The 72089-nt window shown below is 46.6% G+C and overlaps 2 protein-coding genes across 2 annotated transcripts in view; both read left to right on the top strand.

Annotated features, from left to right (window-relative positions):
* LOC142576369 (techylectin-5A-like) overlaps positions 1-8422 on the top strand; it is a 25030-nt gene extending 16608 nt beyond the window's left edge. Inside the window, exon 6 of the mRNA XM_075686471.1 lies at positions 7828-8422. Coding sequence (XP_075542586.1) covers positions 7828-8141 — 314 coding nt within the window. The 3' untranslated portion in view covers positions 8142-8422. The remainder of the gene's footprint in view (positions 1-7827) is intronic.
* Positions 8423-45779: 37357 nt separating this feature from the next.
* On the top strand, positions 45780-61050 carry LOC142576370 (techylectin-5A-like). The gene is made up of 4 exons (XM_075686472.1): positions 45780-45917; positions 47188-47293; positions 57270-57437; positions 60450-61050. Exons 1-4 carry the CDS (start codon positions 45891-45893, stop codon positions 60731-60733), a joined length of 585 nt encoding a protein of 194 aa, XP_075542587.1. The 5' UTR covers positions 45780-45890; the 3' UTR covers positions 60734-61050.
* Positions 61051-72089: the final 11039 nt, after the last annotated feature.

The raw sequence follows: 72089 nt of genomic DNA, 5'->3' as shown, positions 1-72089 counted from the left end.
ATACGTGGGCGAGATGACTGCATTACCTATCGGCTAAGCACGTAGTTACCTTAAACAAAAGGTATTATTGTAGCAGCTGTTTAGCGAGAGCGCTGTCATCTTCTCTTTCACTCGAGCAGAAACTGAGAAGGCTTGAAACCGAAAAATTCGAGAAAGGCAAATACTGGATGTAGGCAGGTGTTTGATTTATCTAATATGCAGGGGGACATGTAGGCCTTTAAATTAAATTTTGAGCTCACTGATCGCTATGCATCGTTTTTTTATGTACTTTGCGTAAATTACGCGCTTACAGTGGGATCATGCGATGGAGTGCTCAGAAAGCAATATGGTGTTCTGTGGTTTGTGTGCAAAGGTTGTAAAATAACTGCGCGAGGTTGCATAGGAAATTATTGCAGGTGAGTTTCAATGCGCGCCGTAACATACTTCGATCATTATGTTACAAAATCAGTAGGTGAATACATGCAAATGGGAAAAGCGGCTTCGCATGCAGCTCCTTTGTATGCCTTGTCGTTGGTAATGCGAGGTTGTATCTTCAAGAAAGCACCCTCAGCGTCTTTAACTCTGAGTTTCTTGAGCCACCTGGCATTCCCGGGACCGATTTCGTGATAGTCTCTATAATCAAAATCCCTACGCGCACTAATCTGCAAATGGGCGACATTCCGTGGAAATTCTATTCCACTGATCTGCTTGGCTTGAGGGTCTAACAATTTTAGAGCGCAGCTCTTAAGCGCCCGTTCCTGCGTTGATAGTCAGCGTCCCTCTGCGTAACCGAGCAAACAAGCAAAGCGATCGATGGAAGAGTGAATGTGAAGGGCAGCGGGGAATGAAAGACGTCGATAGTCAAACAAGCTCGACGAGGGAAGCAGAGGAGGAAGGCACTGCGAAAGCGTGAGAGGAAAAGCGTAGCTGTGCTCCAGGCGTGTTGTGGGGTAACAGTCGCTACGAGATGGCACCAGAGTAGCGCGCTTCGTCTGTTCACCGATGACGCAATCGATAAGGCGTGCGGCAAGCGCGTCCGCCGATCCCGTATATGGAAAGAAAGCGCTGCATGAGAAGTAGTCTGTCTGCGGTGACTGCTGCGAATCGCGCCCACGCGTCACCCACGTGCTACCGCTTGTAATCTCCCAATTAGCGAGGCAGTCGCGCCGCATTTCGCTCCATGTGCAACGTGCCGTATGAGCCTGATTGCTGGCTCCAGCCCAATATATCGCGAAATCGAAACACATTCACAGCTGCGCTAAAACTTTGCATTAGGGAGTCTGGTAATTGTCGGTGAATTTCTTTCGCGTTAATGAAGAAAAGCAGCAGTGGGATAAGCACCGTCAGAACGTTGCATATTTGAAGAAAAACAGCGCTTAGGAGACGAGCACGAATAGAAGAACATCTACGGACGGACAGGCGGCTACACCACTCGACTGTATGTAAAGATATGTACTTGGTTGTCTCCGCTCCAAATTCTTTTCAAAGAACGCGGTGCATGACAGCTGCGACAGCCTGTTTTTATGCAGTACACCGTTCACTACCTTTATCAAAATACAAAGATCAATTCATGCGAATACACTCTAAGAGACACCGAGGTAGTGACATCGATGCGATGTTTAAAGTTTTTAGGCAGAATAATGGCGAAAATAGGTGCATGCAGAGAGGAGTACAATGACAATGTATAAGGTCGACTATTGTGGCCCCGCTTTACTCCTGCGTATGTGTAACCGTGAGGAGGAGAAGCAGGAGAAACATTTATTTAAAAAAATAAAGGACAAGCAAGTGTCTTTCTGCTTGTGCGGGAGGCGCCCTTAGTCCAGGGCTCCTGCGGCTCTTGCCGTCTCCCGGGCCCGCCGCACCAGTTGCTGCTGGTTACGAGGGTCCGAACAAGTCAGCACGGCCTCCCACTGTTCGGGTGGGGGTTGGGTATTTGCGGGGCCGCCTTCACGTTGGGGCACACCCATGTGGTGTGATATAGGGAGGCTTAATCATTACAAAGGGGACATTTGTATGAATATAGTGTAGGGTGTATTGCATGTAGACTGCCTAAATGGGGGTATGTATTGGTTCGTAGTTGTCGCCATGTTACGGCATCTTCACGTGAGAGGGTCTTGTGTGGAGGTGGGCGTTGTCGTCTGTTCAATCTGTGGTGTTGTAGTATGGCGTTGTATTGTAAAGGTACGGGCTCCATGGATGCGGCCGTATCCCTCTCTTTTGGCGCCCGGGAGGCATGCGCTCGGACTACAGTGTGCGGACGTTGATTTCCACGGAGGGACTCGTGTCCTGGAGTACACGTTATTTCAACGTCCGGAAATTGGGAGGCTTGTTTGAGAAGTCGGTGAGCGATTGAAGATATTCTGCCTCTCGCGTAGGTACGGCAAGCTGCCTGGGAGTCAGCAATACTTGTAACGTATTCGTTGGTCAGTCTAGAGGTGATGGCCAAGCCGATGGCTGTCTCCTCCGCTACGAGGGCGCTGGTAGTGCGGACCATCATCGAGATCACCTCTTGTAGGTTATAGTCGACAACGCTGGCAGTCATGGCTGCTTTTTGGGGTTACTGCGCGGCATCTGTGTATAGTGTGGTGGGGAGACTGCCATATTTATTCTGTAAAGTTTTTGCATGAGCTTGGCGACAATCGGCATGATGTTCCGGGCGCATGCTTCTGGGAATAGGGGCTACCTTGATGTGCTCCCGGAAGTTGGGGGCCAGATGGATTGTTTGTTCGTAGCTTTTGCCGGGTGTGAAGTGGTCTAGGCGCGCTAGGACTGTTCTTCCTGTTAGTGTGAGGGCTAGGCGTCCTCATTGGCTTGTGAGGTGGGCGTCTATAATTTCTCTTATAGTGTTATGGACTCCTAGGACTTCAAGCTTGAGTGTCGCTGTTCCCGATGGTAGGCCGAGCGCTTGCTTGTAGGTTTTCCGAAGAAGTACGTCTAACTGATCTATCTCCTTAGGAGTGAGTGGCAAGTACGGCGCAGAGTAGGCAATGCGGCTGATTATCAGGGCCTCGACGAGCAGTATTATGTCGTCTTCTTTCAGTCCGTATTGTCTGGTAGTGATGCGGCTGACTATTCGCATGATTTGGAAGGTGGTCTGCTTGAGGCCTTGGATGGTGCATGCGCCTCCGCCGTCCTGTTGCATGTGGAGGCCGAGAATGCGGACGCGGTTTACTGTGGGCATTTCTTTGTCGTCGAGTGTGAATGTGATGTGGGGTAGGTCATTGAGTTTTCTTCGTGATTTCTCTCGGACGACTAATAGTTCTGACTTCTCGGGGGAGCACCGGAGTCCACTTGTTTTTGCATATTTCTGGACGACGTCGGCCGCTTGTTGAAGGGCGTCTTGTATCTCTCTTTCGGAACCAGTGGTGATCTAGATAGTGATGTAATCGGCGTATATTGCATGCCTGATTCCTGGTATTGCATTGAGTTTATCAGGTAATTTCATCATAGCAATATTGAAAAGGGTGGGTGATAGAACAGCACCTTGTGGGGTTCCTTTGCTGCGGGTAGGTAACGTCAGGGATCTGAGTGAGCCAATGCCTATTGTGGCCGTGCGGTTGCTTAGAAAGGAGCGTATATAATTGTAAATATTACGACCACAGTGCGTGAGGCTTAGGATTGTTAAGATGGTATGGTACGCCACATTGTCAAAAGCGCCTTTGAGATCAAGTGTTAGAAACGCTCCGGTGTCGTGCGGTGAGATATGTTTGAGGACTTGTTCCTTCAGCTGAAGAAGTATGTCGCGGGTAGAAAGGTGGGGCCGGAATCTGAACATCGGGAGAGAGGTCGCTGGATTCTAGGTAAGGTTGAAGCCGGTTCAGAATGACATGTTCCATAAGCTTGCCTAGGCATGAAGTCAGTGAGATTGGTCTCATATTTTCTAAGCTGGAGAGTTTGCCTGGCTTCGGAATGAGTATGATGTCCGCGTGCTTCCAGTCTGCTGGTAGCGTGCCCGCTTCCCAGTGATCATTAAAGAAGTCACTATGAGATCTAATGGTGCCATAATCCAGATTGCGCAGGAGCTTGTTATTTATTTTGTGCTTGCCTGGGGTGGTGTTTCGTGTGAGTGCATGGAGTGCTTGTTGTACCTCAGTGATAGTGATCGGCTTGTCGAGGTCGTAATTGTCGCTCCTGCTGTAAGGTGGAGGTTGTCCCTGTGCGGGTTCGTAACCGCCTATGTACCGCGCCCGCAACTCCTTCAGGATTTCGTCATCAGAACCCGTAAGCTTCTGGAGGATTTGTTGGATTGTTTACTGGCGAAGAAGATGGCGTAGCGGCGACCATATTTTGGCAGTGCTAAGACTGCCCTGCAACTTGTTGCATAGTTGTCGCCAGTTGTGACGGGCGAGCTCCCCAGCATATAATTCTGCGGTTGCCGTGAGTTTAGCTATACGTAATTTCAATTTACGCTTATGTTTTTGGCGCTTCCATCTCCTAACAAGGCCTCGACGTGCTTCCCAGAGGTGAAGAAGGTGCGGGTCTACGGCCGGTATGTCTGTGTAAGTGTAAGTGTGAATGTCTGGCTACGCCTTGTTGGAGCTCTCGTACCCATTGCTCGAGATCCGTAATACCCGTTGAGGAGTCATCCGCTCGCTGTTTGCGAAAAGCTGTACAATCTGTGAGTGTTGTCTTTTTATCGGGTGGCGCGCATGCGTAACGTTGAATGTGGTGGCGAGTATACAGTGGTCGCTGCCTAGAGTTTCCTCCGTGTTGTGCCAGGCAGCTTGTTGTATCCCTTTAGTGAATGTGAGGTGAGGGCATGTATCTCGGGAGACGCTGTTTCTTGGACGTGTGGGGTATGCGGGGTCTGTGAGGATGGTGAGACGGTGCTGCTGTATCGTGTACTGGAGTGCAGTGCCTTTTGATGTGGCTGTCATGTAGCCCCATGCCAGGTGAGCCGCGTTGAAGTCGCCTACAATCAGCAGACTAGTATTTTTACTATACCAATCGCTTTAGTGATCAAGTAGTTGAACTTTGCCTGCTTCTGCTTGGGTGGGCTGTATATATTCAGTATGAAAAGGCTCTTTCGGCCTCGTTGGAGCGCCAGGATCTCAATTAGGTTATGATGGACGTCACTGCCGTCTATTGTGTGTTGTGTGGTTGTGAGCGTTTTAGTTGTAGGTGCGGCCGCGCGGCTTTAAATGCGTGGTGGTATGTGTGTTGTAGCCAGTTTGAGTTGAATGTGTGCCTGTTTCTTGCAGTGCGATTACGCTTGGTGTCGTTTTGGCGTTACTTATGTACTCTCTGTGATCCTTGCTTGCGTTTGTAGCTGCGACAATTCCATTGCCAGATTATGAATGGATTTTCGTTCCTGTGGTTGGTTCTGTTATTCGTCCTGACTGACGGGTGGATCAGCAGGGTGTCCCTGCTCTACTTCCAGTTGTACCAGTGTTCTCACTTTCTTGCGTCGCTGATCTTTTGCTAGCCGTGTTTCTTCAATAACAATTGCCAGTGGTTAGATGTTTGCTGCATTGCTAGAAGCTGCCGTTGCAGTAAATCAACTTTCTCCTCGACTTGTGCGATTTCAGTCAGTTTTGCTGATCCGGCGAGAATCATGGGTTCAGAACGTTCCGAAGAAGATGGCATTGAGGGTGTAGTTATTGGTGTGGAATGCTAAGTGGCAGTACGAGTGGCGTATAGTTCTGCAATGTGCGTGTAAATTTTGTTATTTTCTTCATGAAGGCGTTTGTTTTCTTCTCTGATGGCCTTTAGTTCAGCTAGAATTTGCAATCAAACATCAGTATTGTGCATGGGTGAAGAATTATGTGGGGTGGCTGCTGTGTGTAGACGTGATGAGAGGGTATTGGCTTGGTGACTGTGTGAGAGGGGAAAAGCCGTGCTGACCAGCTCACCCCTTGTGATCCCGGTACAGCAGGTCTGCTCAGCTTCCGGGTCGCTCCTGATAGGTTCCGCGAGCAGGAGCGAGACCCGGAGCGGGAACGCTTCCGTTGCTGGTCTGTACGTGACCGAGACTTCGACCGTGAGTATTCCCGGAGGCTGGTCCTTTGGGATGCTGAGGATGCCTTCGTCAGTCAATCAGGGCACTCCTTGGAAGCCGTAGGATGAGGCCCATGGCATAAGGCGCACCGGGAGTGACAGGGGTGTTCCTGAGTGGGGTTCCGTGTACCACAGTGGAGGCATACGTTTGCTTTTGGACTTGGGAATACATCGGTCTGGTGGCCTACTTGGTGGCAGAATCGGCAGAAATGCGTGGTTTGTCGGTATGGTTTGCACCGTACTTCACCGCTGTAATAACGTACGTAGAAGGGCATAGTATCGCACGTAGAGCCTTGCGAGTGAATGTGATCAATGCCGCAGCGGTTCGTCCAAGCATACGGGCATGTAATATTTCTCGGCCAGGTGCATAGAGCCCGTTAAGGAGGACTTCTGTGGGAGTTCCTGCTGGAATGCCGTGAATGACCCCTTTGACGGAGCTGTCAGGTGCCGCCACGTATGCCGTTACTGCAAATTTTCCATCGCCAGGTGAATTGTAGGGATGTTACGGATGCTCATACGGATTCTCTTCGTTTCGTGGGCTAGCAATAGCGATGTTTTGTACTGGGTCAATTCTTACAGCAAGGGTCAGTACGTTCTCAGTAGTGGGGTGCGGAAATGCCCGCTTGATGCCTTCGGCGACCTGTGGCGTGGTCCAGGTGGCAAGGTTGAGTTCCTCTCGTGGACGGATGATTACTTTGGGGTCGTTTCGGGGCAGCGGTAGGAGTTGGGGTTGTCGGGGAAACAATGGTGTCGGGGTTGGAGGGGTGGGCTGGTGGGAGTCGATGTTTTCTTCCGACCGTACTTAACAGTGAGCCAGACCGCCGCTGGCTGGTTCATAAGAAAGTGGGATTTGTGCGTGCTCGAGATTCATCTTGGTGTCATCATTGGTCGCCATTGGTGCGCCAAACTGAGTCAAGGTCTTCGGCTAGACCGTAGCCGTCGTTAGGTTTAGCTGGGCGGGCGCCTCTTGCGAAGTTCAGAGTAGGGTAATTCGTGGAGCAAGCGACTTACAGTATAGATATACATCTCCACGCGTTCCACTCGACGTAAGGAGTCGATTGAGGTTGGTGGTGGTGGCGCTGATGTCAATTATTCAGGGTTTGGCGATGTAAAGGCGGAACCCATATGCGGTGCAACCGAGCGCATGTGCTATGCGCCAGAACACCCGCGCCAGTCGTCTCAGAGCTTCTTGGCCTTAATGCGCATGAAATATGCGTGCAATGGTGGACTAATTCTGCAGATGCCTTTCGTGTACCAACGCCAAGTGAACAGTAAAAAAATTATTATGGCTTGATAGTTACAGAATCGGGCTGTTCGTCGCAGCATCGAACACCCGATTATCTTATTCTTTGTGTGTAAAGAAATTTCGCTAGACAACCGCAGCAATCACAGTCAGAAATTTTTGCGAGGGTTCCCGTGAAAGCTTCGCTTTAAAATACTACACTGTTAGAAAAATGTACACCCTTTGGGGCGTATCTTGTCCCACAACAATAATCGTCATCTGTCTGGCCCGCGTTTCCTTTCTTTAACGCTGCGAGCCTGGTACTTCCCAGTCACGAGCGGCATGCGCGTTATCAGTCTGACGCAGCTTCTCGACAGGAAAGTAGCGAGCGCCGAGTTTTCAGGAAAGGAAACGCAAGCAAGGCAGATTACGATTATTGTTGTGGGACAAATATACACCCCAAAGGGTGCAACTGTTTTAAGAGCGTACCCGGCACGGCGGCGGCCATCATTTGCCGAGCTGGTTGTACGACTACTGAGGTGGTAAAATATATAATGAGATATATCGAACACTAAGGGGTAGACGTTTTATGTTACATCATCTGACAGTACACTGCTTCCATGTTTCAGGCTGGGACGCACTGGCCGACGGCAACGATCAGAATTTCTCCACCTTCGATAGAGACAACGACGGGGCGCTGTATGACAAATGCGCTGTCCAGTACCGCGGTGGCTGGTGGTACAACAAGTGCCACCACGCCAACCTGAATGGCCTTAATCTGAACGGACCGCATGACAGCTTCGCCGATGGCATTGAGTGGAGCCTTCGGGGATACCCCACCCACCTTTACCATTACTCGTTCCCCAGTGTGCGCATGATGATACGACCGGCTGCATCGCTGAGAGAACGCCGAAGCAAGCTGGATTCTCCAACTCCTGTGTGAAAATGGGAGCAATAGCAGGGAAAAAATGGCAATTAGGTTGCAAGAAAGTCAAGCAAGAAAGAAAACTAGAAGCAGAGAGTCAATCGTGAGCAAATTGTAAGGACTGCATTATTTTCGCTACCGGGGCTTGAGGAGGCAGAGCTCCGTGCAGTGTCCGTGGCGCCTCATGGTCACTGGACCCGACAGTGGAAAGCTCTACGGCGGCCTCCCTTTCTTGTTTCTGCAAAATTAGACTGTAATAACCCTCCTTCCCAAGAATGATCGATTAAAAGAGTCTGTCTTCCTACGACAGGAACCTACGGCTCCATAATTCTGCAGGAAAGACACATTGGCTTTTTGCTGAAATAGACAAAATCTTCAGCTAACGCCTCTAAGAAGGTAAAGATTTTTTCAAGAAGCTTTAAAAAAGGCAAAAGAAATGAATGCCTTATTTTATGGGAACAGTAAGTTCAACTCGAAATGGAACATCCTTGCTCTAAACGGTTCTTACCTGCCGTGACGGGTCGGTGTTTATCATTCCATGGCCGAGGAGGAGGCCGCGGGTTCGATGAACTGCGGTGGAGGTACTTCTTTTGGTATGATCGGGTCGGGGTGGGCAGAACATTCATGTACATAGGTTTAATTCAAACTAAAGAACCCCAAGATGCCAAAATGTCATCCGGAGTGCCCCATTGGGTCATGTGCCATAGACTGTGTGTTAAATGCTTCTGGATGTTGAACCTCATGATTTATTGGAGTCCAACGATATTTTGCTGCACCGAATCCATAAAACAACTATGTGCTTGTGCCTAGTTGGCAGCCAAAAACTATAAAAGAACCCGGCACTTGTTCATGGGTACAGGCTAGAAAAATAATTCCAGCATTTCATGCTTTCTGACAGTAGTATATTTTCCAATGAGGCTTTGCTTGCACTGCTCAGAATAATTTTTCAAATTCAATACAAAGTGGAATGCAATGGCAGGTATATCCTTAAGCACGCCTCTCATTTACTCTGCGTACGGATGGCTATGGGCGCAGGAGCAATGTTTTACTGGCCACAGCACCCTTTTTTCCTCATGATGTGGGAAAGTGTTCAAGCACGATTGGTCGACAAACCTACTTTACACTTCACGGTTATGGAGGGCGAGGACAACGCTGCCCGAATCTAGAGTTAGCGTCCAAGCCAGCGACAATGCTTTTCCAGGCCACGTCTTCAGTACCGAAAGCCCAGAAGTCATTGTTAGAGAATACTTCCCAGACATCGGTAGCTAAGATACCTAAGCTGGCCATGTCCCTCGTTGCGGAAGACCAGTTTCGACTGACATACTTTTGGGAGGCTATAAACTAGGTGATTCATCGCAACGCAAGCCTAACAGTCGCGGACAAGTTGAACTACTTGAATTTCATGCTGAGAGGTGACGCGGCATGACTTTTTGTGGGCCTGGCAACCACAGAGGCACTACACATGAACGTGTGCTCAAATAGTGCTTTGGTGATAGAAGAGGACTTCAGCAGAAGTAGTACTCCGGGCTGCCCGTGCTTTCTCCAGCTTGGTCTTGAAGTCACCCGATGGCCCTTTGCAGGCTCTGTTACCACGTCGTTGTCAATGTCACATGTCTAGAGAAACTTCGGGAAGGAAGGCGTGGGAAGGCGTCCTTATTTTTCTAGGCTGTGCAACCTGTTACTTCAGGCTTTCCCATTCGACATCGTCGTAGAGCAGCGCCACTTATCTTGCTGTTTTGCGCATCCCGCGTGACGAATGATGACGACAGTAATATAGCTTCTGGCATGGAGCTGCAGAGACTGTTCATCGACTTCGAGAATTCATTTATTGATTTATTCACCTTTTTACGTTTAATTTAGATTCCAGAGATGGCAGTACAGCTTAACGGGGATTGAATAAAACAAAATTATGCATATAGTGCATAGCACTGGGAAATGCCGCATTGTAGTTCAAAGAAAATTGAGCTTTCATGTTAACTAGGAAAAGAAGGCGAGAATTAGCATGTTTTGAACAAGGCTCGTCGTTTGCGCGGCTCTAAAATCAGGCCGTCATTTCTCCCAACGAACACGGTGCTAGTCACGGAGAGCTCCGTTGTTCGCAAATCGAGTAAAAATCCGACTGAATTTGGTCCTGCCGGTCTTCCACTATCGCAAAAGAAGCAAAATTTTTCTGAAAATGTGAGTGTTTTCGTTACACGGCTTGTTCTAGAGAGCGTGTGAAATGTACGTGCGGCACCTTTAGAGAACGCGGCATGATGAGTGTGTGCCGGCCGTAGAAACCAAGGAAGACGATGCGCGATGCGTCCATCGAGAATGCCATAATACCGGCAAAGAATCCGAGTATGAACGCAACATTGTAAGCATCGCAATTAAAAAAATGTGGAACCAGTGCGAACGCGTCAACGAGCCTTGTCACGCAAACGCTCCGTGCATGAGTGATAACAGACGTCCCAAGTCAGTATATAAGGGGTGTCACAGACTGGGGCCACCCGCGCACGCTCAACAGAATGCGGCTGACAGAACAGATCAATTCGCAATGCGTGAGGATTCCCAATATTATGGTGCTCAGCGTTTTCGCAAGGAAGTCGAAGCTGTGCAAAAGTGGCAGACTGTACAGTTCCGTTGGCGGAATGAGTTCTCGCACACTGAAATTATCTTGAAAGGGATGAAAATTTCAAATGCTTGTGAATACGGTGGATAAACACACGGACAAGGCTCTTTGTCATGCACTAAAATAATGTCCGAAAGAACCTCACTGAAGTATGACTTTGGTAGCTCAGTGTACAGGATGTGGGCATAAGCGTTCTCATCAGATCAAATGTGGTGTAATATGATGGTCAAAATGACTAGCTGGGACAGTCATTGGTGCTTACTGCCACAAATCCCAATTTAGGCTCGATGATTCAAGGAAACACCATGTGCATAGCGTTGAATGCAATAAATTCACCGGTAACGGCATGCGTCCTAAAGACTGGTGTACAAGGCAGCGACGATTTCGTACGAATAGTTCGAGAACTGTATAATATATGTATGTCAGTCTTTTATACTTAGAGAAAATGTAATAGAGAAACGCTACACGGAAAAGATGGTCAGCTCTCAAACCAGAAATGAACCGCACAAACAAGACTTTTGGAGCTTGGTTTTGGCCTTTCAGGCCTCCTAGAGGCGTGTGATATCGTTACACGGGACTATCTCTGAAATGGGTGTGTGGACAGAAGAAAGAGAAAAGAACATGTTGGTTAACCAGAGGGGAAGACCTGGTTTGTTACCCAGCGCTGGAGAGAGAGGGAAGGGTAACGTATGGTGAATAGAATGTAGAAAGAGAGAGAGAGAGAGAAAGGGAGCACAAATACACTATCACAGTCGGTCACTATCACCGCATACTATCAGCGCATAGCACAGTAGCCCTTGTAGGTCTATAAACGTCGGTTCAGGCTTCAGCCGCTAGCCGAAGTCTCTTGTCCTTACAAACTGCGAAAGTACCTTAGTCGCGCTCTGATTGGATGACTTGTGATGACGGCATTCGTAAGCCATTTCCTCTGGTAAATGTCTTTCATCAGACCGCGATATCGCGATTTCGAGCGATCGCCTCTGTAAATGGCAACGAGGACAGTTACAGAGTGCATCTTAAAGAGTCTCCTCGCTGCCAACGCTATCACACGAGGCGTCGTCGCCAAGCGGTGTGTGACCACCCCGCGGATATCGCCCGGCGAGCTGCTGCACTGGCAGGCGTCGCAGAGTCGAGATAAATCTAGCGACCGCATTCGCACCCTGTCCGTTTGTGCGTCGAAGCTCGGAATTTTCGCGGCGTCTCTTTGCATGTCTAGCACTTGTGATTTCCCTGCGGCACAACAGGCGTCGCACCGTCAAACGATGCGTGTCTACCAAAGCCTAACCACAGTCATTTATGGCCACTGACATAGGCACAGTCGTCATACCTGGCTTAACAATGATTGTATACCTAAGTATAAAAGTTAGAGCTAAGCCAAATGTTAACCAAGTAACACCAAGACTTAACCAGGCTAAACGAAGCGTTCGCGTTGCATATCTAGAGTTACCTGATCTATTTTTGTACATCCTTGGTGCTGTCTTACAAATGGCCATACCGAAGTAAAAAGGAAATGACTACTTCCATACAGTCGTATTTAGTGAGTAGGCTCTATTGTGCTGAAGCTATTGCACAATAAATTTGTCTCCTTGGTCGCAAGGAGCTGTTCGGACCTAGAGGTGAGCCCTAGGACATTTAAGGAGATCGTTGTTATGTATTAACAATATTTATCTGCAGCCACCAACGTTGGATGCTATGTACATTCTATGGCCATTCCATGAAGAACCAAGAGGCTAATTTCATGTTGCATAAGCTATTTTTAACTAAGGGAAGATGAGTCATCCAGCCTATCATAGCAATGGCTACAAATGAAACCCTTTGAGTTTCCTCTGTTGGAAATGCTACGATTGGGTGGATACCTCATTTTCCATTAATTAATTACTTATCTCTATCTTGCGGGTTTCCGCAGAACTATTACGTCACATATTTGACTTGTCGTAAATATGCACCGGAAACGTGATGATGTTCTTACTATAGATCTATATGTCAACGCCCAAAAGGTCATCAATTTTTTGTACTTGCGTGTTCTCCTCCTGTGTTTCACGTAGTAACTGAACGGTGAGGCCATTTTAACAATGGAGCCTTATACTTCTGCCGAAATTGGACGCCGTACGTCGACGGGACTGGTGACCCTGTCAAGAAAAACCGCATTGGTATTGTACTTGAAAACTGTCTAATACAGAATAGTCAAACTGTCATACACTCAAAAACTTCTTTATAGGTAGTTTTACAATAACGTTTGCCGCCAAATCTAAGAACATTACGTACATAAGAAATTAAGTTGTCCTCACTGGGCATTCTCCGAACGTTATTGGGTTTCTGTTGATTACGCGCGCTGTGGTAACGTACGCTATTCGGCGCGTTTAACGTTTGTAATGTTTACGCCCGCTAATGGCTCTGTAGTTCATGGCAGCGCCCATTGCTCTCGTTTCAGCATGAATGCTCGTGAAGGCTACGCCTTCACCCACGTTGACGACAACTAAGTGTTGAAATTAGCTTTACTTTCGTCTAAAATCACCCGAAATGCTCGTTACGAGCGCCTCTTAATAATACCCGAGCGCACCCAGACTGTCGCTTCGCACCTGCAGTCATGTAATTTAAACCCACATTTCTGAAGCCCTGCTACCTGTTCCCCAACGTACTCCCATTACCGCGTCGCTTTCTTACACTGCCGTCACTGTTCGGTCGCTGCTACAGTTTCTCTCCTATTCCCGACTTGCGATGCCACTCAAAATTATGCCGTCGCCCATGAGTCCACCTGCGCTTCATGTCCCTATGTCTTCGGCCCCGTTCTCCCACCGCCCAGACACTGGCAAACACCGGGGAATAGTCAGAATCTCTTTGTCTGTGGCATATCGCTGGACACGTTACCCGCCACTGTCGCCGACGCCCCCGATTAGCATTTGACTCCTTCAGGACGTCTATTTCCTTGACGCCGCCTCTGCCAAACGTTGTATGACTTTGTGTCACTTCGTTACCCGTCACTCACCATCTCTTTGATGGCGCCCTCTGTTGTCTTTGTATCGCCGGCGCCCGGCAGAAGAAGAAAAGCGATTGCTGCTGTTCCGGAGGCAAGAGCTGCATGCGAATAAAAAGTCAAGACGTCCATCTTTCCAAGCTATCGAAGTTACTGTCGAAGATACCACCGCAGTAGCGTTTCTTCATACAGCGCCCCATCTTTCCATAATTTCTAAGAAGCTATGCCGCCAGATAAAAACGTTCACCACACAACTCAGTAAACTATTGTTCTGCCCTGCGAGCGCGTAGTACATTGTGTCTGTAGCTAGTTGGACTGCGCGTATCGTGATCGGAGGTGTGCTCTATCGGACAGTATGTTGAGCTAGCCTCATGCTCAAAGGACATTATCTTCGGGTTTGACTTCTCGCGTCATCGTGCCATCCTAGACTGCACTCGTGTGGAAATCGGGCTTATCTTAGTGGATGACTCTCTGGTGGACCCTTTCCCCAACGTTCACGAACTTGTCCTTGTTACGAATACTGACATTGTTCCGCCAGTATAGACGTTTGTAGCCATGTGCTGACCCACTGTACGAGACGGAACCGTCCTGTTTGCTACGCCGAAGATACTGCTTCGTCTGCGCGCCATGTTACTACTTTTTGCCTTCTTTACTGTTGAACCTACCTCGTGCTATGGCAATAGTTGTCCCGAAACCGCTCACATTTTAGGTCACTTTATATTGTGGGGAATCTTTGGGCCATGCCCCAGCTTTTGACTTTGTTCAGCTGGACTTTTCTAAGCAGTATTTTTATGTTTAACTACATGGCATAACCTCACATGCTCGAAGCCCGCTGCTTCAGGCTCTTTCCAATCTTCTGTTTCCGTCGACCATTCAAGGACCCACCGCAGCCAACTCCTTGAACTTCTTGAGACGTTCATCTTCTATCGACTGAGCGCAGACATGTTTCAGTCGTACGACGACCTTTGCACACTACCAATACACCGTTGTCCATGCTCCCTTACGCAAACGGCCTCATCTCGTTTCCGCTTCAGAACGGCGCTTTAAGGACGAGCACTTAAGTGGATGAGATGCTCCAGCAAGGTGTAATTCAACACTTCCAGAGTCCTTGGTCGTCAGTCATCGGCCATGTCCGGTAGGGCGGCGACTTCTGTATGCAGAAAATCGTCGCTGTTGGATAACGAAATGAGGATGACAAGGACGAGGCTTGGGTATCACAAGGCGCGTGCAGCCTACATACTTGGAGTGAAACAGCTAGCAAGACCAATCTTGAGCGCAAGGCGCGCGCGTCAGTTTTCTCCGATCACATGACCATTCCCGTTTGCGAGGCATTTCATCAAGTAACGAACTTCTGGTAGGTCTTTCAAATCGAAAGATAGACTGGTTCCTACAAATTAGCGTACAAAAAATTAAAAGTTGAGCGCGGAAGCAACCAAAGTTTCTTGCCGTCATTTCTGAGTTACTGGCTACTTACTACAAAAGAAAAGATGGAAGCTAAAATACTTGTCTCGGTACTGCTTGAATGCAACGTCGCACTAAATCAGCTCATCACTCGTGGAAACACCATGTAAAGTAATTTGTACGGTTTATGTTTTTATGTACATTTGTCCCAGCATACACACAGAAAATATTAAAAGGGCTTTTAGAAATAGCTTCACAACATTTATTGTTTCGTTGCTGCAACTATGATCGTCGTTTTAAGAACAATTACCAAGTCAGTTTAAGGTCCCTCTGTGATTTTCAAGGTAGCGACATCTGCCGCGCGCGCCACCCAGGAAGTTCCTGTAGCAGACGGCGCCCACGCTTAACTGCGGCGCCGCGGCATTCATGAGGTAAAAGAATATCTGCACACGCGCGGAAATAAAGCCTACTGGTGCCTGACTGTGGTGAAAAACGAAAGAAGGGCCTGAACTGGTAAATCTAGTCCTTTAATTTCAAATGTGCGCTGAAAGAAAAAGCGGAATGAGGGCTTGATCGCCGCGATTCCACATGTTTACATTTCGTTCGTTTGTGCTCAATCACCGCGCGAGCCTTGGTGATTGCTTGCGCTTAATCCCGTTTGCGCTGTTAATTATTTTGCTTGTAATTATGCCGCGTACACATAGCGGTTACTTTCAACGAAGAATTCATGTAAAAAAGAAGGCTGACAGTCGCTTGGACCGAAAAACTTTCGACATAACGTCGCTGAAACGTGCGACCCTCACGGTAACTAAACAACATCTTGTGTATGCGTGTGAGTGTGGAAACGAGTGCGCCAACAGTCTCCTTGCCGCTTAGGGTGTCTGTCGTGTAGCGATTACGTGCCGACTGTTGTGTCTTGCGGTTCAATGCAACGAGCCAGTGCAACTGTCGTGACATTCTAAACTGGCAGTATGGATCGTGTCAGCGAGTCTGCTCGATCGTGTTTGGGCCGCCAGAGCGATCTAATCTCGCGGCACGCCAACATCGAGCGTAGTGTGTGCGCGTGTGTGAATGCGGTTGACTGTTCTCGTGAACCGTGCAACGTTGCCACGTAAACTTGAATCATGTTGTTGCGCATTGTTTTGTTTATGCCTTTTCGCCTCCGTGCACCGCTAAAGCCCCGTAAGAATTAGAGGGCCCTTATACTAAACGCACGCGGATTGGCCTTGGTATTACTGCACTGTGTTTTGCTGGCATTCCGTGTATCGGTTCTGACGTTTTTCTTATGTTAATTTGCATTTGTGTGTTTTTCATCAGTAAAATGGCATCGCCGATTATTGAAACATCTTCGAGTGTAAGGGAAACTTGGAAGAAACGAGCTAGCAGCTGTATGCAATGTACCTTGATATATTGTACTATACCTTATTACTTGATGACCTATTGCAGTGGTTGTGCTGTATTTGTTTTCGAAAGCAGAGTAATGCAGGCACTTAGGAATATATTTATTCACATAGGCAATGCACGAAATACGATTAGGATATGCACAGTTGGAAATGACTCTTTGGACATATTGTAAAGCGCAGTTAATAAGGCGCACGCAAACACAGGGAAGCAGAAAAGTAGAATTCGCTGCTGAAATTTGCTGAAATTGCGCACGTAACGCAGTGCGGATATTTGTCAGCGAATTAATGCGCTTCTGCCACACTATTTACTTGCATGCTAGGTCATACTGCACCTGTTAAGTCAACAGGCTCATAATGCGCTAAAATCAATAATATCCACAAACTTCGGCCGTCAACATTCATGCGCGCGAATGAAATACTATCGCAGCTCTGCACACACATGCGTATAGTTTATCTCGCACCTTCGTAACGCTCTAGGTTACTTTCCTCGCATAGTCGTGCAGTTACCGACGGTTAAGTCTTTCCGTCCAATTCTAGGCGACCACATTTATCTTCTGGTTCGGTTTTGTTTGCCGCACGAGGTGCAAAATAACTTCTTGCCGTCCTCCGTCTGATCTCGGCACCTACCGGCACAGCAATAAGGCATTTCGGTCCTTCGCATCCTATGTCATACTGAGCTATTCAGCGGCCTCCCCCCCCCCCCCCCATAGCGAACTAAAATAAATATTCACCACAAACATCGGCCATCACAATTCATGCGTGCGAGTGAAATACTATCACAGCTTGACACACGCACGTGTATACTTTCTATCGCACCTTCGTATCGCTCTACGTTACTTGCCTCGAATAGTCGTGCATTTAACGACGGTTCAAAGTTCTTCCGTTCAATTCTGTGCAACCATACTTTTCTTCTGCTTAGGTTCTGGTTGCCGCGCCGGATGCAAAATAACTTCTTGCCATCCTTCGTCCGGTTTCGGCACCCAACCGCAAAGCAACAAGGCATTTCGGCCCTACCGGAACGAAATTATCGCAGCAATGTGAATAGCACAACAGGCGAAACGCTCGCACTTCGCCCGGCGCGCAGGAACTCTCATGGCGGCAAAGCGGTGGAGCAAGGTCACATGTCACCGTTCAACCTATCACTAGCTTCGTCGGCTGGATCAAAGCCTTTCGATAATTTGAAATTATTGAGGGACTTTTAAGTCAGTTGAGTAGCCGGCGCCACCTGCCGATCACAATAGATCCATGAATATGCTTCGCAGCCCTTATTTCTTTCGCAATGAACAGTGGCCAAAAAGGAAATGACGTCCTGCTTTACGGATGCTTTAGACATTTAGCGTACGCTCGCGCGAAGCCAGAGTGCTGTTTCCTGGAGCCCCGAGCACTTGCACTCCATAAGGTGATATGTTGAGTTTCAGGGTGATGCGTAATACCGCAAGTGCTATGCGTCTGTGGTCCACCTCAATGAAAGCGGACCGTCGTGACAGCAATAACGTTGCCTCCTTCGTTCTACTATTCCTCCGACGTAATGAATAGTGCTCACCGACCCCGTCTTTGTTAGAAAAAAAAAACATGAGAAGTGCACGCGGGAAATAGCTGTCACAATATGTTCATGTGGACTGCGTGTTATCGAGAATTAGGGCTATTACGCGTTAATTAGAAAGTTATGATGGCAATGAACTCGCTACTCATCTACATCTTGTCCCACCCTCTCCTTTTTTCCAGTACGCTTTTATTCAGCTCCACTTCTTAGTAAGAGGCGTTACATTGCACGTGAAAATTAAATTCCTTCACAGTACATCATTCTTTTGACCTATGCTATTGCCGATTTTGGCCCTTACGAAGTTGAATTCAGGAGCTTACATCACGAAGACGATGAAGCGGGCAGAGGGGAGAAAGAATAAGGCCAATACAGGAGACGCTACAGCACAGCCCAATTTCATGTCATGACGTAAGCATTAGAATTGCGATTTGAAAAAAAAAACTAATTTTACCATCACGACCCTTGCAGGTATAACAGCTACATGCATTAAGTTATGTTTGCCTCAATACATCCCGTTTGTGAGCGACGGGCCCCTTCGATTGTTAAAAAAATGGGATTCGAGTGAAAGCGGTAGCTTTCTCACAACAAGCTTCACAGTTGTGACCGTCATTCAAATTCTCGCTGTAATCTCCAGCATGGTCACCAATATAAATTTCTTTTTCTGGCTAACTGATTTTTCTTTCGGGGACATTTCGTAGACATCGGGTGCCTTGTACCTCTTGGAAAAAATTTGACCCAACTGCACTGTTAACACTTTTCAGTAACTCATTGTTTTTGTAACTTTCGGCACAAATTTTTAGCACCTACTTTTTTTTTTCTAATCTTGCGCAAGTAAGTACTGTTCATTTATGCCGATTTGGTCGGTGCTATTTCTTTTTTTGGCCTATGTAAACCCTTTTCAAGGCTAAACGACACGTCTAATTATCAATTTGAACTGCTTTACTATGATTGTTTGTTTACATTATTTTTCCTTTCTGCATAATTGCTCAATGAACTGCGCCATACTATGGATCGCGCCTGTCTTGCGGGGCTAATGTCTTGCGGGGCCGCAAGTTATACTTGCGGGGCCAATGTGATAAAAATCTCGTTTCCATGAATTCTACCTGTTGTATACAGTCGTCGCTTGTTAACACTGAGAAATGTTAGTGTGGTGGGCCGCCTCTCAAGAAGGATACAGCAGCCTTGATCTTTCGCACTATGTCAAAGCCAGGCTACGAGAAATAAACGAATGAGTTAGTGGAAGAATAAACTCGTAAATAAATTATTACGTAAAGATATAATGGTACCCTGTTTTCTGCATTGCTTGGTGGTGGTGCAAAGAGGCTCGTGTGCTCCTCATCTCTGGTTTTGAGCACCGGAGATGCTAGCGTTCCGGCTTTTCCGGACGCTTCGCGATAGTGGACACAAGCGTGAAATACACAGTAAAGGGAAAAGACGGGGACTGCGGGAGACGGAAATTCAAGACGATGAGCAAAACGTGAACAAGGTGAATGCAGGAGCCAACGTTTCGACAAGTGAACTTGTCTTCTTCAAGGCAAGTAAGTACTGACAGTAAGTACTTGAAGAAGACAAGTACACTTGTCGAAACGTTGGCTCCTGCATTCACCTTGTCCACGTTTTGATCACAGTAAAGGGACTCGCTTATCTAACACGTGGCCGCGTGAAAGAAGAAAAAAAAAACAACCCTTTAGAACTGCATGTGAGTTTGACGCAGGATGTTGACGCAAAGGGTTGAGGCACAAACACACACTGACAGAACGCAATGACTTGAGAAAGAAACCTCGATGAAAGCGAAGAATGTATAAAGGAAGTCAAACGGAGGAATGTCAGTGGCAGCTAGTTAAGAAAAATTGAAACACCGTAGCTGACGCAGATTCAGTTGCTATGGACTTTCTGCCCACGAGACCAGTGTTATAGCAGACCTGTTCTCGTCTGGCGCCTGACGCGACCTTAAGGCATTCGCCTGACAAGCCCCTCTGTCGGTGTCTTGTTCCGTTGGCTTGCTGAGCTAAGCGAGTTCTTACAGCGGTGGCAGAAAGGCGGATGATTGCAGACACACGAGAAGGTTCTGAGAAAGGGAGCCTGTCCCGGGATATCGGTTCGTTGAAATACGTGCGCCCTTTGTTTTCTTCTCGTCTGCAGCACGTGTACTCGGCAGACGTCGAACAGTGTGTGAGAATATATAAGCGAGCGCAGTAGTCTGTGCGCGCCGCGAGCACACTGCCGGGACAAGTGGACAAGTGATATCCGAATTCCGGGCAGCGCAGCATTTTCGTCACATCCCCCGTCTGGGTAAGTTCTCTAGAAATAGTTTTCTTCTTTACCATCAGATGCCAGCTGAAGTTGTACTGGCGTAGTGAAGAGAACTAAACGCATGGACGTTTAAGAAGCCCAGCCTCAATTCGCTAATGTCAACAACTGCTTACTTCAGAGCCATTGGGGTCAAATATCCCCGCTTCTTACTATAAAAGCAAAGGCAAGCATCCAGCACACACCCAAAAAGCAGACAAGCCTAGACAAACTTATTTGGATCAGGTGTCACCGCGAATTAGTACAAAATTGAATATGTGGGCAAGGAAAATTTTGTTATGAGTAGGGCAATCAATCTGCTGTTTGAAATTCGCTCCATCAGTTCCGCATTGGCTCTACCTTTTATTAGCTGCTGCCAAGTGTACAGGATACCAAGTGTACAGAAGAACGTGTCAGCAAGAAAAAGAAACTTTCTATAACACGTGCCCCATTCGCACCTTCATTAAATCAGTGTTCTTTCTGAAAGGTGCTGGCAACTTCCTTGAGTTGCGTCACGAAGAAACCATCACCGGTTGTGTCCACTGCAATGTCATATTAATGAATTCAGACTTTAGCTAGGTGCAAATATGTTTCCGCTTATGTGAGCCTATACATTTATTACAGGTTCATAGCGTTGTAAGGAGCAGATTTACTTTGTTTTCAATCTAGCACAAAAGAAAAGTAGTGACATGGCTTTCAGCACTGTACTGGTAGCTCTTCAATATACGTTTATTATGAAGAGCCAGACGCATTAAACATGTTTCTATAACTCTTAGTGGACGTTTTATGTGAGATATGAAACTGAGAAGAAATATCAGAATTGAACACATGTGCAACAAATAAGACGCACGTAGAAACGACTTAATTTCAGCCTTTCTTGACTAGTGTTGCCTACAGGTAACGCAGCAGCAAAAACGTTCGTTCGGCGTTACGATATTAAGAACGAAGTTTCGGGCTCAATGTCTTGGGCCAACTCTGAATCACAGACAGCAAGCGTCAATCGCTGGTTTGGAGCAGAAACAGGGACTGACGAAGAAGTTTGGCATGCGACTCGCTTTCTTTTGAAAGCGCTGTCAGGGGAGACACACCAGTGTCGGATCTCCGGCTGCTGTGACGTGAAGTAAATGAAATTTACACCAATCGTTCACCAACAATGCTAACGGCCGAAGACGCAACGACACTCCACCCAACCACTACGAGCGCGCCCACCTCGTCGCGAGGCAGCTTACCCGCCGCGACGCGGTCACCCAGAGGGCAGCCGCTGCCGTTGTTGTGCGGGACCCCAGTGGAGGAGTGACGGCGACGGCGGCTGCCATCCCGTCTGGCGCGGACGCTGTCGTTACCAATACAACACAAATCGCGGCGGACGGAGCTGGGGATCACGCGGACGCCGACTGCGATGTCAAGGAGTTTCCAGCAACGTACAGAGAGGTGCTTGGTCACTATAGGATAGAACGAAGAAAATATCCACAACCCCACGGGCGCCTAGACAGGTCCCAGGCGGTCGAGCTGAGACGGTTGCAGACGGGCACTTTCACCAACCCCTACCACCTGCAATGCCTGTGGCCCGAGCTGCACCCGTCGCCGAGCTGCCCGTGGTGCGAGCTCGAACGGGCCGATATGGCCCATGTGCTTTGGGAATGCCAACGCCACGTGGAACAAGGACAAAGAGGAAGGGGGAATACAACACCAGAACCCTCTGAAGCGGGGCGCCTCGCTGAGAGATGGCAAACAGCCCTCCTCAGCGAGGCACCCGAAGACCAGGAGTGGGCCGTCCAGCGGGCCAGGGCCGTTGCCGAAGATCTCGAAAGATTTTCCTTGGGCGATGGACCCCTGGCAGCCTTGCCCCGGGCACGAACATCAATAACCGTTGGACAAATAAAGTTTGTTCCTATCCTATCCTATCCTACACCAATCGTTCACATATGATGAGAGTTGCCTGCAGAAATTCCAAATGAAGCATTACGTGGCTTCGGCTTAAGCCCACTTCTACGTCTCTGCCTGGGATTTTTCCCATATTCTTGAAAAAAAGTTTCTGTAAGATATTTTTTATTCTTGTTCATTATGATTATTCTTGATGTGTTCTGCACAGTTAGATAGAAGTGAAATATATTGTCATGGTCTTTATATGTCTCGTCCTTAACGGGTTAAAATGAGTACACATGAGTACACTGGAAACAGCTCTCCATCATTTACACACTTGAGAACGACAAAGCTATGCCAGAGATACTTCTAAACATCTATGTCGGTTCGTCATGATACCTGAGAAGAAAAGAAGGTTCTAAAAATTTTTCAGGAAGAGATCAGACATGTAGTACTGGTTTGTGGCTCTTACCGGCTTCGTTGGCTGCGTTGGGGCAGAGAAAAAAGTGACGAGGGAAAGGCGGAGCGTATACCTCGAAGAAAAACATCAAGTTTGGTGCCCTACAATAGAGGAGTAAGAGAGGCGATTATGAAAAGTAAAAGCATACGCACAATGGTTGCACTATACGGGATACGCTGGTGTAGAACAGTGGCAGAAACCCAGCAAATGCGTGAGATGATAGCCCGCCACGCTGGCTGCGATGACTACGAATCATGACTACTGAAATAACGTTTAGCTATCAGCTAAATCAGTAATCATTAGCAGTCATCTCGTAGGTATTTGTCTTGCGGCCTAATTTACAAGGTACACGTCTCACTGCGTTTGTCACTGCTGCTGTACAGCCGAATGAACTCCCTTACAATTGGTGGAGGTGCTGGGTACTACTGGAATTTGGAACTTCGTGATCGGACACTGCATCCCGCCTTTATTATGCCGGAAGAAGGACCACCACAACCCGCTGCCCCGGTGACTACCGTGGTCTGCCCCGGCCCGTTGTGTCAACGCGACCCACCCATATTCAGCGGTACCGAAGACCATGGCGTAGAAGACTGGCTCACTGACTACGACCGGGTGAGCATCTACAACCACTGGGACGACATCAAAAAAACTGAATAACGTGTCGTTTTATTTGAGCGGTGTCGCCAGCATGTGGCACCGCACCCACGAACGTGATCTGACAACGTGGATGGCCATCAAGACTAACGTGACAGAGGTATTTGGGCGCCCCGAGGTTCGCAAGCTTCGCGCCGAGCAACGTTTGGGTGGCCGTGCGCAACAGTGCGGGGAGACAATTGCCAGTAATATAGAAGATGTGGTCGACCTATGTAACCGCGTTGAGGTCACAATGGCTGATGCCGACAAGGTCAGCCATATCTTAAAGGCATTGAAGACGACGCCTTCCAGGTGCTGTTGGCGAAAAATGCGGACAGTCTCTGAACTCGTCAGTCTCTGTCAAAGGTCCGAAGGACTACGCAAACGAGGCATAGCCACCCGCCAATCTACACCTCGGCCTATTTCAATGTCGAGCTTGGTTGTTGCCTCGGATAAAACTTCCCTGCTGCTACAGATCAAGAAGTTTGTCCATGAAGAGGTGGCTCGTCAGCTTTCCTTGATTGCACTTACACACGGCCAGACAAGTAAAAATTTGTACTTATTTGTTTTTATTTGTGCCCGTGCTGCACACGTGGCACGTCACTGTCGCCTGCTTGCGCAGAACGTCCCCAGCAATGTGCGTCTATATACGCGAGGTTTCCAACAACGCCGCAACTATTCAGACACCTTTGAATCCCCTCTTGCCGTCGAGACCGCCTTCTCCGCTCGCCGTTCGCCTTCTCTTCGCCGCCGCTGCGCGCCTCAGTATTCCCCTTTGCACAAAAGAACAAAATGCTCTCCATATCTGTATATTAAACACGCCATGAACATGAGATCGCCGAGTCCAATCCGAGAAAAACCAAATAACATCTCGTCTTCGGAGAGTAAAATCGTCGACAAACAAGTGCGCGAAATGATGCAAAAGAAAGGCTTAAAAATTCACCAAGACGCTGGGCAGCTCGTCATTCTTGTAAACACGAAACATGGTAGTTGGAGATATCGCATCGCATTTTGCATGGAATGCTCACAGTTTCTTGGTGTTTGTTCCGATTTCAACCTCGCACAACTTGTTGATGAACCTACTCGTACTACTGCAGTTTCCGCTAATATCCTTTATCTCATTTTTACTACTACACCTGAGCTTGTTTCCAGTGACCACTTGATTATTCATTTCACTTTGCGTGCCCATGTTTCCACTAAAAAGAGCTTTAAGGTTGTTCGCGATTACAGGCACGCCGATGCGGCTTCTATCACGGCAGAAATGGAATCATTCTTAGCTGCTTACATCCCCGGTTTTGACGAAATTTAAGTGGAGGATAACTGGCAACTTTTCAAAAATAAATTGACAGTTATATACCTCAGCGAAAGGTACCCTCAAACACTAGATCGCCATGGTTCAACAACTCTCTTAAACACTTGCGCAACAAGAAGGAGCGGTTCTTCCGCCGGGCCAAGCAATCTAATCTGCCCGCTGATTGGTGAACGCACCGTCAAGTGGAAACTGAATACATCCAAATGACTAGTAACGCTAAAGCTACCTTCTTGAATGTTACACTGCACTCGTTTCTTCAAATGAGTCCGCGCAAGTTTTAGAGTGTTGTTAATGGCACTAAAAACAAACATTATACATTTACCTTACCCTGATGGCACCAGTGTTCCACCTAATCAATGTTGCAGCGTTTTGAATGAGCCGTTTGTCTCTTTCATCAATGCCAACAACATCGTCAATTTACCGAGTGCACCAAGTTCAAACTTCCCTGTGATGGATCCCATAATAATTGACTGGGTTGGTATTAGCCGGCTATTCAATCATCTGCAGATTTCGTCTGCCAGTGGGCCTGTTGGTATTAATTTAACAATATTGAAATGCACTGAGATGTTTACATCTGTTATTCTTTCTAAAATTTTTGCTCAGTCGTTTCAGTATTCTTCGCTCCAGCGTGAATGGAAGAAAGGTAAGGTGGTTCCAGTCCCAAAGTCAGGCAATCCGCTTGCTCCCGAGAACTACCGTCCCATTTCATTGACAAGCATCCCATGCGAACTTTTGGAACACAACATTTACTCTCACCTTGTTGAATTTTTGGAAACCAATTAATTCTTTCATTCCTGTCAACATGACTTCAGAAAACTGTACTCGTGGGAAAGCCAACTAGCTTGCTTTACTAATAATGTTTTTGCTGCATCTGACAATAAAGTTGACGTTGACTGTATTTTCTTGGACTATGCTAAGGCCTTTGATACGTTAACACACGATCTACTAAACCTTAAACTCGATCAGCTTAACATTGATCCTTTTGTATTAGCCTGCATTAAGGACTTCCTTTCCAATCGAACTCAGTACGTAACTCTCAATAACGCTTCCTCTGCTTTTTCATCGGTTTCATCAGGGGTCCCGCAGGGATCAGTCCTCGGGCCTCTGCTCTTTCTAATTTATATTAACGATCTCCCTGACTGCGTGAAATCGTCTTCAATTAACCTATTTGCTGATGACTGCGTAATATATCATAAGATTAGTGACCCCGCCGATTCCACTAAACTACAAGAAGACCTTAACAATTTATCTGTATGGTGCAATGCGTTGAACATGACACTAAACGTAAATAAATGTAAATATATCTGCATATCACGCCGCTGTAACAATACTGACACACGCATGCATTTTCTGAATAGTGCTGTCAAGTTACTTTTTACAAATATCTCAGCCTTTACATCACTCACGATCTATCATGGCACAAGCATGTTGAATTTTCAACTTCTAACGCTAATCCCACGCTAGGCTATCTACGCAGAAACTTTTACACCGTTCCTGCATATTCAAAATTGACGCTCTACAAAACACTTGTTCGATCAAAATTAGAATATGCCTCGGCCATCTGGGATCCCCCTCAATTATCACTAACCCTCTCCCTCGAAGCCATTCAGAACAGCGCGTCCCGCTTTATTCTATCTAATTACTCTCGTCATGCTAGCGTAACTCTAATGAAGCAAACCTTTAAGATACCGGAACTTTCAGTACGTCGTGCATACAGTCGCCTCTGCCTTTTCCACAAGATTTACCACAACCCTGTAATAAAAGAAAAGCTTCTTACTACTCCTTCCTACTTTTCATCCCGCAGCGATCACCTTCATAAAGTTTTCGTGCCATCTTGTCGCACGAACGCGTACTATTACTAGTTTTTACTTCGCAGCTGCAATGACTGGAACCACCTCCCCGCATCGGTCGCTACTATTGTAGACTCACCGAGGTTCGAGAGTGCTGTTTTCCATGCCATCTAACAAATATTTTATTCATTGATCTGCATTCTTTTTCAGTGTATATGTACCACTCTTTTTCTGTAGCGCCTACGGGCCTTGAAAGTATTTTAAATAAGTAAATAAATAAATAAATAAATAAATAAATAAATAGACTAGCACCGACGGAATGCTTCGACTAAAGAGGACGTTTACCACCTCCCACGTATTGGTGATGAAATAGACTGCCTTGAATCGGCCTGTAACACTTATTCTGTAGACCTACCCTCCGATTATTGGCAAATTTCAATGCACCTTGATGACAAAAAAAAAACAGCCAACCTATGTAACCAGAGATGGGCTCTCTTTGAATTTTATGGGCTGCTATCGGGAGTGCGAAATGCTCTCGCAACTTTTGAAACATTCATGCATGCCATTCCGCCTGCTTTCAACTTGAACACCATCTCTATGCGCATGGGCACCGCCGGTGCGCCCATGCACCGACAGCGAAGCCCTCTGCGGCAGGAAAACTAAAAAATTGCAGCTCAGCGGGCGAGAAGTGCGGCGTCAGCGAAATGTATAAGGCCTCACACTCCCCCGAAAAACGTTATTGAAGTCTCAATAGAAGGAACATTGATCGCTAGCACTTTTCGACCCCGGCGCGGCACTTTCAGCGATAGATGACCGTATTTGCGGCAAGTGACGATGCCGCTTTCTGGACTGTGCCTTCGGACTGCCAACGCGCAGTACGTCGAGCCATCCGGCGACCGCACCGCTCGTGTTGTCATTCAGGAGGTCCTCTATATCATAGAATTAATCGTGTTGCCATCATGTTCACACGACGTCATATTAGGTTGAAACTTTCTCTCCGTACATCATGCGATCATTGACTGCGCCGGCGCCGAAATAGAGCTGTTTCAGTTTTTGACCAAAATCATCACTCACCAGAAGGGCCGTTGTCGCAAAATCGCTGTTTCAGAAGACACCATTATACCGGCCTGGTCTTCCACTCTTGTTAGTATCTCTTGTGACTCTGTAGATGACAGCACAGTACTCTTCGCTTCGTCTGAACTCTTAGTTCACCGCCGTTCACTTCCACGGCATTTCGCCGTCCTCGAGTTCAAAGCTGGCGCCTCTGTCATGTGCGTCTCAAACCCATCGCTGAACCAATTATTTTACGCCGCCTTGAAAGCCTTGACATAGCAGAGCCACTGACCTCATCTTCACTATTTGACAGGATGGATGACTCAACTTATCTTGCCCCTCTCGAGGCGAGAGGCACTGCTGCGTTCTTTTACGCCAGCTATTAATAATGCTAATAAAAATAATAATATATTTTTATTGACTTCATATCATACAACGTGTCCCAGCCTGCATAAGCGTTGCCGCTTGTGTGCTGAGCTGGGCAGCCAGGTTAAGGACATGAAACAACAGCGAGTAAATCATAGTTGAAAAGAAGAGAAAATAAAATCAACCAAATACTCAGCGACTGCTTGTGCGACATAAGAACAAACAAACAAGAACCAACCCAACAAATGATAGCAAATCTACCGTGCACACTTTCGTACACGAACTGAGAACATTAAGAACATAGTAAACAGTAAATTACCTCATTCTATATTATCGTTCAACCAAGGTCGAAGGAAATTCTTAAGGTCTTTTAGTCCGGTAATGCTCGGGAGGGTTAGTATTTTATTGAAGTAATAAGGAACATAGTAGGTGTGGGTTCTTTTGCCATAAGTGGTGAAGAAGCCGGGTGTGACATACTTTTCTGACGGCCGCACTTTGATGTTGCAGACTTTAAAGGAGCTGTGAACGAAATGCTTGTACAATATGTCAAAGATAAATTGCTTGTGTACATTTAGCATGTCGAAATATTCCATACTGTCTCGGGCTGACTTATCATGAAAGTTGGTTCCATAGGAGAGATTGGTTGCAATCCGGTGCACTATGCGGCTTAGTGTGTTTAATTTATATAAAGATGCGGTTCCAAGAATTGTTACCCCGTATCGTAATATGGACTCTCCCAATCCCTTATATACCATTTTTCTAACCGATACATCACATATAGATCGTAAAGCATGTATATAAACACACACTAGGCGAAGGCGTTTGGCTAACTCTGCAATATGTATATTCCACGACAGTGTTTCGTCAAATGTGACACCAAGGTATTTAAAATTGGATTTAAGTTCCAAAGGTGGGCATGAACAGCACGTACAGTTCCTCTCATGAAGGTATATATATGATAGTGTCCTAAACAATTTATATGGGCTATGAAAACAATGTAGGCAGGTTTTTCTATTATTAGTAAAAATCTGATTAGTGTTTAACCATTCTATCAAAAGATGCACATCCTGTTGCATCCTGTCGGAGGCCTCTTCATACGTTTCACTTGGTATCGCCAGGGCAGTGTCATCCGCGTATAAAAAGAGCTGTGAATTCAGTGGAAGACAGGTCATATCATTGACGCAAATATTAAATAACAATGGTCCTAGAATTGATCCCTGAGGAACACCTGTCGAAACGTTAAAAATTGGGCTGTATAATCCGCCTAGTTGGACGCATTGGGCTCGATCGGCAATATAACTTTTAAAGAACGACATGTAGGGACCTCTAAAACCAATACTGTCAAGTTTATCTAATAATAGATTGTGATTGATAGTATCAAAGGCTCTTTGCAAATCAATAAAAAGTGTTTGGACAATGTTATTGTTATCTATTTCTTTGCAGACTAGGTCATGAAAATCCTCTAGTAGGTTTGCCGTACTTTTCCGTTTGGGGAAACCATACTGGGCTGCATTTAGTAGATGGTATTTATCCAGGAATGATGTCATGCTAACATGTATAATTTTCTCTATGACACAAGCGAGGGAGGACAAAATTACGATTGGCCTATAATTATTATAATCCTTTTTGGAGCCTTTTTTCTGCAATGGTTTTATTACACTGACTTTCTGTACGTGTGAATTTGCCCAGTTATTAACGTTTCGTTTATAATGAAAAGTAATATAGTTTTAAGTATGTCAAAATGCACTATGATATCTCTTATCCTAACACTATCATAGCCTGGTGATTTTGTTATTGGCATTGTTTTCAACACATCCCATAATTCCGGCTCAGTAACAGTAGGCATGTCAGCTGAATGAATGCTCGAAGCAACTGCAGCAGCGTTCGCCATTTTCCTTCCCTGTCTACACAAGAAAGTAACAACTTCTACAAAGTGTTTATTGAACGTAGTGGCCAATTCTACCTTGGCTTTATCTGGAAAGGCCTGTTCTAAAGTATCGTCAATGCTTTTCTTCGATGGTTATCCTATGGTGGTTTGCACTAATGTCCAAGTTTTTTTTTAGATCCCTACTGCATGCCGAGAATTGATTAAGCTGGTAGTGTTTTCTTGCCAGTCGTATTTTTGCTGCAATCTTATTTCGCAGTTGCCTGAATTTTTCTCTCAGTGCAAAGTCACGAGGGCTCTCATTGCGCCTTCTTAATAGTTTACTCTTGATGTAAGGTAGTTCAATAATTTCCTTGTTTATCCAAGGACTTGTCTGATTTCGCCGTTTCGTCCTCACCTTAGTTTTAGATTTATCATAAATTGATTTTAGTCGCTGTACGAGCAATTCGATAGCATATAGGTGATTGTGCTGCAACAGGGAAGTCAAGTCATCAACTTAATTAGTTTATCTACTTTTTCATTGTTGATTACAAGCCTTTCTGCAGATCTCTCCTGTGCCACCATTTTACTATCTTTTAACAGCGTAAGCGCAATAAAATAATGATCAGCAACTTTTTCTTTGATAATACAGCCGAACGTTTGCTGTTGCGCTACAGTTGTACTCATATGATCAATGCATGTCTGTGTGAATTTATCTCCTAGAAATTCTTCTCGCGTATAGCCCTGAATTTTATTCTTTAAGCCAAAACTGGCCAACAACGTTAAGTACTCACTTACATCTACCCTATTGGTCACCGAAATGTCAATGTTTAAGTCTCCTGCGAGGCTCACACGTTTATTTACTCCATACGTTTTCAGGAATCTAGCGAGCTCCTCTAAAAAAACTGCAGTATTCTTTCTAAGAGACCTGTAAATCGCAAAAACTAACAAATCCTCTTCATTGTTAGAAGGATAAAGTGCTATAACTTCCGCTTCATCAAATTCAACTTTCAAGCTTTCACAAAACCAGTAATTTTTCACAAATACTAACAATCCTCCACCACGTTTGTTCTCTCTGCACAAGGCATACGATTGATAGTTCTTTATATTATAAAGAGAGCAATCAAACTCACTGACATTGGTCTCAGTAAATATTATGACCTCCAGAAAAGTTAAAACATTCTCCAAGCACATTTGTAACAAGTTCCAATTCTTGTGAAGACTTCTCACATTCACATGGATAAGATCAAAACTTGTACAAGATTTAACTGAGACGAACTCCCGGCGTATCTTCATCCACTCAGAAAATGAATGTACAATCTCAGTCATCACTTTATCTTGCGCAGATCCACTTCATTCTCAACAAGAATAACAGGGGCACCTTCAATTTTCTTAACAAATATACGACCGTTTCGCACCCCAACATATTTGTAGTGTTTTTCAGTTGCTCGGCGCTTTGCCATCCATCGAAGCTTTTTGACTAGATGTGTCAGATTTTCATTTATGTAAATGTTCTCATGTTTCAGCATGTTTCGTTTTGCAAGCCACATTTCTCTTGTTTCTCTCTTGGCGAAATGGACTACTATGGGAGCCTCAGCATCTGCTTTGCCTTTAATCCTGTGCACTGCTTCGAGTTCTTAATTGCTGGGAACGGATAGTTCGAGTCTCCCTGCAAGGGGATTTATAACTGCTCTCAAGTCTTCGCTCTCATGGCACTTGATCCCATGTATTTCCAAATTATTACGTATTTCCAGTTGAGAAAGTCTAGTGTCCTTTGTTACTAGCTGAGCTTCCATGTCCGTAGTTTTTTTCTTCAGCTCTTTTACTTCTTGATTCTGGGTTTCAAGAGTTTTAAGCACTTCATCATATTTGGAAGAGATGAAATCGAGTGATTCTTCTATGCTCTGTATTGGTAATGCTTGCTCCTCAAGTTTTCCATTGGTGGTATCATGTTTAGCCAGCTGCTCCTCCTGTTTTCTTTGGAGCTCATCAAAACGGTGTAGCATAGTGTCAGGCTTCGACATGACGTCAACCAAAGAAGGTTGCTTACTGTCTGCCATTAACTTCTTACGCTGGGAGCCAGCCCCTTCTTCAGCGTTCGTCAGTCGTGTTTTGTGGTTTGCACACGTGGGACCATAACCAAATACGGATCATTTCTACTGACATGCTTTTTAGGTTAGTCTTTGTGACGCCAGAACATTTGCCGGCATGATAACGGTTATCACAGTCGCTGCAACGAAGGCACTGGCTATCAGGTGCAATAGCATTCAGGCACGCGAGGCAATCATTGCTAAACATTGTGAACACAACTGTGCAGTCCGGCGGAGCAGAATTTAAATTCAAACAGAGATGTAGTTATGAAACGCTGCTCTCACCTACATAAGCGAAGAAAGAGCGTTATGTCGCGCTCATGCACTCCGCCGGACTGCGCTGGTTCACAATCGGCGTTGGCTTTTTAAGGGTTGTCGCCCGGTGTCGCCCTCCTGGATTGGCTGCCCCCACGATGACGCACTCGCAGTATGGACTCGCACCGAATCTTCTCCAGTATATCACGTCGATAACGGCGCCGAAGATGGAAGCATCCGAAGCCAGGGAAGCGACAGTCAGGGGCGCGATCGGAGATATTTTGTTCGATACGCGTTCTGTTCAGTTGCTGCAACGTCACAAAGTTGCAGTATGCAAAATTTGTGACAGCGGGGCGGAGAGAGCAGCCAATCGGGAAGCGGTGACCTCCCCGGAAGTTTATCTCCGTCGTTTGTCGTCTGCTTGCAAACAGTATACTACAAAGCCAAATGTTTCTCGTCTTCCAATTGAATGAAATCTTTATCTAAAAAAATGTATTTTTTCTTCTCAAGCCCAAACACGTTTTCAAATAGTAGTACGTGTGACTACTGCAATTTATAACTATTAGGTTCTTTGCGTCGTTCCTAGGTGGTGTCGCGCACAGCGAGAAGGAAAAAGAAAAAAAAACGACGGGAAGAGTGGCGCACTTTTCAAGAGGCAGTGACAACATCCCAGTGGCTCGCTGGCACCGATGATCTTGTCGATTTCTCTGTACAACCAACGAATTATTTGTTTCGAGAAACAAAAACGACGCCGGAATTCACTTTCTGCCATCTCTTCAAACGCCTTTCGCACCGCCACCCGCTCTCCTCCTTCCTCTAGAAAAGCCAGCGCAACAACCTAAGTTTCCAACGGAAGCGCCATTTTCTAGAATTAAACTATGAATTGGATTCAAACGTGCCATTCCGCAGCCGAAAAGGCCGCCTGTTGGATCCAATCCAATCCACCAGACGCGCCATGCGAAGCCGTATGATCGCTCCAAACTTCTCAACTCCCGTCGCGTTCGGACGAAATGCTCGGTGGGCGGATGATTGACAGGAGCGTGTCGTCATTTTGACGTCACCAAAAACGGGGCGGCGCCCCGCGGCTGGCGACGTCGGCGCGGAGTAGGCCAATCGCGCGCGCCGGTAACCGAACGAACGCGCCGAACAACCATCTCCGATCGCACCCCAGGTCTCTTGGGTCTGGCGGTTCCTACATAAGCGAAGAAAGAGGGTTATGCCGCGCTCATGCACTCCGTCGGACTGCCCAGAGACCTTACGACGACGCAGCGCGAAGAACTTCTTCGCTCTCTGCAAGGCTTCTCTTCCTCTTTTGACTGCCAAGCAACATCACTCGGCCCCACAACGTCTGTTTTGCACACTAGCGACACTGGGAGCCATGGACCAATTTGACAGCGTCCCTACCGAGTATCGGTGAGTGAAAGACGCGTTATCAACGACGAGGTGAACAATATGCTCAATCGCAATGTCATCCAGCCTTCTAGTAGTCCTTGGGCGTCGCCAGTCGTCCTAATTAAAGAAAAGACGGCACCGTAGGATTTTGCGTCGATTATTTAAGGCTTAACAAGATTACCCGAAAGGCATACATACATACATACATACATACATACATACATACATACATACATACACACGTAGGCTCTTACAAACCTATGTATAATAGAAGAGGGATTGTTCCCGAAGAATGCTAATAGTTAGAAAAGGCAGAAATAATCTCACTTATTCTAGTAGGGTGGAATGTACATGGATAGCATGATGAAAAGTTCAGATGGTGTGCTCAGCAACGCCAGTCATTTGGGGTGGTTGTGGCATAGAGTACCAAAAGTGGGACTGACAAAAATGAAGCATCTCTTTCAAGACACCCGCTATGAATCGGCGTCCGCTGCAGCTGATAATCACGTGAGGTAGCCATTGCCAGAAGATCGCACATATTCAGGAACAGTGACACGCTGGTTGCAGTTGCGGAGGGCTTGGCCGTAGCATTGCAGTATCGCGTGCAGTAATCACCACAAATGGTTATTCAGTAGTTGCCCTTGCCTGACTTGAGAAAAAGGAGCATGAGTTCAATGGCTGAAAAGGCGTGCTTGCAGGAGGCACCGGCTGCAAGAGACCAGCTGGTGTAGCAGTTTAACCTTTGTGACCAGAACACTACTATGCAAATGGCCCCATATAACTCCGAAAACTGTAGCCTTTCGACTCAATAAAACTGTTCTTGGGTACGCTAAAGCGCCCGCGCACAACCTGAATGCCCAAATGTAGGGTCGTCATGCATGAACAGAGACTCGCGGTTCGAAGGCGCTACGGCACCACTGGGAGAAAACGGGCACTAGTGCTGGGATGGTTTTTTTTCATACGAAAGTCAGTCTCGTGTACTAAATGGCTTGCTGTGGCAGACTCGGGCAGAGTGCGTGGTAAGGAGTGGCGTCAAACTCGCGTCCTTGTGCTGTTAGATGTTGAAATCATTGATATCCGACATATTCGACAACGCAGAAATTACAACGTTATTGAATTTGTGTGCATCACAGTTCATTGAGCCGAGAGGTATATACGCGATAGACAATCTAAGTTTGCGTGTCGTTGGCCGCGCCTATATGAAACAGTGAAGATGTGTTCTTTTTGCCGAAGGGCCCAAGGCACAAGGCGGCATCGCGGGTTAAAAAGAATGATAACGCAACACAGAGTGCGGTAGTCGGCTACCACTTTGCAAGGACTCCCATACAGCTATGGGTGATGCCGCTGAACTACAATTTCCCCGTGAGACATCCTCATTCCGAGACTGTGCAATTCTGATAAGGCCTGCTTACTGAGCGACTTTAATAGGTGATCACGTGTTCGCGGTTAGTGTGACGATGACCAGGAAGGCATCGATGCCGATGCGAGATACATCTGTCTGAAGTTCCGTCGGGGTTGTATGAGCAAAGTGACAAAGAACATGTGGTGACCTCAGAGGGAACATAAACTGGCGGAAATAACAGCAGCATTTGGGGGTCCACTAGTGTGCTGGGAGCAGTCAGAGGACACGCCACGTAAGGAAAGCTAGCAATGAAGCGGTGGACCAGGAAACTATGGGACGCCTTCACAGAACAATGTGCACTGAACGCATTAATGGCTGCTATCTTGTGGGGCCGATGCCATCCTTGTTAACCAGATAGCTTCACAGAAGAGTTTGGCAAACACCTAAACGTCATTTTTTTTGGAGTTTGGGACTATGCATGTGGATTTGATGCAGTTCTGCACAATATCCAGACGAGTGGCGCTTGCTGAATGTGCGTTCAAAGATAATCTGGTCGAGGTAGCACACAGATTATGTTCAAGTTGAAGGCAGGCAGGAATGCGTCTATGAACCTTTCAAAAGTTGGGAGAGCCCTTTGCACTCCATATAGCAGCTCATTAAATTCAGAGAACCCGTCTCTGATTGCATACGTTGTCTCTTTTTTTGTCTTCAAGGTGCACTGAAATTCGCCAATACTAGTCGGAACGCAGGTAAACAGAATAAGGGTTAGAGTCCGATTCAAGGCCGTCTATGGCATCACCAATACGTGGGAGTTTGTAAACGTCCTTTTTAGGCGAAGCATTCCGTCTGTGGTAGTCAATGCGAAATCTCCAACTACCATGTTTCGTTTTTACAAGAATGACGAGCTGCCCAGCGTCTTGGTGAATTTTTAAGACTTTCTTTTGCATCATTTCGCGCACTTGTTTGTCGATGATTTTACTCTCCGAAGATGAGATGTTATTTGGTTTTTCTCGAATTGGACTTGGCGATCTCATGTTGATGGCGTGTTCAATATGTAGAGTATTTTGTTCTTTTGTGCTAAGCGGAATACTGGGGTGCGCTTCGAAAGCAGGCCCACCATGGTTCGGTTTTCACATGTGTTTAGTGTCTTCTAAGTTGTAAAGAAAAACGTCATTTTGTAACAACAGATACCAACATGTTCTTATGACGCATCCTTAAGTGCAGCCACTGGTGAGCACATGTGCCCGATGAAGCAGGCGAGCTTCTAGCTGTCTTTAGCTGGCTAGTTTAAGCCGCCGAACAGTTTGCACTCCTTAAGCCAGCATGCCCTCGGGTGATCCACCCTACACAGTACCCACCCAAGAGGCTCTTCTTTAAACAGTTAATGTCCATTGGTTCAAGAACAGTACCGAAACTGTAGAAGGTATTCTACAGTAAGTAAGTACAGTAAGCATAGAAGGTATAGAAGTCGTATGCGACGCTGCGTTGAAGATAAGGGGGTGGTTTGAGACTCCTGTCAGATCGCGGATGGCGCTTCCGGAAGCTCATCGTCTATTAATGTCAGCTGGACAGAAAGCGTGCGGGACCACATGAAGCCGTAGGGAATTTGATAGGGTCGAGCCGTGGTGGGCGATACCGCGAGGTGGTTGCATGGCGATTGCGAAACCGTGATATATAACCTGTGGCAAATTAGAAGTAACACACCGGGGAGAGGCCGAAGCGTGGATTGCTCCTGCATAGAGCCAGCAGTATCATCGTGAGTAGTGTAGTGAATAGGTTCGTCGGAGGTATCACGCCAAGAGATTGGGCGTCGAAAGGAACGCACGCGGCTTTCGCGCTGGCCATAATTCAATGACGGAAAGAATGCCCTCATTCTTCCCTGCGGAGTCGCACTGTACACTGCGGCCACTTCGCTAACCGTTTGTTGCAAAGAGGATCGAAAGCGGCGAAGTCATTGCCTCGTGCGAAGTCTGCACAACGGGCATATCAGGTGCGCAGCTGAACGTCTCCTCGCGGCGGGTAAGTTCCTCACGGATAATCTGTTGGATGGTGGAAAGTAGGTCGAAGTTGAAACAGCGCGTGTCTACACTGGCAATCGCCTACACTCTGGCCAACTTGCGACCTTTGCCTTGATGCGGGGCAACCTTAGTGTTTAGAAGATCATGGAATGCTGAAGGACGTCAAACAAAGAACTTAAGTGTTTTTATTCCATGAGAAAATGTTTACATGTCTTCAGACATGCCTTTCTGCAAATGTCCTACTTTTGTGTTCTTCCGAAATCCTATCATTGCCTACATTTCACAGCTCCAATACTTCCAGAATAGATGTAGCACATGTCTCATGTGGTAGCTACGCCTGTTGCGAGAGCGTCAGTTTGGCATGTATTATTTTTTTATTGAGTGAGTCCCTGAAGCATGACTTCAACTATTTACCAAGACGTTACCACGTTGTAAGGGCGTCCTCATGGTTATCGTACCAGACGAGTGCAGTATTGATGAGGCAGAACAGCATGAAGGATAGCTTTGCGGCTGAATGCCACCCGTTAAATATGCTAACCCGTTTGTAGTGGGTAAGCTCCTCGTCAGCATCTTCTACGACTTGTTTTCAGAAAGGGGTGCGGCTTTCGATAGTATTGCAGAGGAATGGTAGGCGTTACCCTTATATGCGCTGGCTGCGGAGTGGCTTCCTCAGCTCGTATGTCGGAGACGTCGACTTATTCTGTAAGGTCAGATGGCGGAAGGATGTGAAGTCGGTTGTTTAGACGAAGCTGCAGTGGTGGTGGTAAAGTCATTGTGAGCGCTTAGCCAGCACCTCCAGCACTCTTGAATGCATGTTACGTGCAGGTTACGTGGTTACGTGGTTGACTGCAGGTTACGTTTATTTTGGTTGCTAAGACGAGCTCAATAGCTTCCAGCAGAAGCTGTCAATATTGACATCGTCGTCCTCTACTCCCTTTCCTTCGCAGCCATCGTTGTCGTCTTTCCTACGCATAGATCGCAACTACATAAGGAGAGAGAGATACTGAGAAAATATTCAGAAAAATTGATCAGGCAGAAATAGGGAGGCTGACCAGGTTGAGCCCAGTTGATCACACTGCACTACGGAACGGGGAAAGTGGATTCAATAAGAAGAAGGAGATTTCGCAGTAGTGACATACAGACGCCAAATGAAGCGTTCATCGCTAAATTCATCACAAGTGGCATTATAGGCTATTGCGTCCCAAGAAACGCAAAAACGTTTTTATAGGTTTCCACATTGCAGACGCACTAAGCCATTGTGCCTCAATCTTTCCCTATTTTTCTTAATGCTGTCGGAAGGCTATGCATCTCATTTTTGTATGATGGACAATCGCACGAACGCTAAAGTTTCTTCTATGCCCATAAAAGGATAATTTTTCTTAGTTTCTAGTGCTTGCCCTCCTCATCCTTTTCACAACAGTAAACAATTTAAAGCAGGCCAGGAGGACAGGCAGTACAAAGGAAGCCCGTGTTATTTTTTTTATGTAGCGCAACAATACTTTTGTGATCTTCTTGCAAGACAAATTCTTGGTTTTTGCTGAGAAGAGAGAGAATTGCGTCATTTAACGGCTACATGAGGTATATTTCATATACATCTCCCAGTTAGTGCATTTTTAGCTGCAGGGCGCACTGTTTTATCAAATCAAGCAACATGTTCTAAATTTATTAATTTGTTCGCCAAATATCCTGCTCAAGCAATGTGGCCGACGATGCGGAGTGCAGGTACTACGATGAACTTTTTCGAAGAATAAGAAGAATGTGAGCTGGTCATTTATACAATGAGCATCAATTTCGCGTCGCTGGTGGACAAGCGTTTTGTATCCGAAGCATAAGGGGTCGTGCCCAGCCAGCTTTAGGCAAGTACGCGTGGATAGAGGGGTTTCAGATGGAAGGTACGTGCACTCGAATAAAGGATATTTTCTTTGTGCCATTTGAACCATGAAACTGTGTCAGTGTGATGACGTACATGCCATTAGAGCATGACGGCAAAAAGAATACCCTGTTGCTAACGAACTAATCATGCATTTCGAATGCCAATAACACGAGAACACTCCAAATTACAGAAATTTAAGCTAATTATTACAGGCCACATCTTGAGGTCATTTTGATTCTGCTAATCACAGAAATGTTTATTCATGCTTTATACTTACCGGCCCTCGTGAAAGCACTTCCTTTTAACCATAAGAAGTAACAAACAATGAAGCCAGAGCAATAAAAGGAAAGCTAATTGTTGTTTTGTTTTTATGCTGTTATGTAACATGACAATTACATTTCGCTATGCGTTCTTTGCAGTCATTAATACTTCGTATACGGTTGCGATAATGATGATATGTGGTGTTTAATGGCGCAAGGGCCAGGTGTGGCCAAAGAGCGCCATGACAAGTGGTGATGTTGACGATGTATTATGGAGATGTGACTTGGCTGTAAAGTGGCCTAAAAATAGTTGCTGTAAAGTGCATAAAATCTACGTGATATAAAATTATGGCGATGACTAATGACGAATACTGTGAACATTAAAATCCATCGTAAAAGAATGACATAGCATTGAAAATATATGAGGTGGTAAAAATGGCTGGAGCACTGTTGCCTCGCCGGAGCCCTTGAAACACAAGGGCCTAGAGGCACGTGCTATACGAAAGAGCTATCACAGCGGTATCCTCTGAAGAGAGGACCCGCTATGAACATGTGGGGCTAATAACATGCAGGACAACATCTTTCAGGAAACTTAGGACTGCGTTGGTATCAAATAGCGGTTCTGGGCCGAGTAACATTGCGGGATGAAGGGGGATCTGCTGCCGGTATGCTAGGGGAAAATGCTTCTTTCTCTCAGATTCGGCTGCCCGACACTCCAGAAGGACGTGGAGGACGGTCAGCCTCTCCCCGCATCTACCGCAGGTCGGAGGATCATTTTCATGGAGTAAAAAATTATGTGTGCCAAATGTGTGTCCTATTCTGAGGCGACAGAACAGGACATCTGTTCGCCGTGATTTTGTTACGGAGGGCCAAGAACCTAATTGTGGCTTTATCACGTGCAGTTTGTTATGTACTTCTGCGTCCCACTTACGTTGCCAGTGGTTTCGCAGTTTCCTTCTTAAAAAAGGCTTCAGGTCTGTGACAGGGACCGAAGCAGTAGGATTAGCTGCATGCAATGAAATTGATGTGGCCATCTGGTCTGCTAGAACGTTACCCTCAATGCCCCTATGCCCGGGCACCCAGCATATAATGACATGCTGGTTAGACATGTATGCTCTACAGAGAATGGAATAGAGCTCGATTATTACGGGGTTTCTGTGTTTACAGTGTGACTTCAAGGCTTTAACGACACTTAAGGAGTCTGTAAATAAAATTGTTTTTTGAATATTTGATTTTCTGATATGTTTCACAGCCGACAATAGTGCATGGGCCTCAGCCGTAAATATACTTGTTTCAGGGTGCAGTACACCGGATTCGGAGAAGGACGGACCAATGGCTGCGTAGGACACCCCGGCATGCGACTTAGAAGCGTCTGTGTAAAACTCTGTGCACGAGTACTTGTACTGGAGCTCCAAGAAATGCATTTTGATATGTGTCTCTGGCGCATGTTTAGTGACCTCTACAAAGGATGTGTCACACTCTATCAGCTGCCACTCCCAGGGCGGTACTAGCTTAGCTGGAGGCATTAGGCGTTGTTCGAGAACTGGGACATCCATTTCCGTGCTAAGTTCTCTTGCACGCCGTGAGAAAGGAAGTCTCATAGAGGGTCTGTTATGAAAAAGTGTTTCACACGTCAAGTCGTTAGCGATTGTGAAACACGGATGTTCCTTATTAGAGCGAACCTTGAGAAAATACGTTAAGCTGATGTTTGTTCTCTGAAGATGGAGTGGCCACTCATCTGACTCTACATATAGGCTTTCAACAGGGCTTGTCCTAAATGCGCCAGTGGCCAGACGGATACCCAGATGGTGAACGGGGTCTAACATCTTAAGTGCGCTCGGTGCGGCGGAGTGATATACTACGGCACCATAATCTAACCGTGATTGAACTAGGCTCTTGTAAATATTCAATAAACACTGTCTGTCGCTACCCCACGTTGTGTGGGATAGGATTTTAAGTAAGTTCATTGTTCTAAGACATTTTTCTTTAAGATGTTTTATGTGAGGTATGAAAGTGAGCCTGGAGTCAAGAATAACACCAAGGAATTTGTGTTCTTTGTTGACAGGGATTTGTTGTCCGCCCAGTTCTACACAAGGATCTGGGACCAGGCCTCTCTTTCTTGTGAAGAGAACACAAGAACTTTTGTGGGGGTTGACCTTAAATCCATTTTCGTCTGCCCACTTGGAAACCTTGTTCAAGCCCTGCTGTACCTGCCTTTCGCATACTGTGAGCTTGCAGGATTTGAAGCCTATTTGCATATCGTCTACGTATACGGAATAAAAAATGGCAGGTGGTAGTGAAGCACGTAGCGTGTTCATCTTAACGATAAAGAGAGTGCAGCTGAGCACGCCTCCCTGGGGTACACCAGTTTCCTGCGTAAAGGGACGTGACAGTGTATTGCCGACTTTTACTCGGAAGGTACGATTTGACAAATAGCTTTCAATTGTGTTCAGCATATTTCCACGGCTGCCAATTTCCGACAGGTCTCGCAAGATACCGTAGCGCCATGCCGTGTCATATGCCTTCTCCATATCGAGGAATATCGATAGGAAAGACTGTTTAAGTATAAAGGCATCGCGGATATTTCCTTCCATGCGCACAAGATGATCGGTCGTCGACCGCCCTTCTCGGAATCCACACTGATAAGGATCGAGCATATTGTTGACCTCGAGGAACTGTATAAGTCTGCGATTTACCATTTTTTCAAAAAGCTTACACAGACAATTAGTTAGAGCTATCGGACGGTAACTTGCAGCCAAGGAGGGGTCTTTTCCGTGCTTCAGAACAGGGACTACAATCGCTTCTTTCCATGTGGATGGGAGGTATCCGGAAGCCCAAATAGTGTTGAATAGTGTAAGTAGTGTAACTTGTGTGTCAGTATGTAGGTTTCTGATCATGTCATACATGACTCTGTCAGGTCCCGGTGCAGTGCTTTTGCATGTGTTCAAGGCAGCTTTCAACTCGGCAATACTGAAAGGCTGGTTATACGGTTCATTCTGCCTGGATTTTCGTATGATTGGCTTACGTTCTATTATTTCTTTATGTTTAAGAAAGGACTGGGAATAATTGATTGAGCTCGACACACGCTCAAAGTGCTCCCCAAGTGAATCTGCCTGGTCTTGCAGAGTTTCGCCTTGTGTGTTTACCAAAGGGAGGGAGTATGTTTGTCGCCCTCTTATCCTACTAACCCTGTTCCAGGCTTTCGCCTCATCTGTGTACGAGTTGATGCCCGATAAAAAGTTCTGCCAGCTTTCTCTTCTAGCCTGTCTGCGGGTTCGCCTGCCTTCGGATTTTACTTTTTTAAAGTTGATAAGATTTTCTGCTGTGGGAGAAGCGCGTAGCAAACCCCACGCTTTGTTCTGTTTTTTACGTGCGATCCTACAATCGTCGGTCCACCACGGGACGCGCCGTTTGCACGAGAGGCCATTTACTTGTGATATGCATTTAGATGCGGCATCTATTATAAAGGCTGTAAAATACTCCACAGCAGCATCAATTTCAAACGAGGAGATGTCATGCCATGCGATACCAGAAAGAGTTCGAAATTTGTCCCAATCAGCTGTCTCAATCTTCCACCGAGGTGCCTGTGGTGGATATTCGTTTTCTTGAGGTGTTCTTAGTAGTATGGGGAAGTGATCGCTTCTGTAAGGGTTCTTTGTAACTTCCCATTCAAGTTCAGGCAGAATAGAAGGAGAAACTATGCTGAGATCGATTGAAGAAAAGGTTCTGTTTGCTAGAGAGTAATATGTGGGTTCCTTCTTATTCAAAAGGCACGCACCACAAGAAAAAAGGAACTGTTCAACAAGACGACCTCGCGCATCTATACGAGAGTCGCCCCACAGGGAGCTGTGCGCATTGAAGTCGCCAAGAACAACATAAGGTTCTGGCAGTTCATCTATAAAGAACTGAAATTCATGTTTAGTTAATTTGTAATGCGGGGGTATATAAAGCGAGCAAATAGTGATGAGTTTGTTTAGCAGAACAACTCGCACCGCCACTGCTTCAAGGGGCGTTCGAAGCTGTAAAGGTTGACATGCTATACTTTTATGAGTGAGGATCGCAACACCACCCGATGATGCGATGGCATCATCGCGATCTTTGCGAAACGTAACATACGTACGGCAAAAGTTTGCGTGTCTGGATTTTAAATGTGTTTCCTGTAAACACAGCACTTTTGGATTATGTTTTTGGATGAGTTCTTGCAAATCATCAAGGTTTGTAAGGAGACCTCTAATGTTCCATTGAATGATTTGTGTATCCATATTTAAAATAAATTGGTGCTGTGTTTACGGAAACGGACGGGATGCCTCAGATTACAGAACCCTTTCGAGGCCCTGTAATAGGGGTTTTGTTCTTTCTGGAGCGTTCGAGGGAGCCTCGCCGCTCCTTAGGCGCTTGGTGCGCCTTGAGGATGGGTGTAGTGTCCATTGCCTCTTGTGAGGCGCCGGACAGGTGCTCTTGCGAGCGGGAAGTTTTCAGATGGAGTCCCGCCTTGGAGGGCAAGACCCCTGCGCCCACCAATCCGGAGGTCGATGGGGCTCCCAGAGGGATTTGGCTACGCCGGCCGTTGCCAGCGCAGGAAGGGACCTGGGAAGTTGAGGCAGCCTCGGCTGCGCCCACCTTCAGGGTCAATGGTTCCTTCTCCTCGGTTTACGGAGCAGCGCTAGCTGCAACCGTCGCGGGGGCAGATGGCGTGACTGCCGACTCACTGCTTGTGGGTCGGACAGCCGCCGGAGGCCGTTGTGACGCTGTCCCCTGACGCGCCACTTCGGCAAAGCTTTTCTTTGGCAGGTATGCTACCCGCCTTCGTGCCTCTTTGAACGATATATTCTCTTTTACTTTTATGGTTACAATTTCTTTTTCCTTCTTCCAGGAGGGGCACGACCGTGAGTACGCGGCGTGATCCCCATCACAGTTTACACAGTGTAGAGAGTTCTTACATTCTTCAGTTGCGTGTTCAAGGGCACTGCATTTCGCACATGTTTGGCGGCCTCGGCAGCTCTGCGAGCTGTGGCCAAAACGTTGGCATTTGAAACATCTCAAGGGATTTGGCACATACGGTCTTACACGGAGCTTGATGTACCCGGCCTCGATTGATTCGGGCAGGACACTTGAATTGAAGGTGAGGATTAGGTGCTTGGTCGCAATTTCTTTACCCTCGCGCCTTATCTTGATTCTTTTGACATTTATGACATTTTGTTCGCTGAAGCCCTCCAAGAGTTCAGCCTCAGTGAGCTCCAGCAAATCATCGTCCGAGACAACGCCGCGGGTGGTATTCATCGTGCGGTGCGGGGTTACTACTACTTGGGTCTCTCCAAATGATACTAGTTTAGGCAGTTTCTCAAATTGTTTCTGATCGCGGAGCTCCAAGAGGAGGTCACCGCTGGCCATCCTCGACGCCTTATAACCTGGGCCAAAAACTTCGGTAAGGGTCTTAGATACAAGGAACGGGGAGATTGTTCGGACTTGTTTAGCTGGTTTTTCTGTGTGGATCACATGAAAACGAGGAAAATTGTGGACTTGGCGTCCGAAAAACTGAAAGACTTCTTCGGTGCGCCCTCGTTTCTGAGGGCGATCAGGTAGTATAGGAAACGCGTTTTCCATAGGTACAGTTGGGTTTTCGGCCGCGATGCCGACCACCCACCATGGAGCCCAACAGGGGGACGGGACAGAAGTTCCTGCTGGAGAAACCCTGCCAACGCCAGCCGTACATCGCTGCTATAACCAAATACAGCATAACCAAGGCTGGCTAGCTACACAAGGTTAACCCTTGCCGCCGGGAAACTAGGAAGGGAGGAGAAGTGATGAGAAGACAGGAAAGATAAAAAAGGCGAGAGAAAGACGAAGATTGGAGAGGAGGACAGGAAAAGGCGACTGCCGATTTCCCCCGGGTGGGTCAGTCCGGGGGTGCCGTCTATGTGAAGCCGAGGCCGAAGAGGTGTGTTGCCTCCGCCGGGGGGCCTTAAAGGTCCAAACACCCAGCATCGGCTCAACCCCCAGGATCCCCTTTTCCACAGACACGGCTAAGCCGCGCACGGCTACACGCGGGAGGGTCCAACCCTCGTGTGCTCGGGTACGTGGTGTCGCAACACACCAAACGCCTGCTTACGCAGACGCCCCTGCGGGACGGTTGCGATAAATAAGCAATCGAGCCCCTCCTGCCTCCTCATTCTTCTCGCTCCCATGTTTTCAAAATAGAAATGAACGGGTCATCTGGCCCCACTCAAGTGGTTCACCGAATGTATCACGCAATTTGAATTCTTTTCAGGCGAGAAGTTTCTCCCACATTTAAGCAGCGCCTTGGACCCTGGCCCCACTGGTCACGAAATGGCAGGCTACCTAACTTTCATCTGTGCTGCCGTCGCCGCTGTAGTCACAACGGTGCAGTCGGCAGCAGTCGGAAGACCCTCCATTGAACAGGCCAAGGATCGTGTGCGGGAACTGGCACATTTACTCAGTGACATAAAATGTACATTGTTCTCATTTGTTACCGTGAAATACGGAGAGGCACTTTTCCCCCGTAGATACATCAACGCTCGTAGGCTGCCATCTTACCGCAAGAAAAGGCCAATATGCCCGCTGGTGTAGCCCAGTGAGCAATATGATAGAGTTGATTGCGCGGGATAATTGTGATTAGGCTCTAGAAACAGTGCTGCAATTTGTGGTTCAATAATTGCACCAGGCGTACATTTGGTGAATAAGCTGAAACGTTCAGCACGGAAAAAGAAGCCATCCCATCTCAGAATAAAATCGCGTGGTGACGCGTAATTATTGTCTGAAAAGAAATGTAGCTGTCCGCGACATATATGAGGTGGTCGTCGGCAATACGGCTGATGCACTTCTTTTTCTTGTCTTATAGCCGCAATTCAGCCACGCCACTGCACCGATCTCTTACACGCTGGTCAGCGCTCCAGCGGAGTCTACAGCGTGTTCCACAAGGCTGCTGGACCGCTAGGTCAGCGAGTCTACTGTGATATGGAGACGGATGGCGGAGGCTGGACGGTAAGAATAATAACCGATGATCTTAGCCAGCATTGTTATAGTAAGGGCGGGTATGGTTCACATTTTGTTTATGTAGAAGGTAGCCGTAGCATAAAATGTAACAAATATACGAAAATGTTCGCATTTTTTTCTATTAGCCTCGCATGTGTTCGCCTCACTTATGTTTATTTACACCAGGGCATCGTTCTCACGAGCAACGGCACCAAACTACTCAGGCTGAGCACGTAATATGTTCTTTCTCTCTTTTCTTTATACTTCTTCCTTGCTGTAATACCCTTTGAGAACACAGGGTAGTAAACTAAAAAAAGAAAAGGTCATCTGGTTTACTTTTGCGTCTTTCCTTCCCCTTTTTTTCTCTCTTTATGTGTAAAATTTTTGTTACTTCAAATAGTCTTAGGTACCATGAGGCGTCATCATGCAATAAATAATATCGCATGGGTGGAATGAAGGATACATATTGAAAAGTTGTGCTACAAAGCCCTTGGCGATAACACTGCAGCCTATGCGGGTCATACTCATCAGCTGCCGCGTTTGCACGTGTCAAACTCGGAGCGCAAGAGTGCTCCGAGTTTGACGAGTTTGAAGGAGGAAGAAATGAGGACGCACATGGGTGAGTACGTCTTGGTATGTGCTTTAGCTCCTATACACTCTTTTGGCACAAGACTGACACACACTATATCAACGACACCAATTAATCAGGATCCCTTTCATAGCGTCGGAGAAATTTAAACACTCCTTTTTTATTACTGTAAAACGGTGCATACCCAGTGGCACATAATTAGTTACGCTACTTAGCCTCACGGAAGTACATTGAAAAGGGGCCCGTACTTACTGGCACATAGCCAGTGGCCAGCTTTGGGCTCAGAAAGGTTCATAGAAGAGCTCCACAGACCGAGTGGGCCATTGCATCGTCTAAAGGGTTCATTGAAAGCGGTACATACCCAATGCTACATGGCCAGTGCCTCATCCCCAGTGGTCAATGTAGGCGTCAAAGTAGGTTCGTTGTAGGGTGACTCATAGGTACTCAGTTTCGAACCCTGTTTTCACAGCACAGCAGCACAATCCGCTGCCCAATCTACTATGGGCTACCCAGTGGCCCTGGTTAGTGGCAGTTAGAAACATAGACAGGTAGACAGCTTCCGGTAAGCGCATGAAGTACCTTACAGGTGTCTATGGCAGTAATATAGCTTGTTAATTAAGCAAGAAAATGGCATCAGAGCGCAGGGCTCCATGTGTATAGTTGTTCTTTATTCCTTCTCTTTATTTGCAGGTGATTCAGAGGAGAGGCCAGTTTGGCAACAGTGTGTATCACTTCTACCGAAACTGGACAGAGTACGCGAATGGATTTGGAAATGCCAGCGAGGAATATTGGATCGGTAATATAGCTTTACGCAAGTTCCGCGAATATGGTGACGAATTATGGTGCGCTTGACGTTTCTGCGAAATAGTTATATGGAGATTCAGGCATACGATGAGGCTAAGGCTGAATAGCGCCAAAAATGAAAAAAGGCAAGTAAGTCTATGAGGCCATACATGGCTTCATTCCTGTTTTTGATCTGTTAAAAATGTATCCTTGCCGTTTAAATTTAGGCTCAACTATGTGTTCCTAACGCCCGACTCTTGGCCAATCTCTGATAGTGGGTATGATCCACTCGCAGACAAAAAACTAACCCACTAGCCAACATAAATATAAGACTAGAAAGCAAAGAGTGTCTATCAAGGCAATTTTAAAAGAAGTGTTGAAGGCACGTTAATTTTGTAAAGATTTTTGACATTTTAGTATTTTGGCTCACCCTCTAACCTCATGCTCCTGCTGCCACCCTTTAGCATTCGCAAGAACGGTCAGGATGACACGTAAGGGAATACGGTAGAAAGGCATGCCTCAGCAGAAAACTGCTTCACTCTCAGTATAGCTCTCACTGCACCCGGACAAAATTTTTGGCATTCAGAGCTACTTAGCAGCTACAGAAATCTCAACACGCAAGCGTTAAGAAACCCATGTAGCCGAAATTCCGTTGTCGGCATCGGACGTCGTTTGCACAAAAAGATTGGCGAACGACCCGTAAAATTTGATGAAAATTTGCTGTTTTCTTTTGTTTTTGAACCAATTTTCTAGATTGTTTTTCGTCGTAATGTTCTAAATCTCTCTTCTCATCTGGTGTCAGGGCTATGTCCCGAAGTCTGTGGCTAAATGTTTTGATTTGCTCCTCACAATGTTCTTTGAGGATATTCAAAAGCGAAAGTGAGGCATTATGTAATGTTGTTTGCCAGTTTGCACGATGCTGTGGTGAGAGTGTTCCTAGAGCTGGTACAGCCTTGAGTGTTAGACCTTTAGGAATTATATTGTTCTCTGTGCAGATTGTGTAGGTTTTCAGATGGGAGGTGTAGCTCACACGTTTTTTGGTAAGTGATCTGGCCTGTCTAGGCTAGAAAACTAGAAAATTCGTTCAAAAACAAAGGAAAAAAGGAAATTTTAATCAAAAATTAACCTTCCAGCCAAACAGCCACCACACGCAGACAAGAGGGACCTCGAGTTTAGAAGTACCAGACAAGAAGGAACCTCCCACAGAACTAAACCGCTCCAATGTTATAGACATTTCAAAAACAATAAGTCAAAATGAAATAGACGTACTCAGGAAGGGCCTAAACTTTTGCCCGACGAACAACACAATAAATGAATTCGAGCTTCACAAGGACCTCTCAGAATTCTCCCGACGAATGCGTATCCGACACTTTTTGGCAGACACACCAGACACCGGGATGGCACCACTTAGAGTCCAATCCACTTGGACTCCCGAACCAGAACAAGCCATAGAACTTGACATATACCTTAAAACGGTCACTAAAGAAATTATGAGCCAATCCAAGACATCTAAGCGACCTAAAAACATAACTGCGTCGGAGAGTCATATCATTTCAAATCTGAGTTGCCGGAATGACATTGTTATTAAGGAAGCAGATAAGGGTGGAAGTATAGTTATTTGGCCAATAGAAAAATACAAGCACGAGGCTTACAGACAACTAAACAACCCAGAACATTACCGCAAACTAGATAACGATCCGACATTGTCCTACACAGTGACAATTACCAACAGGCTGAAATCACTTTTGGCTGATGAATTGATAACACCGTCAGAATACAAATTTCTTAAATCAAGCAACAAAACTGCCGTGCGTTTTCACCTCCTTCCGAAAATTCATAAAATTTCATCCGCTGAACTATACACTGCTATTATCCCAGGCTGTCCGATAGTATCAAACAACAACACCCCGATAGAGAGCATCTCCACATTCCTTAACCACTACCTTGGTGACTTGCCAAAAGCACTTTCGTCATTTGTACAAGATACGCCCCACCTGCTGAGAATTATAGAGGACAATAATACTAAAGGCAGACTGCCCCACAACACAATTCCCGCAACACTAGACGTCACGGCGCTGTACACCAACATTCCACTCCCTGATGGTTTATCTTCGATAAAACAAACGCTGTCTAAACACAATGCACTACACTCTACGGAAGTCTACTTGTCTCTCCTTGAATTAGTTCTAACACATAACTACTTCGAATTTGAAGAGAGTTACTACCTACAGATACATGGTACAAGCATGGGTACGCCTTTTGCACCAACCTACGCGAACATTTTTATGGGGATTCTAGAAACAGATTTCCTATCGCGTGGCACTACCAAGCCCCACACATACCTACGATACATAGACGACATACTCATAATCTGGGGACATGGTCAAGACAGTCTAGTTAAATATGTAGCCTTTCTAAATTCTGTTCACCCAACAATAAAATTCACATCAGAATCCTCAACTGAGCACATAAACATTCTGGACACAACAATATACATTGACAATGGTGAGCTAAAGACAACGCTGTATAGGAAACCTTTCGACAAACAACAGTACCTAGAATATACCAGCCACCATCCCAGACATTGCAAACAAGGCATCTTTAAAGGCCAAGCCACACGACTACGTCGCATTTGCGTTGAAAACCAAGACTACATATATAGACTCGATCACCTTAAAGAAACGCTATCAAACAGGAACCACCCAAACAGTGACCTTCAAACAGCCTACATCGCTGCAACCAAACTTGATCGAGCCGAGGTCCTCAAGCCCCGCACGAGGATCACAAGAACAACAACGCCTCTTCTTACTACTAAATTCTGAAACGCACTCCCAAACATGAATAACATCCTAAGTAAATACTACCCAATTCTCACCAGCAACCAGAAACTTAAGATTTTTCCCGACCCTCCCAGAGTAGCCTACAGACGCAACACTAATTTTAAAGATGTTCTTGTGCATGCCAAACTACATAAAAAGAGGAAGTTGGGAACCAATCCCTATGGCCGCCCCAGGTGCTCTACATGCAAACACATTCAATATACTACTACAGTAAAAAGTACAGCGTCGAATTACACACACAAGGTAACTTCGGCTCTCACCTGCACATCAAGCAACGTAGTCTACTGTCTAGAATGCGCCGCTTGTAGCAAACAATACATAGGTGAGACTGGGCAACAAATTAATACAAGACTCAATGGTCACCGCGCGGACACAAAACACAATTTTCCCAAAGCAGTAGCCAGCCCCTTTAATGAACATGGTCATATATTTTACAAAGCAAGGCTCTATATACTACAAACAAATTTCGGTTCCCCTCGCGAAAGGAAGTATACGGAATCATACCTCATACACAAGTTTAATTGCCTACACCCGACAGGAATTAATTTGGCACGCGGCAACTTAGAATCTTTAAAAGCGGTAACTTAAATCTGAAACTCTCATATCATCAACCAAGACACAAAACACATTAGGCAACCAGCTAACTTTAATTCTTAACCTCACCTACTCTTCCATTTCGGGAAAAAAATTTTTTTCCTGCCTACTACTCGATTTAATGTACTCTTTCAGGTTTTTACGTCTATACCAACTGTACAACCCCCTTCTTCCATGTACACTTACCCCCACCCGCTTCTGCGCGCGTCACCCTCCTGTTTGTTATTCCGGTTTTGGTCCCCCTCCCCCTCTTCCTTCCCTTCCCCCCTTTCTTGTAAATCTATTTTTTTTAAACCCCCTCATCAACACATTCCGAAGTCAATATGCCTTTTTCGGCGCCTTAACCCAGAGTATCGCCATTTCTGGATGCCGCCGTAACGGCACCTACCATGAGCGACTGGGGCAGTGCCCCTTGACAGACCATGCCGCTGCCTTTCAGTCACCCCATACATTGCACCGCAGACTCCTCGTCGCCATCTTAACTATTTCAAAATTACTCGACGTATTGCTGCTACGCTGCTCAAATCATTTTCAACTCATGTTTTTTTTTGTGTGTGTGTCTGTTTTTCTTTTTTTTTTTGTCTTTTGTGTTACTCGCGCACTGACAGCTTGACCGGCCGTTCTAATGCCTCAAAAACATGCCGCCAACGACTCCCCCTGAATACCTCCTAACCTTTCGCATCCCCAACACGCTCCCAAGCCCCCCGTATTTCCTAAAAAATTTCATTTTTCTCTTTCTTTTTCTTTATCTCCCCCCCCCCTTTTTTTGTCTGTCTTGGTGCCGCCCTGGCTTCCCCCACCCCCCTTCTTTCTTTTTTTTCTTTTTTTCTGCTTCTATTTCTTTTCTTTCCTCCCCGCGTGCCCACTCTCACGCTTTTGTCCCCTCGTCTTGGGAATGAAGCTCACAGACGTCGGACGACAGCGCTTGTTTCCTCTGGTAATCTCTCTGTTTAAAACCAGTCACCAGCGACAACACCCGCACGTGACGTCACTGCACTAACCCTTTAAAACTAACACGCCGAGGATGACGAGGCCGCCTTTGAAGAAGATAGGTCCTCCTATTGAAACGTTGGCCAGCCTTTCTGAGGCACCTTATCCCTGTTTACAAACTTTATACCACAGTTAGGCTTGAAAGGGTAATTTCTGCGAATGCACAAATTTCTGCAAGCTCACAGCCACCTACTTATGCGCGCAGGAACCTCGGACACGCTTCCGCACAATTCCCAAACCATAGAGTTTCATACAATGGTTACTAAAGGGAACTCTGGCATTAGTGTCAACAGGTGCTGTAAGCGGGGTGTTAAAGCAGCGCAAAAGTTTTGGTTAGTGCCTTAGCTTCTTTCTTCTGGCTTCACACGGGCTCGTGAAAAGTTGTAAACTCATTATTTTCAAAAAAGTACTCTTTAATAAATAATTACCTACCCCATTAAGGCTGTTCAATGGAAGGATTGGAACACACGACGTGTAGTTGAGGGGCCAGATATGGAAACCATTACGCCACGGACGCATGCATCGACAAGCAGCCATAGATTTAGAATATTAACTCTATGCAAGCAACATACAACATCCTCATGAATTTGTCGTGGGCAAGCGAGTGCGTTGAGATGGTTGGCGCGTTACGATTTGCCCTTGCTATTAATGATGATTAAGTGCACTTAGCACGCAGGCTATAGCTTCCGCTGGCGGAAAACGGAAGCAACGATAGAATTTCGCCCGCAACAACAGAGATAAGCTTCTAACGAGGACGCTTTGGAATGAAAGGAAGTGCGCTGGTGGGTAAATTATGTGAGAAAAAGGCACTACCACAACATTTATTTATATTTACGCAACACAATATTTGTTGTAACAAGTTTACTGAGAAGGCTAAAATTGTGTGCGTGGTATCATAGTTGCTTATGAGCTTAAATACTGTAGTCTTGGATACAAGGCTTGAATAAAAGCTTCATACGTAATAATTACAAAGAATGCTACGCACTATATAACTATTCCGCATTGGGGAGTTCCTACCCTAATTTTTTCGCTTATATTCAAAAGCTTCCGCATCGTTTCATGAATCTGATCTCGTCTTCTTCGAAAATGTTACCATTGAAACTGCTAAGCAACTCTTCTGATCTTGAATATACAACAGGTTCGTCACGCTGTGGCTCGATACAGAAAAAATGCCTTTAACAAAACTTTGCGGACCACACCACTTGCATTTCGTTAACTTTCGGCAAAATGTTACCGCAAGAAGCATAACCAAAAATAAAGGTCATGAACCATCCGATTCTGTGAATGTGGATGACCAGCGAAGGTGTTTAGGACACGACCCAGATGTGACATGAAAAGTATTGATCAAAATTACGAACATATTTATTGTCCTGTTCAGTGGTCATCGTGAGTATAGACATGCACACACATTCTCATATCACCTGTGTTATTAAATGTGTCCGTCACGTAAGACAATGAATGGCTCATACCACCGTAAATAACAAGAAAAATGAATCCGGCCTCCCCATTACGACGACAGAAGCGAAACGAAATGGTTCCACACGGAACCAGTGTGGAAGAACACAATGACGATGACAAACGCGCAAGCATAGGCACGAGCGCGTACGAGTGGTTGCGCCGAGGGGTTCAAACGAGCATGCTTTGGAAGATGAGGACGATGCTCGAGCCATTGCTGATGACGATAGCTGTTGTTGTTAATGATGATGATGAGGATAGTTTCCTCTTGCCAGCGAATGGCTCATACCCGCTTAAGCAGGGAGCGGCAGCGGAGCCAGCTGTAAAAATAGACAACGAGGAACGTGTGAGCAGTGGCACGATCGCGTTCGCCCTGTTGCGGGTTGTTCGTGTACGACGGAAATGCCATAGCCATGTTGGCCTCGAGCTCCACCACTGGAAAAGCTGGCGCCACCGTCGGCGTGACGTGCTAGGAGGGATCACGTGGACATAGCGGCCGCGTCCGGCTGCTTCAGGAGCGCCGAAGCGAGCTGAAAACGAGTTTAAATTCCCTCGTGCGCTGCGGTCCTCATTTTGTGGCGAAATTTTCCCGCTTCGAGTGTCTCCTTTACAACGCTTGAAAGCACTACGATAGGTAGTGGCTGCCTTTGAAGGCACGCAAGATGGTAGGCTACTGCTTGGTGCCGCAGGGCCGGACGCACGGAACGGAGGCCAGTGTCAGCCTTATTCACACGTAACCGCAGGAGAAGAAGCTACGTGAAGCTTGGCTCGTGAAACATAAAACCAGCAAACAGTCATCGGCTACAACTCGGGCAAGCAGCACGCACAGACTCGAGGAAGATTTCTGCTACGGCGCCCGGTCTGCGATGTTCTGAAAACGCGCACTGAGACGTACGTTCGACTCCGCTGCCCGACTAATGTCATGACGGTTTGGTCTATGAACTTGCCGATGCTATAGATACTGGCAAGTTGAGTGCAGTGGAAAGGCAGCGGTAAGAAGCACATTTAAAAAGAGCATGGCATATGGTTATGTTTGTGTTATGAATTAATGCACTGGATTACAAGAAAGGAGCAGCGGGAAACTGCACGCTGAGAACAACGATAAACATACAGTGCGACGCAACTCGAGAAATAATATTGAAAGGTCAAAGAATTTAGAAGAAAAAAAAAAGATTGAATGGTCTCGACGGCACATCACAGTCCCCGTAGACATCGAAGTATCTACAATGAAATTATTTTTGAACAGCTCTGATAGCGCCCACGCAACAATCGTTACTTGTATACTGTCAAATGCTCATATTCTGCGGCCTAAAGCTCATGGCACGGTACGAAAACGCGCGCGCAGAGAAAGCGAAACATTGCGCGGAAAAGCATGCAGACGCGCAGTCGGTCGCTGCGAATCTGCGCGATTGTGCATTGAGGCTTCGTTCTATCACGCTTCATTTAGTTATACAAACACTATAAGAACATATTTCACATAGTTTGCTCTCAGCGTTTACCTACCTTTCACGCAAGAAGCCGGTTCGGGAGACTCCATCGCGGCGACCGCGCGCAGTGGCGTTCACTGTACGTATTCGGTAAAGAGATGGCATCTGTAAACGATTGTGCGCTTTCAGTTTGCCCAAGATTATTATTTAGACAGTAAAAAACTTCTCTCATTTCGAAAGTACTTACGTAAATGTCCGGGAGAGCTCGCGCGTGGTGTTTTCAGTGAGCGCTGACAGCAAAACTTATGAGCCAAACTCATACGACGCCAGCGAGGCGCTTCCGATAGATGGCGACACCGTAACTCCTCGTCGTCAATACAGCTTGGCGGCAAAAAGCGCAATTGAGGTCGCTTATGCAATTGAGCGGCTGTAAAATTCAATACGACTAAGCGCAATTGTCAGATTCCATGTTGTATTCCTAGCATGCCCGAGAGTCAACTCAAAACGTTTAGTTCTGACAGAACTGGAGGAGTAACTCTTTCTTAGATATGTATGATGCAACCTGATAGCTCTAAATTGTTACATTTAGTGAGGTATTATTTATTCTGCCAAGAAAAAGAAAATAATCGCACTTGGGGCTGCAAATGTGCTGAAAGTTTGAAAGTACAGAAAGTGCACTAAACAATTTATTGCATGCTTCGTGGACGTTGTTGATGCATCAGGATTTTGCAATTGTGATGAAAATGCACAGTAGGGTTCACTGTTGATCAGCCATAAAAGAAGATCATAATCATCAGTAGCCGCAGTCAACAGAAAAACACATGAGTGCGTACCTCTCACTTCGAAGGCACTACAATTTCGTCCTGTGGCAGTAAGCAGTTGCGCATGCGCGAAAGGAGAAAGAGAAAGAGAAAAAAGAAATCATGAGGCATTCCACTATGTAAAGGTGGATGACGAGCGAAGCTGGCACGATCAGTGTTGAGCTTCGGAAGATGCGCGGGTACATACAGGCACACTTAACCATTCGTCGTCGAGAAAGGTGAAACCACCCCCATTGGCAGAGACTCTCTACACGTACCACGCAAAGCGTAAACACCTCCAACACATGGCGCCGCTTCTCGTCGTGGCCGACGGCAACAATCGTAGTGAGGTCGTTATCGAACCACAGTCTGTCACAGACGTTGCAGGTAGAGCCGAAATGACGATCAAGGAAGTCTCTTCCGAACTTCGCGTTCGCATCCTTGCACTCATCCACGTTGACCTCTTGACCCAGAATGCGCTTTGCACCGTTCTCTAACTCACGGTATGCTTTGTCGGTTCTCGCTAGTCGCTTACGTGCCGCCTCGTAGGCACACTTGTCGGCCGCCGCCTTAACGTCTACAGGCGGTAGTCAATCACACTCGCATTACTGCTCCCTCCGTCGCTCTTCATACCCGCGCTGTTCTTTGGCAGTCCTGACGACGCGTAGCCTAGCCGTTGCACCGCTGGATCAACACTGATATCAACTACGTCATTCGCCTATAGAGACGCGATGTCAGCCGCATTCGAAAGAGCCATTGGTGATGGTGGTAGTCGTTTGAAAAACAGATCCAGCTGTGGGAGAAGACGACGACGACGACTGCGCGTGAAGTGCGCGAGCGCGCTCACGTTTTGGCGCCTAGGGATGACAATGAAGAAGACGACAACGTTCCTGCCATGGCTCATGATGATAATGTGTGCGTGCCGAAGCGACGAAAGCCATGATCTGAGCCTCATACAGTTTAGCGGTAATGTATATATATATATATATATATATATATATATATATATATATATATATATATATATATATATATATATATATATGTATATATTGTCACATAGTGGGTTGCTGACCAGTTGGCCTTACTCTAGGCCCCGTCTGTCAGCGTGTTTTATGCTGGGGAAGATGTAAGCTGCCGGGTATTTGTGCTCTTGACGCGTAGTTTGGTGACATAGGAATATAGAGCTGGGAAGAGGCACTCCTTGCTGCTCTTCATTTTTCGGCGGACCCAGCGTTTCTCATAGCTTCCAGTTTTACCTTCAACATGTCCAACAACGAAAACGACTGTTCAAGAGTAGCGAACAGATTGTACTTTCTCTCCTGTCCGTTTCACTTGTCCGGTCGAATGCGCGGTTGGATGTATTGAAGGTGTCGCGCATTAAATACTTATGCGAAAAAATTTAATAGGTATACGAACACCTACGGGAGGAAGTGTTCAATTACAGGCGGGGTGATATAATCTGGTTGCAACAAGTTGAAATATGTCCCAGCGTCAGGCAAGAATGTCTAAACGCATTTAGCATAAGTAATAGTATATTATCTTGAACAGTCTTGCTAGAACTAGAAAGTCCTATAAATATAGCGTCAACGCACTCATGCCTTATTGGGCATTACTAGAGCTCGACTTTCCGATCGTAAGTAATAATGGATGGCGCCTTAACCATTTCCGACGCCAAACTGTCCGGTTTTCGCACTGCAAAGTGTTTGATTATGATGGCTTTCAGTAAGAGATGCCCTTTAAAGTAACAAGATAAATTTAAGAAAAATTTCCCCGCCACACATTTCACTAAGCTGAAGTTATTTCTCTTAGGCAAGTAATTACGAAATATCACCGAAATATTTTTACACATATCCTTATTCGACTCCATCCTCTCCCTGCAGGGAACAAGGCGCTGCACGCGCTGACGTCAGACGACGAGCCCATTACCCTGCGCGTCGTGCTGAGCAACAGGACAGGAGACAGCGTGTTCGCGGACTACGAGAGCATTCGTGTTGAGAACGAAGGGAACCTCTTCAAGTTGCGACTCGGAAAGCTGTTGGGACCAGAAGGTGATATTAGTGTGCTTTTACGGCGGGAATTCAGGAGGAATGCCTTTTTTTCGATGTGATAGCTTTTTTTGTTAAGGTCCCTTGCAGAGTTGCTGTGTAAGTCAATTTTATGGACCGCAATAGTATTTCGTGCCATTTGAAGAAGCCTTCAAAGCCTTTATAGAAGGAATTTAGTGTACCTGGTATTATAGGGGTCCTGCTTGTTAATCATTAAAAACAATAAATTTAAAGTGTGTCTTGATTATTCGTTTTCATCGGCTAATCAAATTCTGACACTGGACCCTCACTTTATGGGGGGCAGGGGAAGGGGGATTTGCGTGCCAAAAGCACCATCTGATTGTGGGGCATGTCGTAGTGGGGGACTCCGAATTAATTTTGGTTATCTTGGTTTTGGTTGTTAAACCAAAACTTGAATTATTTTGGAAATCTTGATTTTGGTTGTTAAACGCATGTCGGACACTGTCATCTTCGTCTTTCCCACGGCACAAAATGCTGCCTGCAGATAGCTATTGGTACAACTTCCATTATGATGTGCCCATTATTTCTTTACATGCAATGCATATTCAGATGAACTTTAGAACGTGGGGCACGACATCTCATCGCGGCCTCCATCCCGTTACATATAGCATCGGAAGAACCGTATCATCTTTCGCCATACGATGGTGCCACTGCGCCTATAATAATCATATTTAATTGATTTGAATCCATGTGGAGGTACAGTATTAGCCACTGATAAAAAAATATGGCATCCTGCATAATATTGCGTATTATTCAGCGATTAAAATGAAGAAAAAACAGGAACATGGCCTTCAAATAGTGGAATACAGGAAGAGATAGCTTCTCGAGTGAATTCGTGAGATCCTATTCTAATCTATCAATATATTATTGATATATTGGGTTAGATGACTGCATTGCCTATCGGCGAAGCACGTATTTACCTTAAACAAAAAGTATTATTGTAGTGGCTGTTGAGCGAGAACACAGTGATCTTCTCTTTTACTCGAGCAGAAACTGACAAGCCTGGAAACCGAATAATTGGAGAAGAGCCAAATACGGGACGTAGGCAGGTGTTTGATTTGTCAAATATGCACGGGGACATATAGGCCTTTAAATTAAATTCGGAGCTCACTGATCACTATGCATTGGTTATTATGTTTTTTTGCGTAAATTACACTCTTACAGTGGGATCACGCGATGGAGTGCTGAGAAAGCGATAATGTGTTCTTTGGTTTGTGTGTAAAGGTTGTAAAAGAATCGCGCAAGATTGCACAGGAATTAACTGCAGCTGAGTTTCAATGCGCATCGTAAAAGGCGTCGATCGTTTTGTCACAATATCAGTAGGTCAATGCATGCAAATGGGAAAGGCAGCTTTGCAATGCAGCTCCTTTGTATGCCTTGTCGTTCATGATTCGAGGTTGTATCTTTAAGAAAGCACCCTCAGCGTCTTTAACTTTGAGTTTTTTGAGCCACTTGGCATTCCCGGGACAGATTTCGTGATACTCTCTATGATCAAAATCACTAGGCATACTTCTCTGTAAATGTGCGACATTCCGTGGAAACTATTCCTCTGATCTACTTTGCTTGAAGGTCTAACAATTTTATAGCGCAGCTCTTATGCACCCGTTCCAGCGTTGAGCGTCGGCGTCCTTCGGCATAACCGAGCAAAGAAGCATAGCGAAGGATGGAAGATCGAATGTAAAGGGCAGCGGGGAATGAAAGACGACGATAGTCAAAAAAGCTCGATGAGGGAAGCAGAGGAGGAAGGCGCTGCGAAAGCGTGAGAAGAAAAGCGTAGCTGCACTCCAGGCGTGTTGTGCGGCAACAGTCGGTACGAGATGGCACCAGAGTAGCGCGCCTCGTCTGTTCACCGATGACGCCATCGATAAGGCGTGCGGCAAGCGCGTCCGCTGATACCGTATATGGAAACAAAGCGCTGCATGAGAAGTGGTCTCTCTGCGGTGACGGCTGAGAATCGCGCCCACACGTCACCCACGTGCTACCGCTTGTAATCGCCCAATTGGCGAGGCAGTCGCGCCACATTTCGCTCCGTGTGCAACGTGCCGCATGAGACAGATTTCCCGCTCCAGCCCAATATATCGCCAAATCGAAGCACATTCATAGCTATGCTCAAATTTCGCATTAGGGACTATGGTAATTGTCGGTGAACTTCTTTCGTGTTCATGAAGAAAAACAGCAGTGGTAAATGAACCGTGAAATCAAGCCAGGAAATTTCACCTTGCTTATTTGAAGAAAAACAGCGCTAAGGAAACGAGGACGAATACAAGAACATCTACGGACAGACAGGCGACTACACTGGTGCATGATAGCTGGGACAGCCTGTTTTACGCAGTTCACCGTTCACTACTTTTATCAAAATACAAAGATCAATTCATGCGAATACACTCTAAGAGACACCGACGTAGTGATATAGAAGCGACGTTTAATGTTTTTAGGCAGATTAATGGCAAAAATATGTGCTTGCAGAGAGAAGTACAATGACAATGAATAAGGTTGACTATTGTGTCCCCGCTTTACTCCTGCGTTTGTGGGACAATGACAACTGCCCCGAGCGCATGTTCTCTGCGCAAGAACGCCCGCGTCAGTCGTCTCAGAGCTTCTTGACGTTAATGCGCATTAAGTATGCGTGCATTGGTGGACTAATTCTGCGGATGTCTTTCGTGTACCAACGCCAAGTGAACAGTAAAAAAAAATATTATGGCTTGATGGTTACAGAATCGGGCTGTTCGTAGTAGCATCGAACACCCAATTATTTTATTCTTTGCGGGGAAAGAAATTTGGCTAGAGCACCGCAGCAATCACAGTGAGGAATTTTTGCGAGGATTCCCGTAAAATCTTCCCTTTAAAAGACTACCCGGCACGGCGGCGGCCATCGTTTGCCAGACTGGTTGCACGACTACTGAGGCGGTAAAATGAATAATGAGAAGTATCGAACACTAAGGGGTAGACGTTTTATGTTACATCATCTGACAGTACACTGCTTCCATGTTTCAGGCTGGGACGCACTGGCCGACGGCAACGATCAGAATTTCTCCACCTTCGATAGAGACAACGACGGGGCGCTGTCTGACAAATGCGCTGTCCAGTACCGCGGTGGCTGGTGGTACAACACGTGCCACCTCGCCAACCTGAATGGCCTTAATCTGAACGGACCGCATGACAGCTACGCCGACGGCATTGAGTGGAGCATTCGGGGATACCCCACACGCCTTTACCATTACTCGTTCCCCAGTGTGCGCATGATGATACGACCGGCTGGCTCACTCTTAGACCGCTGAAGCAAGCTGGATTCTCCAACTCCTGTGTGAAGACGGGAGCAATAGCAGGGAAGAAATGGCAATTAGGTTGCAAGAAAGTTAAGCAAGAAAGAAAGCTCGTGGCAGCCAGTGAAGCCTGAACAAATTGTGAGGACTGCGCTTTTTTTTTCGGTGCCGGCGCTTGACGAGGAGGAGCTCACTGCAGCGTCCGTGGTCAACCATGCTCACTGGACCCGACAGTGGAAAGCTCTACGGCTACCCCCTTTTTTGTGTCTGGGACATTTCACTGTAACATCCCCCCTCCCAGAATGTTCGATTAAAAGCGTCTGTGTTCCTATTCCAAGGACCTACGGCTACACCGTAATTCTGCAGGAAAGATACATTGGCTTTTTGCGGAAATAAACAAACTCTTCAACTAACGCCTCTAAGAAGGTAAGGATTTTTTCAGGAAGCTTTAAAAAAGACAAAAAAAATCAATAAATTATTTTATGGGAGCAGTAAGTTCAACTCGAAGTGCAACATCCTTGCACCGTAAGCTTACAGGCCGCCATTGGAATCTGAATCTGGCAAACATTTAACCCTAGAGCCTTGTCTAGTAATGCGAGTCGAGCAGTGCTATTGGAGAAATTAGCGGGTAGTAAATGGGATGCAGTAGGTCTCAGTGACGTTAGGAGGGCAAAGGAGGTCTATACAGTTCTAAAAAGCGGGCACGTGCTGTGCTACTGGGGCTTAGCGGAGAGACGATAACTAGGAGTCGGATTCCTGATAATTAAGGATTTCGCTGGTAACATACAGGAATTCTATACCATGAACGAGAGGGTGGCAGGTCTTGTTGTGAAACGTAATAAGAGGTACAACTTGAAGGTCTACGCCCCCGCATGGAGTCATGATGACCAGGAAGTGGAAAGCTTCTATGAAGACGGGGAATCGGCGATGGGTAAAGTCAAAACAAGATACACTATACTAATGGGGGACTGCAATGCCAGGGTAAGCAAGCAGCTGGTTGGAACAAGTCAGTGGGGGAATATGGCATAAGGTATTGGAATAGCAGGGCAGAGTGATTAGTAGAGTTTGCAGAACGGAATACGCAGATAATGAATTCCTTCTTCCACAAGCGGGATAGCCGAAAGTGGACGTGGAGGAGCCCGAATGGCGAAACTAGAAATGGAATAGACTTCATACTTTGAGCTAAACCTGGCGTCATACAAGATGTGGACATGCTCGGTAAGGTGCGCTGCAATGACCATAGGATGGCAAGAACTCGAATTAGCCTAGACCTGAGGAGGGAACGGAAGCAACTGGTACATAAGAAGTCGATCAATGAGTTAGCGGTAAGAGGGAAAATAGAGGAATTCCAGATCAAGCTACAGAACAGGTATTCGGCTTTAACACAGGATGAGGACCTTAGTGTTGAAGCAATGAACGGCAATCTTGTGGGCATCGTTAATGAGTGTGCAATAGAAGTCGGTGGCAACTCCGTTAGACAGGATACCAGTAAGCTATCGCAGGAGACGAAAGATCTGATCAAGAAACACCAATGTGTGAAAGCCTCTAACCCTACAGCTAGAAAAGAACTGGCAGAACCTTCCAAGTTAATCAAGAAGCGTAAGACAGCTGAAATAAAGAAGCATAATATGGATGGAATCGAACATGCTCCCTGGAAAGCAGGAAGCCTAAAAGCAGTGAAGAAGAAACTAGGAATTGGCAAGAATCAGATGTATGTGTTAAGAGACAAATCCGGCAATATCATTACTAATACGGATGAGATAGTTCATGGGGCTGAGGAGTCCTAGAGAGATTTATACAGTACCTGCGGCACCCACGACGCTAATGGAAGAGTGAATAGTCCAGAGGAATCTGACATCTCACAAGTAACACCGGAAGAAGTAAAGAAAGCCTTGAGAGCTATGCAAAGTGGGAAGGTAGCTGGAGGGGATCAGGTAAAAGCAGATTTGTTGACGGATGGCGGGCATATTTTGCTAGAAAAACTGGCCACCCTGCATAAGCAATGCCTCATGACATCGAGCTTACCGGAATCTTGGAAGAACGCCAACATAATCTTAATCCATACGAAAGGGGACGCCAAAAACTTAAAAATTTATAGACCGAATAGCTTACTATCCACTGCTATGAAAGTATTTACTAAGGTAATTCAAATATAATCAGGAGCACTTTAGACTTGTGTCAACCAAAGTACCAGGCAGGATTTCGTGAAGGCTGCTCAACAATCGACCATATCAATCAGGTGATAGAAAAATGAGCGGAATATAGCCAACCCTTACATATAGCTTTCATTGATTACGAGAAAGCGTTTGATTCAGTCGAAACGTCAGCAGTCATGCAGGCATTACGGAATCAGGGTGTCGACGAGCTGTATGTAAACATACCGAAAGATATCTGGAGCGGCTTCAGAGCCACCGTAGTTCTTCCTAAAGAAAGCAACAAAATCCCAATAAGGAAGTGCGACAGAGAGGGACATACAATCTCTCCAATGCTATTCACAGTTTATTTACAGGAGGTATTCAGAGAATTGGATTGGGAAGAATTGGGGATAAGGGTTATTGTGGAATACCTTAGTAACTTGCGATTCGCTGATGATATTGCCTTGCTTAGTAACTCAGGGGCCAATCGCAATGCATGCTCACTGACATGGAGAGGCAAAGCAAAAGGGTGGGTCTAAAAATTAATCTGCAGAAAAGTAAAGTACTGTTTACCAGTCCCGGGAGAGAACAGCGGTTTACGAAAGGTAGCGAGTCACTGGAAGTGGTAAGGGTACACATCTACTTATGGCAGGTATCGACCGCATATCCGGATCATGGAATCATCAGAAGAATAAGAATAGGCTAGGGTGTGTTTGGCAGGCTTTCTCAGATCATGAACAGCAGGTTACCATTAACCCTCAAAAGAAAAGTTTATAACAGCTGTGTCTTACCACTACTCACCTACTGGGCAGAAACCTGGAGGCTTACGAAAACGGTTGTATTTAAATTCAGGACGACGCAACGAGCTATGGAACGAAGAATGACGGGTGTAACATTAAGGGATAAGGAAAGAGCAGATTGGGTGAGAGAACAACCGTGTGTTAATGACATCTTAGTTGAAATAAAGAAAAAAGAAATAGACATGGGCGGGACATGTAATGAGGAGGGAAGATAGTGGATGGTCCTTAAGGGTTACGGACTGGATTCCAAGAGAAGGGAAACGTAGCAAGGGCGGCAGTAAGTTAGGCGGGCGGATGAGATTAAAAATTTTGCAGGGACAACATGGCCACAAGTAGGACATGACCGGGGTAGTTAGAGAAGTAATCGAGAGGCCTTTGCCCTGTAGGGGGCGTAGCCAGGCTCCTGCTGCTGCTGCTGATGATGATAATACGTACGCGGTCTGCTTATAAAGAGAGGTGTAATAAAGACAGGTGTTTATGAGCAAGTCATGGCAGCTCATTTTGTTTCTCATTCGCGGGCCGGTGAGGTGCACTGCAGGTCGAGCCAAACACCATGGAGAAATCGCTAGGAAGTTGCGGGGTTGCAGCCTGGTGGATGGCGGTTGTAATAATCCGAAATAGTAACGCAAGATTACACCTGCGGCCTTTCTGACGGTGGTGTCGCAAGATGATGGGACTGGGCTCGGGTGAAGTGCCAACTGGGCACTCTAAACACTTCGTTGGTCGTTGGTCCTGGGTGGTTGCACTAGTCGCCGCTCCGATATGACTTTTGGAAAACCAAGGCAATCTGTGAGAGCCCAAGCCTAAATAGCCTGTAGAGCACTAAAATTTGTCCTGGAAGTGTTGGTCAGCACGGGCAAACTATATCTCAAATAGCTCAGAAAAAGGTGCCCAGTAGGCTTCCGACGCTCTATTGTCACGAGTCTTCAGAATACTTTTGGCGTTTTAATAAACAGCAGAGCAGCGGGCTCTTCGAAAGTGCGTCCGTCGGGTTGGCTCGCGAGCAGGGAAGGGGCGCGGTCTTCGTTGTCCTTTTGGACTCTACCCACTCTTGCCCTCGACCCACTACCTACATGTGGCATTATCCCCCCTTCCGAACAAAAGCATCGTCTCGAAGCTGCAAAATAGGCGTGAGCAATGAAAACAAAACAAACAAACGAAAAAATAACACAACACAGACAAGGCAAATGTACGAAAAAAAAAAGAAACGTGCTGCTTGTACAGTCAGTCAACAAAAAGGGTGGATGAGAGAGAAAAAATATCAGCGCGCAGTGTACGGCTTCATGCGCACAACATGAACTATGCCCGAGCTCGGTTGTCTTTGTGTCCGGGTCCGTGTCTGCGATGTTGTGTCCGGGATAACTTCGTAGTTAATGTCACTGACGCGGCGTAGTACTTTATGCGGACCAAAATACCGGCTCATTAACTTTTCAGACGCCATGGTAGTGAACAGGGGTCCACACCGAAACTTGTTCTCCGGAGTTGTAGGACACGTCCCTGTGGCGGATGTTGTAGCGCCGTGCGTCCATCTGCTGCTTCTGGCCGACCTGCAGCCGCGCGAGCTGCCAGCTTCATCCGCACGTTTAGCAAATTCATCGGCGTCAGTTGTCAAGTGGTCGCCGTCTTGACACGGAAGTATTGCATCCAGCATCGTCCGGACTTCGCGACCAGTAGAGAAGGCGGAATGATGTGAATCGCGTCGTCTCTTGCACGGCGGTGTTATACGCGAAGGTTACGTAACGCAAGATCCAATCCCATGTTTTGTGTTGGACGTAGGTGTACATCGAAATCATGTCTGTGATTATCTTATTTAGTTATTTGTAAGTCGGTTGGTCTGTGGATGATATGCCGTCATTGTTCGATGCCTGGTGTTGCTTAATTCAAAGACTTCATCGATATGCTGGGCAGGGAATGCTGTGTGAATATTATGACAGCAGGGGGAGCACCGTGACGCAGTACGATGTGGCGCATGAAGAATTGTGCTACATCTGAAACCGTGGCTCGTTGGATCGCCTGCGTCTGAGCATAACGTGTTAAGTAATCAGTCGCAGCAATCACGCCTTTGTTGCCATCGGCAGAAAGAAGAAACGGTCCGTGAATGTTAATGCCGAGTGGGTCGAAAGGCTTGCGAGGTGCTTCGATTGGCTGAAGGAAGCCAGCCGGGTTAACCGAACGTGTCTTTCTGCGCTGGCATTTATGACAGCCTTTAACGTACTGCTTGACGTTTGCCGAAAGCCCGGCCCTATAGTACATCTCGCGTAATCTAGCGAGTGTTCGTACGGGAGAAGCTTAAATGTCCAGATATGGGCTCGTCACGGCAAACCAAGCGGACGCCATCCCGCATGTCTCTTGGGACAACCAGGAGGTAAGCACGGCTAATCGAACGGGGAATCTTCTTTACAGCACGTTGTGTCGTTGAAAGAAGGACGGCAACGAGTGGGGCAGATGGCGTGGTATGGCTGTGCCGCGGCCCTTGTAAATGATCAATGATCAATCGAATCTCAGCGTCGTCACGCTGCCGTCTGATCGAGTCCAACGAACTAATGGCGCACAGAAAGCCATCATCGTTCTCGGTTTCCTGAGTGACAGAATCAATGGGAGCGTGGTACAGTGTATCAGCGTCTTCATGCTTGCGGCCAGACTTATAAACGAGAGTGATGTCAAATCCTGTAGCCGCAAGCTCCACAGTGTCAATCGTCCTAAAGGGTCGCGCATGCTTACCAACCAACAGAGTGCATGGTGGTCCGTCACTACCTTGAAGGGACGACTATAGAGGTAGGGGCGAAACTTGATAATACCCATACCACTGCAAGGCACTCTTTCTTCCGTACTCGAATAATTCACCTCAGCGCGGGATAGGGAGCGGCTGGCATAGGCTATAACTCTTTCCACTCCATCTTGACGCTGGACGAGCACTGCGCCAAGGTCAATGTCACATTCGTCGGTATGCACCTCTGTATCGGCATCATCGTCAAAATGTGAAAGAACAGGTGATGACTGTAGGCGCTGTCGTAATTCAGTAAAAGCTACCTGTTGCATATTATGCGAGACAAATGGCCTGTCATCCCTTGTAAGGCGAGCCAGAGGCTCCGCTATCTTCGGAAAGTCCTCAATACACCGGCGATAGTAGGCGCGCAAACCCAAGCAGCGCCAGACGGCCTTCTTCTCGGCAGGAGCTGGAAATCCGGCCACAGCGGTAAGCTTGTCTGGATCGGGTCGAACCCTTGGGCGCTTACTACATGCCCGAGGAACTTGAACCGTAGTGGCACTTTTGAGGCTGAAGTGTGAGGTCGGCCGATCGGATGGCTTCAAGCACACTCCGCAGGCGGGGAAGATGCTGCTCGAGCGTTTCAGAAAATAAGACCACATCATCAAGGTGCACGGCACAAGTCTGTCACTTTAGTCCGGTGAGGGCAGTGTCCATCATTCGCTGGAATGTAGCCGCGGCTGCACACAAACCAAAAGGAAGGGCTTGAATCTCGTAAAGACCATCTGGAATCAAAAAGGTTGTTTTCTCGCGGTCTCGTTTGTCTACCTGCATTTGCCAGCAGCCACTATTTAAATCGAGAGAAGAAAAAGAGTGTGCACGCCACCGCCTATCTAACGAGTCGTCGATACGCGGCAGCGGTTACAACTCCTTTTTAGTCACGTTCTTAAGCTTGCGGTAGTGGACAGAGAAGCGGAGCGTTCTTTCTTTTCGACAGAATGATCGGAGACGACCACGGGCTGCTGGAGGGTTCGATGACGCCATCGCGAAGCATCTCCTGGACCTGCGTACGTATGGCTTCCCGTTCTTTTGCCGACACCCGGTAAGGCTGCTGGTGTGTCGGGCACGCGTCATCGAACGTGATGATCCTGGGTCTAGCGATGGGAGTCTGGCGTACCTTTGAAGAACTCGCGAAGCAGGTCCGGAATTCATGCAAGAGCTTGCGCAGAGCTGTCTGGTTATCGGTGGACGTTCAGAATTGATGTTGATATGGCCCAGAGACATCTCTGTTGTATCCACTACTTCAGACCTGAAACAGTTGTAAACGTTTGCTACTTCGTCGGCAAACGCTGTCGAAGTGCCGCGGAAAAGATATCCGCGTTCCTTGCTATAGTTGGTAACGAGAAACGGCGACTGGCCATCCCGAAGCTGTATAACTCCTTCTAGCCGCACAAACACCGTGCTTTCAGGACATGTTCCAAATTAGTTTCGGCCACCGCTTCGCCATCGCGTAAGCCACAGCATGTCACGTCGACAAGGGCACTGGCTCGTAGAGGAAGCGTTACGCTGTCTCAAGAAACATGAAGTACGACGGCACGCCGTTGATCTTCCTGCACGCCGATTACTCGGTCGACTGAGAATGTGTTACGACGCACTTCAACATTAATAATAGTGCCATACTCCTTCAGGAAGTCAACACGAACAAAAACTTGGCGAGAGCATTCGCGTAAGACAAGGCAACAGGCTACGAACGTAGATCCTTGAATTTCAACTCTAATCGCACAGGCGCCCAGTGAGCTAACGACGTGGCGGCCAGCTGTCCGAATATGCGAGTTATACCAGGACGTGATTATTTTCTTCAGCTGCGTTGCCTTTTTCTCACTTGGTATCGAGTAGTCTGCGCCGGTGTCCACTAAAGCGCTAATGGCGTAAGCGTCTATAGTCACTGCTATATCAAGAGAAAGCCGGTCGTCTTGTTCAGCCGTAGGTGGTGTCAGATCGGGATCTGCCCGTGTCTGCGTCAATCGGGGTCTTCAGCACTTCGATCGCCAGCGACCTCACCTCCAGAGATCACTTAGTTTTTCCGGCGGGGAGTGGGCGACCGCGCGGTAGAATACCACTCGGGCGGAGGTGAAAATCGTCTCGGAGAAGGTGGCCGTGACTGTCGACGGGCATGCGGCGGCAAGCGCTGTTGAGAGCGGTAGTCCTCAATGTCCCGGGGTCGCTGGCCGCATCGGGGCGGCGGCGAGTATGCGGAAAAGTCGCGAAATGTACTGCCGTACCACAACCTGTACCACCTGTACAGGTGGTCAGCCTCACCCCAGTGAAAGCACAGAGGCCGGCAATTGGGTGTGCGCCAAACATCCGACTTCCGAGGGGATGTGCGTCTATCGTCGATGTAGTGGACTGGTTGCTCCGGACGATGGGCAGCTGGAGCAGCATGAGCAAAGGGCGGAGGCGTGTACCCATCTTCGCAATACGGTATCGGCTGCGCCGACTGGAGTGACACTATAGGAGGAACAGCGACGGAGAGGAATCAGGGTGCCTTAAGCCTTCCGTGTAGTTTTCACGGCTATATTCAGTAGGTCGTGTCGTAGCATTATCAGGTGGCAAGTTGTCATGGAGGACCTGGTGCAGCTCGTTCTTGACGACGCTTGTAAGGGAGCTTACCGTAGGGTGTGGTGTTGGTGTGACGCCGGCCTTTTACAACTCTCGACGCGCTAAAGAGCGGATCAGCTGTCTCAGGCAGTCACTATTGCTTCCAATGGTCGTGAAAATGTCAGCAGTGGACATGCTGTTCACATGCCGCTCGTACTCGTTTGGCCGATGCAGGAGCATGTTTTCCATGGTCACAGCCTCGGACAAGAACTCCATGACCGTCTTCGAAGGTCACCGCACGAGACCAACAGAGAGCTGCTCCTTGACCCCGCGCATCAGATGGCGTAACTCTTCCTCCGTCATTCCTGGATCAGCTCGTCTGAAGAGGCGCGTCATGTCTTCGATGCACGCAGTCGTATTTTCGTTTGGCTACTGGACCCGGGCCTCAATCGCTCATTCCTCTCGTTCGTGGCGATCAGCAACTGCGCATGTCTAAAGAAGCCGACGACGAAATTTGTGCGACGATGTTAATTGCTCCTCACGGTTGCGAAACCATGTGCGCGCGCCGTCCTTTAGGTAGAAGTAGACGTGTCTCAGTTTTCCCGCGTCGTTCCAATGGTTCATAGCAGCCTCGTGCTCGAAGTCGGCCATCCATTCTTCGACGTCTTCGAACATTGCGCCGTGGAACAACGTCGGAACCCGTCGGCTCTCAAGTGCATACCGGTTTAACATCGTATTCTCCGTACCGGTTGGGGCGGGTAGAGTGGAAGCGCTGGTCCTACCGGTTGAACTGGTGGGCGTAGCGTCGACGACTTCTGGAGCTAGTCGCCTGATCCTGCGGTTGGCCCGATGCACGGGAGTGTCGACTGGCAGTGGATTCGTCGTGCGGATCCTTGGAGGGGTTTTCAACATCTGTGAGGGCTACCCCGCACCTCCACCAGTTAGTCACGAGCCTTCTTTTTTTTATTGAAATGAATATAAGGAGAGAATGGCGCCTTTATGACACTCCGTAGAACACTGGATAAATAAATATATACAGTTCAACAATACATGAAGCACAAAGTTTTGTGCATGAGCTCTGTACACGTACGCGTATATAAAGTCCAATATTTTGAACAGGCAAAGCACACAACACATGTAGTACACTGCAAGTACAGAACAGAATTATACATATTGCGTAAAAGTTGCGATCGCATCATAAATCAATTTTGAACCCAGAACAACATTTATGGTACTCAGTTAGCGTATTAGGATAATCTGAAACATATGTTCCCAAAATTTTGGTGTCCTCTAAAAACGTTTTCAGAGCAAGAAGGGCTCTTTTCTGATGGCTCACAATCGGCCATGGGCCAAGTATCCTTTTTAGGGTGAATGGTCTTCTGTCTACTATCAACAAATTTGCTTGTAGTACCCTTCTTTGTGGATCGTATTTCGTGCACTCGAGTTGAAAATGACGCACATCTTCGTCTGGATGGCCACAAGAACACTGCGGACTGGAGACACGTTTTGTCCTGCACAAGAAGTGCCTCGCAAGTGCAGTACCAAGACGCAGGCGCTGTACCAATGTTTCAAATTTTCCGTTTCTTAGATTTTCCGGCATTGATAAGTTTATACATGTGCATATAAAGTTTAACTTCGAGTCCTTAGTTTATTGATCAAACCAGGTTGTTTTGCTGAGGCGACAAGAAATCTGTCTCAGGATCAGACGGACTTCACTATGCAATAGGGGAATATTGGTTGCTTCTTTGTTATTGAAATACTCTTGGGGCTTTAATAAACCGCAGAGCGGCGGGCTGACAAGATATCAAGGCCTTGGTTGCGCAGGTATACAAGTGTCAGATCAGCAGTTTTTCGAAATCTTTCAACGAGTTTGAGGATGTGTCACGGCTGAAATCCATACGAAATTGTCGCCTGCGTACATTTATATCTTCGTGGCTGCTGGTAGATATTAAACGAGACGAATGAGCGTGAGGTTTTATAGTGGAAGCTTAGTACTTCGCCTTGAAGAACGCCTCGGTATGTGTAGTATCCTGTGGTTTGTCTATTGCCCATCTCATAAATAGGCAAGTAAAAATCTATTGAAAAACTCTACCCCCAAGGCCAAAACTATGACTAGCATCGACAATTGCCTCGTAGGATACTTTATCGTATGCCCCTTTCACATCCAAAACAAAACTGCAGATAATATTTTACTGTATTTCTCATTTTGGACACAGCGTAGCGAATTATAAAAAAACTGTCTATTAATGAGCGGTCTAGCCGAAAATCAGCCAGGCAATTTGGATGCACGTTGTAGCCCTGCTGCGACCACGACAAGCGGCTATGGTTCCCTGCGACTAATTTCCATAGGTAAAGGCACTCTAGCTTGCACATATTCAGAGGTTCAATGCCAGTAATAAGCCTTCTTTTCTTGCCAGGCTGCTGAATATTACCTTGGTTTACCACATAATGATCTTTTTGAATTTTTTCAGCTAATGATCTTAATCAGTTGGTGCGTATAATCTTTATCGCTTTTGATTAGGATAATGTTATCTGCAATCAGCTAATTTCTGATGCGGAACGTTAACCGGACGCCATCTTAAGCACCATCAATGTCCCCCCTTATAGAGGGTTTTAGGCAGGGTACGAAATCTACATCATTTATTCCACCTCTATTCAAGTTTTGTTAGCGCTACTTGCATTTAGTGTGTTTCTGAGAGAGATCATTCGTTATTCGCAATTTATTGCATATATACGTTTATTGCATATACTGCATATTTATTCACATATATTGTGAATTATTTCTAAAGTCGTAGTTTTGAACTGTTGCTCCTTAGTCCAGTTTCTTACCACTTTCACAATGAATTCTCTCATGATTCCGCTATATTCCGTTTTCCGCTTTCCTTTTTCTTTAATGTCTATTTCGTTTCTATTTCTTCCCCATCATGATTCGGCTTTTTTGTGTAGAATTTGGAGAACACTTTAGGCGTATGAGTATAGGGCCTTTGAGCCGATATATATAGGGCAGACGGGGTGCTTTCTAGAACGTATTGGGAGAGTCTTTCACGTTTCTGAAGGCTTTAAGTAAGACCACGCACTTACCAGGGCACTGCCGTGAGTGAGGCTACTTTACCATCTTTGGTGAGACCAAG

This window comes from Dermacentor variabilis, chromosome 3 (genome assembly GCF_050947875.1).
Source record: "Dermacentor variabilis isolate Ectoservices chromosome 3, ASM5094787v1, whole genome shotgun sequence".
Taxonomy (NCBI): domain Eukaryota; kingdom Metazoa; phylum Arthropoda; class Arachnida; order Ixodida; family Ixodidae; genus Dermacentor; species Dermacentor variabilis.
This window is presented reverse-complemented; position numbering and strand designations above follow the sequence as displayed.

Excerpts from the sequence above, each read along its gene's own strand:
- LOC142576370 (XM_075686472.1), top strand. The coding sequence starts at position 45,891 with ATGGAGACGGATGGCGGAGGCTGGACG. Across the intron at positions 45,918-47,187 it reads CGGATGGCGGAGGCTGGACG|GTGATTCAGAGGAGAGGCCA; the intron begins GTAAGAATAATA and ends CTTTATTTGCAG. Across the intron at positions 57,438-60,449 it reads AAAGCTGTTGGGACCAGAAG|GCTGGGACGCACTGGCCGAC; the intron begins GTGATATTAGTG and ends TCCATGTTTCAG.